We start from the raw sequence: 66,987 nt of genomic DNA on the forward strand, positions 1-66,987 counted from the left end.
ATATTCAATAATGTTGCAATGCACTTTTATTGAATGTTCAACATTAATCATAAACTCCAATTGATTGTTATATTGCGTTAATATTTGTCATGTTTAAATCACATGCAAATCCATTTATTTCAATGAAAAACGCATCAAGCAAATATGCAGGGTGAGATATGAAATCCTTAAGTTTAAAAGTCCACTGGTATTGGGAAAAATGTACAGGAATAGTAGAAAACTTACATCAATATATTCTCCATTATAAAGTAAAGTCTGTGCCAGGTGAGATGAAGGGAGTGGCACGGAGTTCACTAATAAAACAGACACTCAGCTACTGATAACATCTTGTGTGGAATTGGATCGATAACACATATCACTGTTCCCAAAGACAACCATGCAACCTTTGCACTGTACAAAGAAAACAAGCCATCAAAAAGCTTGCAAAAGAGATAACACCATAGAAGAAATTAGGGTTAAGTTATGTTTCTTGATAAACATGATATACAGCATGTACAATTGCAGTAAGAGTTTGTGTAAATACAATTAAGGAGAATTCACCTGGATTCACGTCCTTTGTCTCAGTTCCACACCCTAATGATCTATAAGTTATACCGCTTAGTACAAATTGAAAATAAAGAAAAAAAGGCTCATTGACATTACTTATTCACTATAAAATGCTACTGTAGATTCTCGATTTCTGCCATTTTATATCTAAAATTTACAGTATATAGTTATGTCTTGGTCAGACTGCTAACCCAAATACTAAATAAACTCCCCTTTGAATGCTTAAATATCAAAACACCCATCTCCCACTTCTCCCTTTCTGTAATCAAACCTTGATGTCCTTCCTTCCTCCCTTAACCATGACTCTTTTGGGTCTCATGTGCACACTTGATTCAAGCAACTATTTATCCCACTAGAGATTGAGGCATGGGCAAAATAAAACCCTATCAAGAACTGTAAATGTTTTTCTCATACAGCCAGGGAATATCTGTATCTGTTCTTTAATTTTTTTCTTTTATCTATAACAGTGTTTCTTAGGCTGCGTACACACGTGCAATAATTGTTGTAAACGAACAAACCATGACAGATCGTTCAATAATTGTTAACAAAAAAGTGCACAACGATGCCGACGAAAGAGAAATCTCACTGGAAACAAACGACCGTTAGGGAGGATCTGATTGGGCAATGATTGTTCGTATCTATTGTGTGTAATCTATTCGTAATCTATTGTCACTTCCTGCATCATTGAAACAATCGTATCTAGTGTGTGTACATTACTGGTGGATTATATTTAAACGATCGTATCGCTACAACATGTACACAATTGTGCACAATACAATCGTTCAAAATAATCAGGAATTATCGTTGCTCGTTTGTTTTCAAATGATAATTATTGCATGTGTGTACCTAGCCTTAATCTTTTTACGATGGGGGAACTCTTGAAAGAATTTTCAAGTCTTAAGGAACCCATACTAATAGTTACTATACCCACAGTTCATACATAGTACATTGGGTTTGCTGGTCAACGGGAAAAATGTCACCCTGACTCACATTTAGATAATTACAAAACATATAATTGGTTTCCGCGGTAACTGATTTGGGAAGCATAATTGCTTAAGGAACCACTGCTCTATAGACATGGGTCCAATAAATACATCGCATGTTTTACTTCAGGACCATACCAGGTGATTACTATTAGCCAATAATCATGAGAATCTTTCTGAAAAGAACATGTTGTGAGAAAATAAAATGATTTAAAAGGGAAGGCTACATTATTTGCCAATCTGAAGCATTTTAAAACTCGAAATTCCAGTATTTACATAATGTCAACAGTAATTACATGGAAGCATACACCAGAGAATAGAGAAATCCAGCAAATCATCATTTGGGAATACACATTCCCATAACATATGCTAGAATAGAACAGCAAGCCACATAATTATTTTTATCCTTTGTGGATTGGGAAATAATGTTTTGCATTGCTGAGGTAGAGCGTGCACATTTTAGGGGTTTTTATCCCAAAAGTAAACACAGAAAATGACAATTGTAATGCAGTGCACCCAATAATGTAGTAATGATGAGGAAGAGTTTTTTTTCTACATCATGTTACTAATGTATCCATCCCAATAGATGCAATTACATGTTCGCATTCGAATGTGATATTAAAATGAAAAAACCATGATCGTAACACTACTCATGCGTAAAAAGTATTTTGTTGGTAAACCTTTTTAGATTTTCTTGATAAGGTTTCACAAGATAAAGATATTGATCTCATAGACTCAAGCTTCAAGTTTTTTCCCTATCAAGTCTGAGAAATATTAACAGGATATTGATATTTACTTCTGCTGTACAATAGAGTACTATATATCCTGACATGAGAAAAAAAAAAGAAATTGACAAATTTCTTAAGACATGGGGCTAAATAAACATTTTTTTATCATATGTCATAAATGAAATCCAATAACTACTTTGTATACCTACCACAGTTATGTGGCTTGTCACTTTTTAAGAAAAAGCAAAGGGAAAGTATAATGGGTGTAAGGGTAGAAATCAGATTCTCTATTGTTTTTTTACATATTGAAACAGTAATTAAAGAAGTTGCATCAATTAAAATAAAGGACCCTTTTATCATTTCCCCAGTTGTAGACTTCCCTCGCAGTGCCTTTCCCAAACTGAAATGTCCTTTGCAAAAAAAAAAAAAAGAACTTTATTTTCTTTTAATGGAGAAGTGTTTTCAAGACTAAATGCTAATTAAAATGTTTGTGTTCTTTAATAAAGACATTAGTCACAATTACTTAAGAAAGGCATCAAGCCTAAATGAATAGTAGCGCTGCATATCGATTTTTGTGTATTGATTTATTTATCCTTTCTTATTCACGTAAACAACTTAATAAAGAGATGCAGACACAACTGTGTAGCTGTATGCATCAAAGATTATATTGGGTACTCAGCCAGACTTTAAAAGCTCTACAAAATAACACGTGTAAATATAAAATTGTATCACCAATCAAATAAAGAGCATACAACAAAAAAAGGGCAAAGACAATTAAATATATCCAAAACTTTTTTGTAGTCTCTTTTATATACAGTAGGGAACACTTAAAGTGGAACTAAAGTCCCACTTTGAAAATTTCTGATCTGGCAGGTGTTCACTGCAGAATGGGTCAGAAAGGGACCCTTCTGCTATAACTATCTGGCCTGCCCGATTGCCACCCAGCTGTCAAATGTGTTTGTTTGTTGCCAGGGACATCCAGCAATTCAAGGTTCCCTTGCGGGTGAACGCAGGAGTTAGGCCATCCTGATTGTCCAGGCACAGATGACATGACAATATTTTAATGCAGAAGAGAAGGAGGAAGAAAATGGTTGATGCCTGCGATGCAATAGGGACTGGTGAGAATCTATTGGGTTTAATTCTACTTTAATGTCCATCAGGAACCCACCCCCCACTCATCATCAAAAGAACATCCAATTAAATAGTGCTGTAGGGGGTTCTTTTATGTGTTCATCCTAGAGTTGGTATCTTCAAAATAGAATCTACCTTGAAAAGGTTTTCAAGGATGAGCTGGTTAGTAATGCAAGCCCAAGTCTATTCAGTTTATAATTGTCCAGTTAAGCTGGATAGGCTTTGGCTTGCAATACTAACCAGCTCATCCTTGAAAACTTTTTTAAGATACATTCCATTTTGAAAATACCAATACCCAAACTAAGCCTACAGCACTACCGTGTTTCCCTGATTTTAAGACATCCCCATTAAATAAGCCACCCCCGATTTTTGAAAAAAATATTTAAAATAAGACACTCACCCGTGAATAAGACATCTCCCGATATTTGATCCTGTGTGTGTCTCCTTGATGCTGGCTGCAGCACGTGTCTGCTCCTGGCTGCAGTGCAGAGTGAACCTCGGTTTTTGAACTACAAACGTTAAATGCAGTCAGCTACCAACAGTCTATGTTTGTCTCAAGCTCCCCTGAGGAAGCCAATCTGGTGAAACAAGTCAGGAATTAAGGGACTTAAGGGCCTCCGGGTATACACCAAAGATCCAGTTTGTCCATTGGAACTACCTGGATCTATCTTCTCCATTCACGTACTAGTAGAATACTTATTGTTTGGTTCTCTCAGAATAAGCAGTAACCCCACCTCATTGCATGCTGCTAATGCAGGAGAGGGGAAATTATAAATTGCAAGAACTGTTACATACATTGTTATATACTTATTACATCGCAAAACTTTTTTTTCTTCCTCTGCTGTAACACCTATCTCTGTTTTTTTTTTTTTTTTTTTCCCCCATCTTTTGCTTTTAACAAATGTAACTGGTGTTCCTACTGGAGAAAATATCATACATTCCTGTCATAGTAAAAAACTGTAAGTTTGGAATTTTTCCTTTTAGAGCTGTTGAAAACGGTCAAACACAGACATCAATAACCTAGCACAGGTTCTAAACCCTTCCCTCCACCAAAATGTGCTGGTTTTTGAACCACTCAGAATTCTTCCATAATTGCCATAAGTAGCCCTTAAGGTGTCCTCACCGACTACCAGACTGAACATCATGTAAGGTCTGGTAATATTGCTTGGTTTCTTACATTGGACTACTGTAATAGAGTACCAGAAGCAGGCAGTAACATGTTGATGGAAGAGACTAACTACCTCATGTAACTGCACACAGACATTTTAAGCAAATGGGGGATGTAATTAGTAAATTGGGTCGGATCATTTGCCTTTCATTGGTGTTTGTATAAATAGTAGAAGATGACCATGCGTACAGGGACCTATTGAATAATTTATTGAATATGGTGGTGGTTTAGGGTTGTATGCATTATTATCAGTCCCCCTGCTGAAAATGTACTTTTTAATACTGGATATGTAGTTTAATTTATTGAATATGGTGGTGAAAGGGACACAGATTAAAACTACTTTGCTAAATCCTTCCGTCTGGTTTGGATAAAAAGCAAACTGTTTACAATAAGACATCAGCAGCACTAGGCAAAAATTGTGGTCCTTCACATACAAAATCGACTTATCTTACAATAGTAAAACACACAATGATTTTCAAGGGAACCATGGAGAGGCAGCTATTCTTTCAGACAAGTAGAGATTGTTGCTCAACCAGTTGCAAGTGTCAAAACGAAAGATGGCATGTGATACACACTTTCTCCCCCACTTACTACTGCCTATATTCACCAAAGGTCTTTTTTGTTATTACTTCAGTTTTCTTTTCATTATTCTCTTTACATTATTTCCTATACTGATGAACAACTAAATAAAAACAAATCTGTCGGTCAATAAGACATTGATAGATTTTTCAACCCTTACATTTATATAAAATGTGCCAGCACACTATTTTTGTTTTTAAACTAATGAAGCAATCCTATGGCACAAACAGGACCAAATCCATGAAAATCCAAAAATGAATATCTGATTATGAATCACAGAGAATCATGGTTTTAAATATTATTTTGGGCTATCAAACCAATGTTTAAGTTTTGATAAGATTTCAAAAAGATTTGAAATGAGACAGATGAAGACCTAGAAGATCTAGAAGGATGCATTCAATTTATTTATTGGGGGGGGAATATTTAACTTTTAACAAGGTTTTCTTTTAATCTGCCTTGTGATTGTATGTATGCCTCGTGAATACGATATGGGGCAAAAGGACTCATCACATGTTTATCTGTCTAGTTACATATTGTACAGAGACCTCCTTCAGATTTATCACAAACAATGAAGAATTCATCTAAACAGTTCAATGCAGTAAATAAACACCGGCTTATCTAAAGGCCACTATAAAAATTGATTCCCATTATTAAAGGAATAGATAAAACTGATTGCAAAATGCAAAACATTTACAGTAAAGTAGACATAAAACAAATCAAATCCATTTTTTTACATCTCATATTCAAAGGCAAAACAATTGTTACTCTATTGCAAAGTAAACAGTAAAATGAGAAGGGCAATATTGCGTAGATACTGCCCTAAACGGGGCATTCCATGTGAAGAGACTGGCCAGTTATTTGCAAAGATTGATATAAGCTCCTTTTCAGCCTTGATAGTATGCAGATCTATTTCTCTGCATTCCTTATAAACAACAAGGTCACATCCAAGGTGGCAAGATACGCACGGACTAATCTCTGCAGTCACTGGCAGCTGCTGTAAAATATAATTGGTTGTGGTTATTAAATGAGCCTCAAAGTTAATTTTGATGGGATCTTCTGCCACCAAGAAAACTTCCAGACCAAGGCTGAATGGGCAGCTGTGACCATAAAACATGTCTACTAAAAAAAGGACCACTTGCATGCTATAACTGATATCTTTGTAGCAGCATAATCCACATTGCTATTAATTAAAAAATCATAACCAGTAATTATAAAACTGTTAGCAAAATGTGTTTTCTAGATGATTAAAATCACATAGCAACAAAAGATAAACTTGTTACTGTAACTCCTCCCTAGCTGCAACTTTTTCCACTTAACTCACTTAGAATAAATACATGAGAGTGTAAAAATGTTAGTTTAATAAATTGCAACTACAGGGTTGCTTGCAAAAATGTTTGAATATGCAGGTCTTTATTAAACATAAGGACAGTGATGCCTCTTATGCAAGAAAACATACTTACCTGCCTATAAAATCAAAAATATGGAGCTTGGAGATATGGAGGGTGTCAGGATTCCAACTCCTGCACCCCTGACTCTGCCTGGCCAATCAAGATGACCCAAGCTCAGGAAACCTGGAAAAGAAAAAGATGGTGGCGCCTACCACATAAGAAGGGGCAAGTGCAATTAAAACATTGTGATCAGGCAGTTATTATTATTATTATTATTAAACAGGCTTACTATAGCGCCAACATATTACGCAGCGCTGTACATTAAATAGGGAATTATGATAATTCTATTGCAGAAGAGCCATTGCGTGTTACATTAAGTTCCATTTTAAATCTATCAGATTGTCAATTTAAACAGGGTAGTGTTTAAACCAACAGCAAAACAACTCAAATGTGCAAAACAACTTTATTGTGCATCGTATCTTTATGTAGATCATCACCTCCTACTCACATCACCAGGTCTTGTTATAGGCGCAGTATAATTGCTGAAAACGGTATACAACCATATGGGACAGGTTGCCACTAAAACATGAAACTGACAAAAAGCTGTAAAGCAGGCACCAATTTTATTTAAATTTTTTTATAATTAAGTTCTTTTGATTGAACATAGTGTCTAAATATGTCGAAAGCCTTTAATGAACACTGCACGTAGATGTTCCAACTTACAGACTTCTTTTTCTTGTACTTCATTTCACAGCTATATAGGATAGTCCACTAATTAAGAATTAATTAGCTACTGTACTTTGTAAAAAGGTCAATAGTACTTCAAATTTTCTAAATAATTTCTATAGAACTGCAAAGCTGCTTCATTCCACTCTGTGAATGGTTGGTGGGCATAAACAGAATAGATACGGGTCTATGCAAACTATTTCATATTTATCATAACAGTCTGATAAAAAAAACAATCAAAAATACAAAATGTAGCTGTGAAACTGTGTAAAACAACACTTTCCCCTTTGAGACTGCATGAAAATGCTTAAGCTTTTTGACTCCAAAATCCTCACACAAAAAGTCAAACTTTGGAGAAAATATATACTTATCCATACTTTCTAACCACTAGGATTAGTCTAGGGTGACATCATAGTCCTTCCAGGAAAATCCTGCAAATGCGTAAGATCAAAGTTCTCATGAGAAGATGCTCCAGGGCAGGAATATTTGCTCATGAGATTTGGGAGCCCCTGTATTCTCAGGATCTTGTAGAAAGGCCTGTGTAAAGAAGGAAGGCCTAATTTACAGTGCAAAGCAAGTATATTTTACACTTTTCTCATATTTATATCCATACATTTCTGAATGTAGTAGTGTTCATTAGCAATCTTTATGAGTTATTTATTTGCCTACCAGCACAAATATCCTTTAGTAATATAATGAAGCAGATTTCTTTAAGTGCATCTGCTATGCATCAATCCTGAAACCTGATGTATTAAAATACCAGTCCGTGCAAAGCAACATCTAACATACATCATAAATGTCTTCAGCAGTTTACTGTTACCCCAACAAAACAAGGCTGGCCCTGTACTCTGTATTGTAGAGTCTACATATTCGCAGAGAATGTACAATATCACTTTGTCCTTTATGGATATAATTATGAACGTTCATACAAGTGCCATCTCTAATTGGAAGCCCAGGGGTCACAGTACAATGATCAGCTGGACAGATCATCTTTCTATCAAGTTACAATTATTACTAAATGGCCAGTAATATTAACATGTTCAAATAAACAGAACACTGAAAGAGGAGTTCTTGGTAATCAATGAACAAGTCTTTTTCCTTACTAGTTTCAAAAGAACCTCCGCAGATAAAAACACATTCGTAAATAACAAGAACAAAAGGTGTATTTATCACTTACGTCAATAAAGTTTACATCTTGTTTCCTGTTAGCAACGTATTATTATAAGAAAAACAGGTGCACCAATATCTCAAACGTGCCCTTTCCATATATCATATCTATTGTATGACTAGCTTTTTATTAGTTAAATATTTACTTATAAACATCTAAGGCAAGACAGTAAGAAAGCATACAAACTTCATTCTACACTTTTTACAATGGTTGTTGTAGACTTAACCTAATGAAAGGATCTATGTGATGGGAGAGGTAAAGTTAACATATATCATATGACTGCTTGCATAAAGCTTATTACAATCTGGATAATCAGAGTAAAATCCTGTTTCCAATTCCTGGATAGACATATGGATATTTGGAGGTGTCCACTACAGACATTGTCAGCAAACCCCAAAACACTTCTCTTTAGGTTTTATTATTCTCCTTTATATCAGCTCAGCTTCCTCCCTTTTTTCCTGCTCCAAAATATATAATGACTAAAGTTACGTTTACAGACTAAAGCTCAAGCTGGCAATACCATCAAGTGGCAATAGCGCACTGGGCTTGGGAAGTATGGGGTCATCATTTGGTGTACAAGCAAATAAGCATTGCCATGTTACACAATACTTTACAAGATCCATTCACATAAATAATGCTGGTATTTTCACTGAAAAAAAGTTTATAGTTAAATTCTTTAAAATAATAATTAATAATTTAAATTCTTTAAACTACAATTAAATGTTCTGGTCATTAAAAAGGTATTTAGTACCAAAAGCAGCAATAGAATATAGTGACTGGTCGATTATAAGAAATAATCTAAGTAAAGGATTTGGATTGAAGCTAACAAGTTAACACTCAGTCTATTGCAGTTCATTACTACTGAATGAGCTGCCATGGCACCACTATGGACCAGAAAACAAACCTAACTTCTTTTCTGCAGCAAATACTGCAAGGGACAAAGTGTGTTTATAATACCCTTCTGTGCATTAGTTGCTATTGGATAGAATTTTGAGATGAAATGTACAATGCATGGCACTGTAACTCAGCACTTTGTGATATGCATACAATTGCTTGCTGTGGTGTGAAAGCATAGTGTACAATGTGTGTGTTACCACAATGCATAGCTGTAAAAAGACCTCATTTTATTCTGTAATGTTCTGCCAAGGATCTCAAAGTAATTAAAAGTCGACATGTCAGTGCTACTATTGTATACAAAGATATAATCCTCCACAATGCTCATAGCTCCATAGGTGAATGAAGGCTTGATTTCAGTCAGGGCACAGATTCACCAGACCTTTGGCTGTAGTACATTTTTTCAAGGACTTTCTGGTGGTAACAGTTACTTTCCTATTATGATAATTCTAAAAGGATACAAAAGAACCAATATTAGGTTTTATGCTAGACTCATTTCTGTGGGATTTTACAGAGATTTTGTATTGCAGCAAAGCATGTTTGTAAAATGGATTACTTTAAAGTTTTCTCCCTATAGCTTTTATTGCGGCTCTTCAAGCATATATGTTAGATTATGACGTCTGCAATTATGTATTGCTAGGTGTTCAAACATTAATGTTTAATTGTGAAGAAGTCACTTTTTTACTGGAGTGCCTAGCTTGGGAGGGTTACATTAGTTTCTTCACTTTTTCTGCAAACCAAGGCAGACCAGTTGTACAAAAACCTGAAATATCAGTTTGAAGTTAACTAAAAAAAAAAAAAAAGTTAACATCTCAAAACTGCTACTCGTCTCTTTCAATACTTCAGTTATTTTTATATTTCTCCCAAAGCAATCCATTATTAAAGGAACACTAAAGCTTTTAGGAGGATATTTTACAGTTCTCAGATTTTCCACAGGTGAGGTCTGCGTCTGTTTAGCTAAACACAGACATTACCTGCCAGGTAAACATGCACAAGGACTTTGCCCTATATGTGAACTGGAGCACTGAAAAAGCCTGGTACTAACAGACAAATAGCTATAATATATTCTGGTATGGACCGGACAAAGCTAACAATACTACACAACAGGTTTGGGGAGAGTAGGCCCGTGGGTCTAAGAGTTTTTACTCAGAATCCCACTGCAGTACATAAGCTGCTGGCAAGGTATTACCTATTTAAACCATGCCATTTGGAAATATTTGACTTTCTCATTGGATTTTAACAACTGTTTGAAGCTTGCTATAGGAAAAAAAATGTACAATATTTTATGAAGAGACAAGAACCATTATGGCAAAGAAGGAACAATAAATATCATCTTACAACAGTATTCAGGCAAATAGTTATTGTTTTTACTTATTATTGCTAACCTATGTTAACATTTCTATGGTATTTTAGATTTTATAGGGATTTTTTAGTCTTGTTAGCCACTATATATGCAGGTTCTGTTTTCTGCTTTAAAATGCTATACACTGGTTGTACTTTCCTATTCTTCTCACATAGTAAGGCCGCAAGTTGGCCAGCTATTTAAAACAATGACCTCCATATGGGGCTGATATCTTAATATCAATAAACAGTTAGACCAAAAAATTGTAGCAGAGATTGAACAGATTTCTACTTGCTTGATTTAATATATACTGCAGATACTTAAAGTTTCCATTTTTAATGGTCTATTTAAAAGACTACCTGTATTGTTTATGTTTACCTCACTACTTGACATGGTGGTTCCATAGTGGCCGATATGAGAAAAAAAAAGGGAACTGCTATAGCTCTTCCAAAAAAAGAGAATTAGTACAACCAAAAGCAAACAATCTTCATTTACAGGAGCCCTACTTTTTTACAAAAATATTTTCAAGCAACAAAGCGTCTTTAACAGATATCACTGAAATACAGTATATCTTCCCCTCTTTTTAGATTATAATGCAGTATATCCGCTCTTCTACACAATGATTGTTTCCTTTACTATATTGCTGTTACCACAACCACTGGGCTACAAATGTATTTATATTTCTCTGATGCTTGAATCTTGTTCAATTAAAATTTTGTTGAACCTCAAATATGTGGAGCAAACATTGGTTTATGTAATTTACGATTGGGCCTTAGGCCATCATTAAAACTCTTTCCACTCTATTGTGCTTTGAAATACTAATCAGTAATAGCACTGCACATATTACAATTACCAGTATAGATTTCTTTGTGACACAGCTCCCTTTATATAGCTTTGTATGTGCTCAGAATGTATAAACAAGGTTGGTAGTTGTTGCCCATTAAACAGATATTTATTTTGGTATTGGATAGTGATCAGTTTTGTTGCTGGGACAGGAATGGATTAAACCGGGTACAGTCATTAAAAACAGAAAATAAACTGACAGAAGTTGTAACCCATTCTTACTCTGCTAAAATAAATTATATATTTTTACCTTTTTTTATTTTCACTAAGCTCCCATTGAAAAATATCCCCTCTTTCAAGGTCGGGACAATGAATAGAGAGAATCTCCCCAAGAGCAACTTAAGGTGCGTACACACTTCCAATTTTTATTGTTCAAAACGAACGACGAACGATCGATTGGGCCAAAAATCGTTCGTAAAAAAGTAACCAACGACGCCGACGAACGAGGAAAGTCGTTGGAAACTAACGACCGGACCGGCGGATCGGATTGGACGACGATCGTTGAACATCGTTCGTGTGTACGGTCGTTCGTTGATCGTCCATGGTCTGAGCATGCGTAATGAACGAACGTTCGTTCGCTTTCCTGTCGTGCACATAGTTCCTCTATCGCTCAAACGATCGTATCTATTGTGTGTACAATATCTACGAACGATCGTGTCGTTATCTCTATGTGCAGGATCGGTGCTATACGATCGTTCGTAGATATCGTGCAGGATCGTTCGTCGTTCGTTTTTCAACGATAATAATTGGAAGTGTGTACGTAGCTTTAGACAACAACAAATTTACAAAGGATTTAATCAATATACAATATATTTTTGTATATTGTTTCATTGGCAGAGTAGGAAGGACCATCGTATGGTCTGTTTATGTTTTGTAGTTTGTGTCCAGTTGCAGGGATTTCCCTACATAAAGTGAAAATTCTCCATTGGACATGTCACCTGCTTTACTCTTTTCTTGCTCCGATTGACAAATGATGAATTTTCCCTTTTGTGCTATGGCAGTGGGCACCAGGAAAACCTAAGGGGAGAATTCACAGTGGGGACACAGGAAAAAAAAAAGTTTTGGCTATACATGGACAAAAGTCCATTTATCATCATGTACAAGCAGGTTTGACTCTACAGGTCTTTGCCTTTTTACACTGCTAAAATTCAGATGTCCCAGTTACTATGCAGATTATAAAGAATCTGAACCCACAATAAAAGTGCCTATATAATGACTGCATAAAACAGGAACATCTGCATACTTGTGAACTTCCCGACTTTCCAGATTTTCTAGATTACCACATTTCTGGATATCTGGCTCAGTTCTCTATCTGCCTTTTGTCTGATAGGTATTACAAGAGCTTTACTCCTCACAGGTGAGGAGAACAGCGAGCATTTTCTTCTTCTTTTTACTGCGAGTGGGAAATTCCTTCTCCGTATTGAGTGCCCACTGGAAAAACGAAGGGCCAAACTACACTTTTGGTCACCATCGTGTAATCTAACATGACCAAAGCCAGGAAGAAGAGGAATCTGCCTTCACTCCCAGACAGGCACCATTCTGAATTGGAGGTCTGAAATGTGAGGATAAAAGGGAGACATTCAGCTACAGACCTCCCCTGTAGAACTCCGGTCCTCTAGGAACCTCTAAGCCATATTTACTACCTACTCAGGAATCATTCAACCTTCCTTTCACCTTCACAACCTCTTGGGCCCCCAAACACCCTGTAGTACCCCCTTCATTTTCATACACCACATATTGCATGTCAAAAAGCCTCCCAGACATTCCTATATCTTGCTGAAAGTGCCAACCAGGAACCACCAAGTATTTGGTTTTACTGTTAATTTACTGCAGTGAATACAGACCTTATCCAACTTTGTTACCAGTCATCCAAAACATAACATTCCCTCCTCATACATACAATTGAAGCCGGAGGAGGCAGACGGAGCATTACGGCGACTCAGCTGTCATGTCCCGATTGAGAACCACAGGAGAATAGGCACAGCTGTGAAGTCCTTATAAATCAAAATAATTACAATGCATGTTTATACCTCAATAGGAGAATATTTTTAATCATCAATATAAAATATTCAAAAATTACAAAAAAAAAAGGGTGTTCATTGTTCATTCAGAGAATTGCTAAGGTCATAAAAAGATGTGTCTATACCAAAGCTTTTCTTTAAATGACAGAAAAAACAGAAAAACCCCAAAAATGTTCCAGTTTGTTGAAAGATTTCTAGGACTCCAAAAACCTGTGCAATTCCAACTAGACTTATGATTAAAAACGTGCATTAACTGACGTAAAGAAGTAATAACCACATGTCAAATTAGTAAGTAAATGTCAGATAATTTTATTTGCAGTATTTGCCTTTTGCGGGTGATGAACTGGACTCCCCACCCTTCTACCTTCTCTAATGGCTCATGTGGTCATTCATCATAATAACCTCTTTATGATTCAAACTCAGACCAAATTCATGCAACAACTTGCTTGACAGTTGTGCAGGCTACCTTAGTTTTTAATGACATGAAAGATTATTTGGAAGTGTTTTAATAAATACAATACTCAATCAAGTCTTTCACATAGTTTTACCATTTCTTTTTTATTCTTTAAAAGCAAACTCTGCCTAATAATTGCCAATCAAAATGGCCAATGACTCCAAACCTGGAAGAAAAGATGGGGATGTGTTCTATCCACTGAGGAAGCTAGTGGACATCACAACACTGGAAGAGAGGCGATTATGGAGTCCAGGTCATATTTCCAGCTGTGGCCAAACTCTGCACAGTAATTGCCAATCAAAATATTTGGTCAATGACTCCAAACCCGGAAGAAAAGATGGGGATGTTGTATCCACTGAGGAAGCTAGTGGACATCACAACACTGGAAGAGAGGCGATTATGGAGTTTAGGACAGATTTCCAGCTGTGGCTTGGCGTTTCTAGCTATCATTCTCTCTGTGAGACATGGTAGCAGAATAAACCCACAGGCTTGTATGTAGACTAACCCATGTGATCACCATGTCACCAATGTGCATCAAACAATTGTCATTTACCATTAAACAATGATTATGCTGAACACTCTCATAGTATGGTCTATCATGCCCGAGAATGTTTAAGGCCCATTCATACAGGTGTGGTCCATGGCAGTGCATTACATGCGTTAAGTCAAACACTAGGGCAGCCTATTCATTTGAACAGGCTGCCAATATACTAAATGTCAAACTGCCATGTTACTGTGTGTTATTGTGTTGGTATTTTCACACAACGGTACTTTTTTTGTTTTTTAAAGACAAACGCAATATGACCCATTGAAAAAGGAAACCTACTTAATGCTGAACATTGCGCTCAGAACTGTGTTGCTTTTAGTGCTTTGGAGTGCCACATAAATGTTATTTTCAAAACCTATATGCGGTATTTTCCATTACATAAACATTTTTTTTGTCTCTCCTGCAAAGTGGTAGCCCTCCCCCTTTCCCAAAGTATCCAAATACTGTCTGTGCTGACATATTCAGCTCAAAATATGATGCTGCAATGCATTAGATATCACACCATTGCCTGGGGCTGCCATGGCTAAAAGAATTCCTGCACACATTTATGAGAGTTACTTAATCCCAACCAATCAAGATGGTCCAACACTGAAACGGGTAAGAGGAGAAGATGAAAGATGGCGGCACCCGTGTATTTAAAAACTTGGAATCAGAAAGGTAAGTTTAATTTTTTGCAGAAGGGACATCACCTGTCCCTTCCCTCTTTTTTATTTTAGTTCCACTTTAAACTAAAATGTTTAGAATATTCATATATTAGTATAGACTGGGCTTTCTTAATCAGAACCACAGGGATCCAGTGGTCCAGAGAATGTTTCACACAAACCACGAGTGTACTAAGGCCCTTCACCAAGCTATAGTTATTATTAGCAGAGGTTCCCTAGCAAATGAAAGCTATTTAACTGGTTCCTCCAGTTTGTTCTGTTCATTTCTCATCAGTGGTGTGTTAAAAGCCCATTCAAAATGGATGGGCCATCTCACAGTACAAACAATTCAAGAAATATCGCATAACATGTATGTAGTAAAACAATGCAATATTGTTATACCAGTCATGTAGTGAAGGGCTAATATCAGTCCATGATCTCTGCTTTGGTAGTTACAACAGGATACACTTATTAGAATTATTGACTAGAAATTCTTAAATTTCAACAACTCTATTTTCCTTCCTATGTTTTAAAACCAGATAGATAAAAAAGAAAACAAATAAAAAAAGTAAAGAATTGAAACCATTAGAGGAATATAATGAACAGGACTCCACATAGCAACTAAAATCAAAATATCTGCAAGGAACAAAAAAAAAAAGAAAAAAAAGTTATATCTCTGACTTTGCCAAAAATAGTCTACTCCCACCTCCCTATGTCTTCACTTGAGTGCTAATAATCAATCAGGCACCTAATGAGAGCAAACGTGGAAAATAAACAAATAAACACTATTAATTGTCTTCCGTTGTTCAGTAAGAGAAGATTACAAGCTGTGTGGCCCTTTCTCAGACAGTGGCTGAAATAAATCTACCCATTTGAAAACAGAGCATCTAATGAGCAGAAAATTGCAAATTCATGTTGCTTTGAGCATTGCCTAGCCAGTAAAGAGATGTATTCCATATAAGCAAGAAATGTATTGTGCTTTAAACACAACTAGCCTTTACCTTTTCTAAATGCCTCTTTATCATTATATTCTTTTTGAAAAGGCAGCACAGTTGTAACACAAAAGTCAATGATTAACAACAAGTGAACAGAGCAGGTTATCAGCAGTTTGTGCCATGGAGTAAAGCTGCGTATACACATCCAATAATTATCGTTGCAAATGAACGACGGTCGAACTGATCGATTGGCCAAAAATCGTTCTAAATAAAGTGACCAACGACGCCTACAAACGAGGATTGTCGTTGGAAATAAACGACTGTCATGGCGGATCTGATTGGCTAACGATCGTTCACTATTTATCGTGTGTACAGTGATTGTGCATGTATCTGCAATACACCTTCTCCTTTACATGTCACTCCCTGAATTGTTCAAAGGATTGTACCTAGAATGTGTACACTATTGGTGGATTTCATTTGAACTATCGTATCGTTACAGCATGTAAAGAATTGTGCACAATATGATTGTTCAAGTATAATTGTGCATAATCGTTGATCGGCCGTAATCGTTCGTTTTCTAACGATTAATATTGGAAGTGTGTACCTAGCTTTAGAGGTTAACAAGGGCTCCAAAACATGGTATATATGCAATCTTATACACACAAAAATCACAAACATGTGAGCATGAATGTTTCAAACAGCTGAAAAAACATAATGATCACTGGAAAGTTATTTTTAAACAGCTCTTCCAGGCAACAAGTGAAACCAGTGAGCTGTTCATTTTACCCAGCAAAAACTGAAGCTGGAAAAAAATAATGCACTCTTCTTCAAAAGATGTGGGCTGCCATTCATGAACTCTTCTTCAAAAGATGCTAGATTCTTGGTGGTTATTCTTATCTAAAGGCTTTCTGGGTCACTGACCTGGAACACACATGCAAATCAGGATTTCTGACCCACTGCTGACTTCAGTATATCTAAGACTTTATTTGCCGGAGAGATGCTATTTATTCAGCTGCAACATTGGCAGAAACGTCAGAATTTTCTCAGCAATATTCCAGCATTTATTCTGAGTTTATGTAGCATTCATTACTGTATGCAATGTAGGCTTTAATTTACAATTGTGCCTGGTGTACGAAATCGTGTTGGGTCCCCAGAGAAATGGGTGGTGGTAGTTGTTGCTACCTCTGTAACCAAACATATGCAGATTTCCTACATCACCTCTGTATTTAGGGTTTCATTCATAGTTATTTATTTTCAGAATAAGACATTTGAGGAAATTACCTTAAACTATTTCTAAATTGGTATTTCTGTTCCTGGACAGGATTGGGAGAGTGATTCATCCCCAAACTCACAATAGATGTGTTGAATTCATCTACATTGTGCCCTGCATTCTGTTCTTCCTCTCTACATGTGCACCTTTTCTTTGCATACATAACAGAAAACAAGGCCAGGCAGACGATTCTGGCGAAAAAGAGAAGTGATCTACTATGAGACTAAAAAATTAGGCATTCTCTGGAATTTAGGATGCATTACTCCAGGGTGCTTGCAGCTACATAGGTCAGTTATTACTTTTTGAGAATTAGTAAACTTCTAAAATGTTTATAGCCTGGCTACCCTTTTACCTAACCACATGAACTTGAAATAGTAGACCTGCAAATATTAAAGTACACAACAGACCAATAAACACTGGGCTAATAAAAATAAGGCAATTGATACTAGTTCAGTTTGGGAGGAAAACGGATCAGCCTGAATAAATTCAGCCTAACCAAGAATGCTCAGGTAATAATGTCTCTCAGGGTCAAGAAGGTTGCACAAATAAACACAATACCACTGTTCAACTGCCCACAGACACAGAGAACCTTCTATATATCTCTCAGATATTTATCAGCAGTAAAAAAGTGCAAGAAATCTACCTGTCTTGTCCTGGCAGCTACACCTAATTTAAGGGTTTCCCCAGATGTGTTTGCTCAAGCACCCAACAGTTAAAGTGTATCTATAGGCAAAACACTTTTTTTGTTTTAGATAGAGTGGGTTGAATTTGTCTATGATAAAGATTTACTGTACGCCAATACCATGAATAGAGATTTGTAAATGGAACTATATTCCAACTTTTGCCTGTATAGTGTTCTGTGCCAAATCTCACTTCAGCACTTCTACCATTATGGCATTGGGGGGGCGTTACTAGTCTCACCTTTTAAAAGCTATCACCTGCAATCTAATTTCTGCTTGTATAAGTAGCCAATTCACACCAGTAGCTTCGTAATCAGTGGGGTGGTTAAGATGAACCTGTCCTAAGCTACAACACTGGAATAGAATAAATGAGTGGTGTACGCATAACGCTATCCATTTTTGTAGAAAGGGGGGGGGGGCAGGTGAGCATGAGGCACCCTACTGCAGGGTTCTCCCCAGGCCCTTTTAGCTGGGCGCACCACCCACCTACAATTTCTTCCCACCCGGCTTAAAAAAATTTTCTGGGTTGAGCACTGCTACTGTGTCCTCCACCAATGGAAGTGACAGCAGTCACCCACAGTAAGACATTTATTGAATCACTATGATAAATGTTGGGGACTATGTCTACCACTGTCCATATGCTAGATCATCAGCCTGAGATGATCACAATTGTTCACCAAAGGTGAGACTATAATCTATCCTTGGAATAACTGTAGCAATAAAAAAAAAGACTGCAGAATGGGACAGAGCTCACAACTGCAGTAAGTAGAGCATCATTTAGCTTTTAAATCAGAAAGTCTGTGGCCAGCAGCATGGCATGTTTTACCTGATTTAACCGGGAGAAAGATAGGAAACTATGATAGCGCCAAAGACCTAACCAAAACTGGAATCTGCTGTCCCCCTAAAAGGAGACACCCCTTTGCCTACTGGTTAAATCAACTGTCAAAGTCAATGGCTTTAATAATATTCACAGTATTAGCCATACATACATTACTACCGTTCTAAGTGTTGAGAACTTAGTGCAGCTGACATTGACCACAAAACCCAACTATAAGAGGAAATCTCTTCTACTTTCATCAACTTAATTTCATAGTTAGCACAATCTAGTTCCACCTTCTAGAAACATTTGTCTTACAGCAATACATTCAGGAAGTGGAAGATCTTCAAACAATGCCTTGGCTTACATGCAAAGTTTATTAAAGCTACCTTTGGCAAAAGTTATAAGGTATAAACGATTTTTTTTTTATCTCCACTCCTTTATCTGCCAGTTATCTACTAAGAGGCAATTCCTTGTCCAGGAAGAAAAATACCATTTTATCCTCGGTACAATAAAAAAAGTATCCCTCCCTAACACTTAAGTTTATTTTACAAAACAGAAAAAAAGGCTTCTTGTGGAAATCTCTGTAATCCCTTTCTTGACAGCAGTAATAACAAAGCCAGTTGTGTCTTTGGTCTTGTAGCTGAGCAAAACAGGTTTTCCAAGTAGGTCAGGCAACATTAAATATTGGGTTTATAGGTACCTTGTGCTAAGTATCATTACAACATTAATACCATTCATGTTTCACATATGGCTTGTTAATAAATATAAGCCTTTATAAAGTTCCATATAATGCTTCAATACCTGACTGCGGTTAGGCACAGGAGTCGGGCTACTTACAGACCTATTAGAGAACTACTAAAGAACCAGAACGTCCACTAAAGACCCATTGTACAAAACATTTATTAAACAAATGTCACCAGTACAACTCATCTAATTTTTGGGGTGATATGCATTGAACAATCTTTTCATACATCAGGATATATTACATACATATACAATAGGCATTAAATCCGCTTTGCCTAGAAGCTTCACCTTGATGGCTTTTGCCAAAACAACAGTAGATGGGTAAAAGACAATAAATCTGTAAATGGCAAACATTGCTTTAGATTTATAGCTAGCCTAATCCATCATATAAATCTTTTCTGGCCAGCTGACTAGGATTTCACACGTTTTACAATACATGAACAAAGCAGAATGATTTCATGTGATCTTATATACAGATGGGGTGTTCTGAACTTGTATAGAAGTGATAGAGGAATGCAGCTTGTACTTTGTAATACACAGGTGTTATATTTTATCATTCTGGGTTATTTCTATAGAGACCATATCTGTGATGAATAATAGCAGAGAGCACAGATAATAAAACACCTTAAATGCACCATTACCAGTACTGAAGTAGCAAGACTACACAGATCAGGATTGGATATTAAAGCTCTTTAGGGTGAGATGTGTAGGGACTGCTCCTGGAATTCACACAGCATGAATCCTATGGAGAATGTCTCCTAATATTAGGTATTATTCATTAGGTGTCACTGACCTTTAGCCCCTGTGATTGCGGAGAGCTCATCTTGCTGTCGGTGTAGTTCCCTGGCTGTACAAAGGATTGTCCGGAATGACAGCAGCAGCGCGAGGAGCAGCACGGACTCTGCAATCACCTGCCTGCTGTACCGCGCATAGCGATTCAGGACAACTCCCTACAGGCGCGCGGACACTTAGCCCAGCCCCTCCGGGATTCTTAGCCTATGCAAGCCCCAGAGTATAACTTCAGGACACGCCCCGCGTGTTAGATTGAATGCACTGATGCAGTAAGGGGGCGTGGCGTGAGTGTGGGAAAGGTGATATCTAGGAGGCTGTAGCCCGGCGTGTGGCATTGTCTGCGGTCAGTGTGTAAGGATTGCATGTAATGTCACATGGTCACCGTGCTGCAACTTCCTCTCACACCCCCAGATGTTCCCATCTTTACCCCACTTCCCAGCCTCAACAGTCTCGGCTTTGGGTTCCCTAAAGTATGTGAAAGCAGGTTACAACTCCCATACGGTTGTTATGTGCTGTATCCTGTTCAGACAATTGATTTCCCTTCATTTCCTGTCCCAGAGACACGCAAAGAAAAGTCCTAAAATGAGGGGAATTGTACAAGTGTCCCCAATGGAACATTCACCTATTCACAAATGTATGTCACGTTAGTGGTCACCACCAATGCCAGTGTGTGAATTAGGGCAGAGACATCTCCAATTATGACAGATGGTTTAATCCTCTCTATCTCAATAAAAGTTTTGACTTTGCAAAGGTTTAAATATATAGAAGAGTAGCAGACAGGCTTTGCAGGCAAATATTTATTCTTGAAATATTATAAATGGTCCTGACTATAACAGAGACCGACTATTCTAAACACAACTAAATGAACATACAGCAACAATAAAACACCTATTAATGTGAATTGATTCTTTAGTATAAAGCTTATAACATATGTTCAAAAGGTATCTTACAGTACACAACACGTTTCGCCCTATTTGGCTTCCTCAGGGGATTAATGAGATCAAGAACATAGGTTTACAGTATGGTTCTACAGAAAAGGTGAGGGATGGTAGGTCCAGTGCATCCCTAAGGTTCACATCTTTATCATAGGGTCTGGCTGTATTATGTAACAAAGCCCAATTTTTGTGCGTGATTGTGTAAAATAGTGCTGCCTAGAGTGAAGTTTGTTCAATCAAATTTCCAAACCATATTATATCCGTGTTTTCTTCATCAACCGATTTGTATCAGGTTGTCAAGTATATTATATTGAGGCATTTATCTCTCTGTCCTCTCCAGTGTTTTGGTATAGAGTTCATTGATTATCCGGAGTTCTTGTTTGATATGATGGTAATTAGGAATCACTCGTGCTTTGGTGGTTATTGTGTGGTGGCGAGTAGCAGGACGTCCGCAGCACACGCCTCTAAAACCACTTTAAAATATTTCAAGAATAAATATTTGCCTGCAAAGCCTGTCTGCTTCTACTCTTCTATGTATTTATTTATATCGGGGCTGGGCATACTTTTATAAAGCCGCATAATCAGAATCTTCCTAGATATCCTTCTGAGACGTATTTGCAAAGGTTTACACTTCTTGGAGCTATAAAAATCACATTAATGGTTCAGCGTTAGATGCCGGGACTGAATGAACTCCAGTGTGCCCACATCATCCAGGCCAATCAAGATGGCAAAAGATTGCAAAGGAAGAGAAGGAAGAAGATAGCAGCACCCTGCTAAGGAACAGAGACCACTGAGTATAACAGGGTTTAGTTCCCCTTTAAAGAAGATTTTTTTTTTTTATTAACCTGATCATTTTGCTGCTCCAATGCGGGGCCACAACCAATGTTTGCATTTTTTTTTATAATCCACAATATGGCAGGATAGCAGGGCAGGCATATATACATGGTCACACCATTTCGAGTGTAGAGCCAAACCGAACTTTTAGTAAAAAAATTGGCCAACAATTTAATGTGCATCAAAATTAAAGGTGTGCAAAGTTTTAGTTTTTTTTTTTGTGTATAAAGCTGTTGCAACCTTAAAGACAAGCCTGTAACTTGCCAACTTTCTACAGAAAAGGACTCTGGCTTTCTCTGCCAGGAGGAAATGCTTTTTCTGCAGATGTCTGACAACAGGGGGCAACATCTCTGCTGACTTCAGCTGTAAGTCTGACTGAAAAGTGTCAGACTTCTGCAAAGACATCACTGCATGTTCACATTCTTCTACTATCTTTATTTCTATTCTACTTTACTTCTATTCTACTTTACAGATGAAGAACTATATTATCACCACTGGACCCTGTATACGTACCCTGTACCAGCTAGTCTCACTATAACTTTATACAGGGTTGGTACTTTTATATATCACAAGTTAAACTTTTAAATTGTATTACTTAACTCATTCTCGCCTTATCTTTTTATAAGTGTCATTTAGTTTTACTGAAGCAATGTCTTGTATATGTGGAGCAACTGCAAAGCAGAAAAAGTGAACACAAGAACTGAGGCTGGGAGGAGGATCAAGCATAGGGAGCAAAGAGCAGAAAATATAAATCTCTGACTCTGACATACTTTATAGGATATCTTGTTAAAGCAAGATGGTGCCTGGCCTGAAGTGGTTTCCCCTACCACCCCCTCCATGTTACTTGTTCATTAAGACAAAACACTGTCAGCGTGTATGCGGGTCTATGAAGCAACAGCAGCTATGAAATGCCAAACAACAACGTATACTGCTTTATTTGGGGCTCAAAACCTGAACTTCAAAAGGCTCTATTCACAGGAATATGCTCTAGCTCTCCTCCAACTATATGTCAATTAAAGTACACCACCTACGTATAAGTATTTGGCATTTTGCAAAAAAAAAAAAAAAAAAATAGGAATAGGGACTGGTCAGAGAATTGCTTTGAAGTAGTTGGACTGCTTGAACATATATTGAAATCCAAGAATTCCTAATTATATTCACAAGTTTTCTAGATGTAAGATGGTTTATTGAGAATGTCCCAATTCCTGTATATTTTGTCTTCCACACAATAAGCATTAGAAGCTGCAGCAGGTACATGCATCATTTCCTGATAGACTACAAGCCCTCTCCTCTCCAATCTGTTGCCCATGGGCCTCCTCTTTCAGCGATTTGTTTTCCTTCCTTCTAGCCTTAGAAACGTGTAGGAGTTACCTAGTTGAGGAACACCCATTCCTCTACCCAAAGACCTGTACCATATCTGATAGGCATCTGCAATAATAATATTAATATTATTACTATTAATAATAATAAACAGGATTTATATAGCGCCAACATATTACACAGTGATGCACATTAAATAGGGGTTGCCAATGACAGACAAATACAAACAGATGGAGGAGAGGACCCTGCCTCGAAGAGCTTACAATCTAGAAGGTGGGGGAAGTAGCATACAATAGGAAGGGAGATAGGAAGTGGTGAGAAGTAGTGACGGTTTGGAAAGGCAGAGGAAGATGGGTAGGCAAGTTTGAAAAAAAACGGGTTTATTTCTAAATGAGAGGAAAGTAGAAGAAAGCCGAATAGGATGAGAAGGACCATTCCAGAGAGTTGGGGCAGCTCTAGAGAAGTCTTTTATCTGTGCGTGTGATGAGGTTATGAGTGGGGAAGTAAGTAGAAGGTCATTGGAGAAGCAGGGAGAGCGGCTGGGGGAGTATTTTTTTTTACCAGGTCAGAGATGTAAGTGGGACAATAACTGTGGGGGGATTTGAAGGCAAAGCACAGGAGCTTGAATTTGATTCTAAGGTGAAATGGAAGCCAGGGTAGAGATCTGCAGAGAGATGCAGAGGAAGAGGAGCGGTGGGAAGGATGGATGAGTCTGGCTGCAGCATTCATAATAGATTGTAGAGGAGAGAGTTTTTTTTTTACCAGGTCAGAAATGTAAGTGTTTCTTCCGGATAGGGAGAATTATGGCATGTTTGCAATTAGCGGAGCGGTATATACCAGTAGAGGTTGGATAGTTTGGTTAGGGGAGAGGGCCAGGGTGGAGGCATAGATCAGAGGGAATTGGGTCAAAGGGACAGGTAGTAGTTGGAGATGATGAGAGAAGAGAGCAGACTTCATCCACACTAACAGGGCAGAGGGAGGCCAGTGATGATTTACAGGTGCAAGGGGTGGATATGGTTGGAGTGGCCCGGTGAGCAAAGACATTATGTCTGATTGTGTCAATTTTATCTCTAAAGTGCGTTTAAGAAGGATTCAATTGTTGAGAAGAGGCTGCATGGGTTGGAAGCTTGGAGAGGAAATTATCTCCCGATATAATGGTTGGTGGTGCCTTTGATATGCCTATGGGTGTCATTTAAAACACTGCTCATGTTATGTTATGCCTATAGGCAAGTATTTCTGAAGCATTTTAATTGTTCAATAACATCTTATTGTTAAAACTTTCAATATTTCTATATCGTGCACGAGATGTGCCCTGTCCCAGCTACTGTTAACCTCCATATGGCCATGTATATGCATTTGTATGTAGGACATGGTACAGGATATTGTAAAAAAGGAACACTATTACACTAGAACAAGTACTACATACCCATGCAATTAAAATGCCGTCACAAATTAGATTTTCAGTAACACCAAATATCCAAAAATATCCAGAAAATAAACATAGAACAGATTTACATTTTTTAAAGTAAACAAATTACTCTAATAAAAGAGGTGGGATTTGAGTTAAGGAAAGCTTGCAGTTGCAGGGGTGATGACAAAGAAGAAGCAGCTTTCCAACTACAGGGGAGAGGACAAAGGAGAACAGAACTCCACTGTCACTGCCCACACATCTACCTCTGCCTCCCTATAGGTCGTTCAGCTCTGCCTGAGGACAATCCTAACATATTAGTAAGGAGTAATTAATGCTTAGATTTCTAGTGATTGTTTACCTCTGCCTCCCTATAGGTCGTTCAGCTCTGCCTGAGGACAATCCTAACATATTAGTAAGGAGTAATTAATGCTTAGATTTCTAGTGATTGTTTTATTATTTTAACAAGGATTTATGCTTATTTATTGCTTGGTAAGGGTGAAAATTAGCTTATGCACAGCATTTCTGTTTAAAAAATCAATCTAAAGCATCTAGAACAGTGGTGTCCAAACTTTTTGCAAAGAGGGACAGATTTGGTGAGGTGAAAATGTGTGGGAGCCAACCAATCAGCACATACTCAGGGTTAGTAAGTCCTGCACAGCACACACCCACCAGGGTGACGTGAGGGTTTCCCTGTGCGGGCTCCATGCAGAGTTGGCTCCATGCAGAGTGCGCTCCATTCAGAGTGGGCTCGGTCCGTGCAGGTCCCACACAGCACAAGCCCGCTATAATGACATAGGGGATTCCCTGTGCACACATTGAGTTGCTGTTTAAGGTAGATTTACTAAATTCCTAAAAATGAAGAGAGAAGTGTCACTTATGGGAGCACCGTGTAACAGGGACCAGTACACTAACTTGCAGTGTCTGAGACTTTTCTCTTTAGCAGTCAGATATAGCAGCGCATCTGATAGCAACCTCTATTAAGTTAAGCAGTTACAAAACAATACTGTTCATCTAAAATACATGCAGAAATGTAGCACTTATGTGTCCAGGAGAGAAGCCACAGAGAAACTTATATCTGTTAAACTAAGCACACATTTTAGCATGAATGTAAATGAAAAATCCCATGCTTTGCAAATCGTTGACAAGAACTAGAGCACCATTTTTATCTTTTGATACAGATTAGGCAATTCTGTGCTAATGGTAATTAATATATATTACTTCTCAATTACATCTTCTAACCTGTTCTCACTGCCTCTAACCTCCCATACGTCTTCCAGAAGGACTAACCAGACCATGGATAATCAAAAGTATTTTTTTTTTCAATAGATTTTTTTCATAGATCTAGCAAGTGTTTGGAAACAAAAGGATCATTTTGTGTTGGGTTTTTTATTTATTAAACTCTTGTTTCACATGGCTTGGACATGGTCTATATAAACGTAGATGCTTTTCGCTGTGACATTTTATTTGTTATTACTTTACAAATGTCGACTTCTATTTTTGTGTTGCAGAGCTGAGATGACTGTACGGCAGATGCTTTGCAAGCTATTTGTGGAAAACTCAGTTTTGAAAAGGGTACAGTTCCTGTGGATTATGCCAGCGTAGATGCTTTTCGCTGTGACATTTTATTTGTTATTACTTTACAAATGTCGACTTCTATTTTTGTGTTGCAGAGCTGAGATGACTGTACGGCAGATGCTTTGCAAGCTATTTGTGGAAAACACAGTTTTGAAAAGAGTACAGTTCCTGTGGATTATGCCAGAATAACCAAGAAATCCAAGCAATATAGAAATTTATGTAATGACTGTAGATAAACAGATTAGCAGAAGCACAGACTTATATTATGTTGGAAAGTATAGGAATTTTAGGATTAGAGAGGATTCTAGGAAAATGATCTGTGCTTTTAAACTGGTCCTGCTTTTTGGTGTACAGGTAACAGGGGCATAACTACTTTCTCCCTCCAAGCAAAACTTAACCCCATGAATGGGCCCTGGGCTCAAGGAGCTCCTCTAAAATTGCTAAGCAGCTGTCAGGGTCCCTTACCTGCAGAGCATTTCTATGCCACTCCACATACCTGCTGGGATCATTGGCTTAAGGCAATAGACTTTGCATTTTTTTGTCCCCACTTTTCCCAATGTCCAATCACAACAGTGGAAAAGTTAGAGAAGATGTGAGAACAGCAGCTTCTGATGTTTGCAAAGATGGGAAGCAGAAATGCCTCAGGAACCATATCTGACTGTATTAATATGTCATTTCCCCTTGTATGCCTTTATCTATTTTTTATGTATGCCTGTGTCATTCATTTCAGTTTTCTTTTTTTTCTGATTCCTGGAAATCACAGCCCAAAAGTCTCATGGTATTGTAATATTTCATACTGTTGTAATTGGTTCCTTATTATAGTAAATTATACATTTAAATGTAAATGTATGGGCAGCAACATTGATTGTCATGTACTTTTTTTGTGTTTTTTATTTTAATTTTTTTTGCAAGAGCTCAAATTAATCTGCCTAAATATTTTTCAAGTTGTCATATTCCTGGTATTTGGTATGGTATTTTTTGGTATCACACATACATGAATATTTTGTTTTATTAAAGCAGCTTAATTTATATTCAATAGGCTGCTAAAGCAATAGACAAAAAAAAAAAAAAGCCGCAGCACTGAATAGGCAAAAAATGTTTCTGATATCTGCAAAGAGATCAGGGGTCATATACTGTAGCAAATTGGTGGGGGGCAGATTTTTCAACAGAGCTGTGGGAGCCTTCTAAAGAAATGCATTTGTACGTTTTTGTTTTGATATACATTAAATATATATTTTCTGAGTAAATATAAGAGTTTAATCAGGCTTTATTAGTAATGTAGGTCATAGCAGTTCTCTCATCCCAATAATGTATTGTTTGATTATCTTTTCTGTATTATTCATGTTACCTTATTTGCTAATCAAGTTTATTGATCCTGTTTTCCTATTATGAATGTGCCCTTTATTTAATGGCCTTCACTATTACTATATTTTAGAATGCTGTAAAATGTCATGCTAATATTTTCAAATTAAAAGAGTTGTCAAAAGAATGTAAAGTATTATAATCCAATAAGACTAACTTAATAGGGGTGTGTTTCTCTTACAGGTCTATATAAGGAATATAATGGAAAAAGACAACCTATTGTATTAGGGCAGACGTTTATGACAGTGTTAGTAGAAAACAACAAGAACTTTGCAAGTGACCCTCATTTCCTCATGTACCGTCTCAAAAGAGACCTCACTTGCCATGAATTTCCCAAAAAAGTGTTTTTACCAACAACAAGAACTTTGCAAGTGACCCTCATTTCCTCATGTACCGTCTCAAAAGAGACCTCACTTGCCATGAATTTCCCAAAAAAGTGTTTTTACCAATAATTATTTCTGATGACAATATGACTGTGATACAGCTGGAACGTTACAGTGAAACCACTGAAGCATAAAACAAACATCAGAATTTGCTCTTATGAGCTGTCCTCTTTAAAATTCAAGGCTATTGCTTTACAGGAAAAAAAATGAATACATTGCAGCAAATAATTGGACAAAAGGAAATATTTCTTTTGAACCATCAAGATCCAAAGATCCAAAACTATTGTACAATCTATATTGCAAATATTGTACAAATGTTAACAAAAAAGGTGTTGTACAGTGAGAACAAACTGCTCAAAAAAGAAAAACTACAACCTAATTAATACACTACTAATGTTAAAATCCAAACCTGTTAATTTATTTAATAAGTGTTTTGACGCCACTTGTAGGAAGGGAAAAAAAAAATCACACTTGCTATTATAAAAGAAATTAAAGGCCCAATAAAACTTTCATTTTAGCTATAATCATTTCATTTACGCTTTGAATTGAACATTTTTCCTTGTCATTTAGCTCATCAAACCAAACTTAAGGTAACTTACAGTTCTCCAAGTTAGGTTTTCTAGGCTTAAAAAACAGCAAAAACAAAAACAGTTTTTCCATTTATCTTTAACTGGTTTGGGACTTTGATTTATCTTGACCCAAGGAATAGCTGGGACAAAATAAAATTTTTGTGAATTAAGGTTCAAATTTATCCATATATTTTCATGAGCATGCACTAAAGCCGAAGTGTTCAAATTTTGGGTTTTGGCAACAAGGTGTATAGGTAAGGTTTATGTATTGGTTATTCTATCTGACTATGTAGCATTGCTAGAGGCCAGACTTTGCTCTGATGTTCTACAGTGAATGCCCATTACTAAGATCTAGTTATGAGCAGAAAGACCCCAAAATCGTCATTTATTACAGTTATATTATATATATTATAGTATTTGTGGCATATTGTTATTACATCAAGGGCAGGTTTGGCTTCAATGATCTACTGTACATGCTTATAAAGTAATAGTTTTAAATTAAGGAGAATTTCTTTTTCACCACTGAAAGTCATTGGATTGGTCTGAAAAAGTACTGTATTAAAGGGCATAGATATAATACATCTGCATCCCTTTATTTCAAGCACCTTTAATTGATAAAGAAAACTGAAGGAGGGAGGGGGTTCTACATTTTGACACTGCTGAAAAGAAGTCCAAAAGCGTTAAAGATAAGGATTTAAAGGTGCTGAAGACCTATTGTCTACATAACAAATGGGGAGTTTATTAAACACTTACATCTTGCATTATAGCAGTATAAAACTTTTCGGGGGCTTTTTTATAGGCAGAGCTCTTTCAGCTTGGGTTCTGGACAGCAGAGAAAACATACTAGGACAACAAACTTTTTTTTTTCCATCATCAATCTAGAGATGGAAATTATTTTATTGTGACATAGCTAAGGCCAAAATATAAGGTTTTTGATGCAATCTACTCTGGGGAGATTATTCTTAACTCTCTTTTCTGTTGACCAACATGACAGAAAGTAAATCCAAAACATTATAGCAAACTCCAGAAGAAAACGCAAGAAGAAAGCTTTACTTGTTCTGATAACATACAACAGCAACTACTACATTTCTAGAAATGAAGGGACCTAGAGATGCCTGTGCAGACATCCATTAGCTTCATAAACCCTGCCCTTTTGGCTGAATTGCAAGCTATTTTGATAGGCAAAGCTCCCAGAAACATCCCTATCCCATTCTTTGGGCCAGTGTTAGGGTCTGCCATTAACTGTCTCTCCTAATGGTGGCGCTGAGTATCTGGTTTATGATGAACTTTCACCGGCCACCTCCAGAAAGAACTCATAATGTACACGGCTGGGAACTCCTGAGTCCTTCCTAGATGCCTAATGTTGTTTAACCTGCTCCCTGCTGTGCTCTCTGACCCGGATCCTGATTTTGTCCTTGGACCTATTGATCCTGACCTGCCAATTACCTGACCTGAGTTTGCCAGTAAATGGAACAATTATATATACTAACCACAGATCAATTAGCAGATTAAATAATTTATACACCAGTGAGAAGAAATATACAGACTTTAGAAAGGTAATCAAGGATTTGTGGATTGTAATTCGGTGTGAAGAAGGTTTTGCAAGAAAAAAAAGGCTCAGCATGATACATTATGTAAGTTAAGTGCATCCGGCTTGCTGCAAAAGAGGAACTACATAATGGCCACTTCTGCTTTCTAATATTGTTATTTATTTGGTGGGTTATAAAAGAGCAGCTGGCTATTCATGCATATATTAAATAATAAAAAAAAAAATTGTTATGCTGTGGAATGAAACCAATGTTATGAATAATGTACTTTAGCATTTATTATGTGTATGTATGCACAAACATATGTATGGACAGCTCGACTTTGCACTAGAGGTTCCGTTGCCACAAGGCATCCTCAGGTGTTCAGTTTCTTTCTCCCATACTTTCCTTTTTGCAGGAAACACCTAATGGGAAGCATGCAGTTATACCAGCACACCTGTGCTCCATACAGAATGCAACAGACACAATCTGCTGTACAAATGACATATCTATTGTGGACAGGGCACATTTCCCTACCTGTCAAATTCTGCACATTCACTAAGCAAAGTGAAAATGTATGTTCAAGCTGAGTGGACTTAATTGTCTTAGTAAATCATCCCAGTCCATCTTGCAAATAATGCAATTACCGCTTGACCATTCAAAAGTGAGAAATCATTTTACAGATTACTGCTTTGACATCCCATCCTCTCGAGTATCCAGGATGGTGATGTAGCTTTTACGAAGCAGAAAAACTGAGCAAATGGGTAAAGCAATCTCATTTGCGGTGTTACCTAGAAATAGTGTTTGCTATGTATTTACAATAAATTGAGGCTTGTTTACCACGTTGGGATATATGGATTATATCTCTGCACAGGGCACTGTGGAGCTTAAGGTTGTTGCACTGCTTTTTTAGGTGAATGGAGCAAACTGCTATATTTGCTACGTTCAGATTTGGAGAGCATGTGACCTTTTTCCCCTTCCTTCTATGAAGGAGGGCTGGTGCTATTACAGGAAGGTGACAAAAGAGTCTCATATATTTTAAAAGCTCAAAATGCAAAATGACCTGAAATCTACAAAACTCCTGTTTCCATTGATAAATGAAGTGGTAGGAAAGGAAAGCCCTGTAAAAGCAGTTGTGTGACGGAGCCAGAATTGAAAGTCTATTTGAAGCATTACGTTATGTCCTATACCCTGAACCAATTTTTCATTTAAAATAAAAAAAGTTTGTTACAGTGCCCTAAGTTGGTAGACCAAGGAATTAGCCACACGTTTCAGTAAAGCTTCCTTACCCAGACTTGTATGACTGAGAATGTCAGAACAGTTACCAAGTAGCGATTCCTGGTGCACATCTTTTCTGTGACTGGCCATTAGCTGGAGTGGAAATGATTTGTCACAAATCCCAAACAACCACAGTGGTGATTTTTTAGTGCCTTTGTTGCAACCATACCATCCCTAACCTAAATGAACATTTCAGGACAACACTTGTGGGATTTTACACTCATATTGTACTTCACATACAACTCTGACTGCAAAGACATTTAGAGCTTGTTGTTATGTGACTCACTTGTGTGAAACCTGTTTAATTAGAAAAGGACAAGACAAAAAAAATTCATTTCACAGTTCAGGTAATCAGTGCGATGAATAGAAATGATCTATTACATACCTGTATGTTGTTTTTATAAAGTACTGTATATGCTAAAACACTAACGGGACTTGTTTTACATTACATTACATTGACTACTACCCAACAATTCTTAAATGTTTAAGGCTGCAATAGGTCTTACCTGATCAAACAAACAGAATGTTGCCAAAATGTAACTAGGTAAAGGTCTCCCTCTCTGCTGGTCCCACGTTATACTTCTATGAAACAAAACGAAAAAATTGGGTTAATACTTGAGAAATTAGTGAGTCAACAAGGTACTTATTTAATGTACAGCGCTGCGTAATATGTTGGCGCTATATAAATCCTGTTTATTAATAATAATAATAATAATAATAATAATAAGGTACATCAATTTAATAAAGAAAAGAAACAAAGCAAAACTTACAATATTATGATATATGTTATATGGCCCACATAGGTGTCTTACCTCACTCCTATAGCAGAGAACAACGCCCCTAGTTTAATATGTTTCTTCCCATATAATTATTGTAACAGGTGTCACCTACCTTATGGGTGACTTAACGAAAAAATATCGCTGCCAAACTATTGCTTTGGATACTATTTAAACAGTGCAGGAAGAACACTATGTGGACAAGTTTGCCCCAGTGCTCTTGTCTCCTGTGAGTATGTTCATACCATTAGACCTAGAATACTGGGGGGGAACGAAGCAGAGTTGTGATTGGCTCAATTTCTGACTATTTCTAACCCAGTCAAAGTGCTGTTGCTCAGAGGATTACAGAAAGATATGTAATATTTTATTATGTAATGTATGGTACATCTAAAACTTCCTGACAAGCAGTTCTTTCAGAATAAACTATCAAACGTTTTACTTGTTTGGCAAGTCAATATAAAAAAAAATGATATATGTAGATAATACATATAATCATAGTATTTACTACATGATCCGGTTATTATGCAGTAAGCTGGCCAGTGCCGACAGATAAGGTGTCAAATCTCCTAAAACACTCTGTGTCGGACACTCTGAGGAAATGTGACCTCCTAAGAATCTTTTGCCACACATGATGAGTGTTCGGTAAAGATAAATGATAAAGTAAAGCCAAACTTGTTGGCACCAACTGCAGTTCTAAACACTCTAGCCCAGGGGTGCCCAACAGGTGGATTGCAATCCACCGGCAGATCGCAAAGGCAACGTGAGTAGATCGCAGAGCCATGCCTTTCAAAATAACTATTGCGCACAGAAGTTATTAAGTCCAAGTATTTATTGTTGGTAGATCATTTTGATTTGGTCATTTTAAAAGTAGCTCGCAAGCCAAAAAAAGCGTGGGCACCCCTGCTCTAGCAGCTCTTAATTTGAAGATAAACTGATCATAAAGAATTGATCAGGGTGACCATTGCTGGAGGCTTAGCTAAAACTCCAAATAGAATATTCTGAGTCATTCCATTCCAACACGGTTGAAAACAAGTATTGTGATGCAACTGAACAAGGTATTTTTAAAGATACCATATTTGTTTACATGTGCAAGCACTGCTCCTAAACATAAACAGTGAAGTCAAGTATATTTCAGTATTCCAATTCCACTAATATTTCAATATAGACTCTAATCATTAAGTGTAAATAATGACTGTTCTGCAGTGAGCAGATACTTCATAAAAGATATTAATTGTATTTATTTTAGGTTTAGTCTAATTGCAAATCGATTAGAATACAAAGTTTGCCATTGCTGGAATATCTCCTTCTACAGTATAAAAAATAGAATTCAAGCCAAAATATCCCCCCTCCTTTGGATTCTGTATGCAAGGTTACCTGTTTTTTTTTTATGCCAAATGTGGCATATCTTTTTTTATGATTACACACACACACACACACACACACACACACACACACACATACAGTACACAGTATATAGGACATGTGTGATGGGTTATTTTACAGTTTGATATATAAATTTATACTCCCTCTAACCGAAAAACGCAGTCTAAGTTTTTTGGCATTTGCATGTAAGCCAGCAAATGGATGCTTACATAATTCGGTTGTGAAAGAACTATTTTCATTGATAAATACTGCAATTGTGTCAGTTTAAATGAGTCATTTGTGGTGTGTTTCAGTCCTCATGTGGGCTAAATAAACTGTTGCTCCATAGCTAAATTTTTTCTTTTTTTTTTACACTACAAATCCAGTGGGGACATCTAGTGGAAAAACTTGTTTATGCTATGTAACCGGCTATGTGACTGGCATGCAACAACTTCCAGCTAAACATTTATCTAGATTTTGCTCTTGTTTTTTTATGCTATTTAACTATTTCCAGCAAGTTTTATTAATTTTCATGTACCTAAATAACAAGTTGCAAAATATCATTGTTGTAAACCATAAGGTCATAGAAGATTTTTCACCAATAAAAGACAGGTCAATAAAATGTATGTAACTGTACACAAATTACATTTGTGAGATACTGCCAATTTACAGTCCGCTTAAGCTAATAGCTAGATGGTGCTTCTTTAGGTTCCCAAATAATACCTTTGTTGTATAAAATTTTGGGTATAATATAATTAAATATTATTTAAAAGACTTATCTTTTAGCTATAAAGCCATCCTGTGTATCTGGTCCAGGCTACATCTGCATAGTTAAATAAGGTTAAAATATCCTTAAACTCATTAAGGGAGTTCAATGCAAACAGAATACAATATGGTGGAACAAGAAATTTGCATCATGGATGTACAGCCAATAAATCTAGAGCAACTGTGTTTTGTTATTATGTCAATTTAATAGAGACCAATATACCCGAGCAATGTTCCCATTATCTTGTTAAATCTATGCCAGTTCAGGAGGCAAAACGGGGTCATATCCAGTACAATGGTACATTGGTATAAGTCCTGAAGGGTTAACTAGGACTGTATAGCTAATTAATGGAAAATTTAATGTTAAATATGCTTGTAGTATATAGCAGTTGTATTTCTATTTCTGTCTATTCTGTAACCAGATGACGAAAGCTTTTTGAAATACAATGTATGCCTTGCAATGTATCAAGTGACACTATATATGGTTAAAATGTAAACGTAAATAACACAACCCCCTCTGTATAAAAAGACCGCCTTGACAAGTAAAGATCCAGAGACTATTCCTAAGACCATACTGTGTGCGTGTGTGTTATTGGGATATCTCTCCAGACGTCTGTCTCTATGGATGAAGGAGAAGTCAGGGTGCATTCGAGGAACTAGAAGTAGAAGCAGATCCTTTCAAGTCCTTAATCCGTTCCAGATTCCTGGACTTATACCAAATTTTTTCCCATTAGAAGTAAAGGGAAAATGATTAAACCGTTCCCATGAAAAAAATCCTATAGTTATTGGCATATTATACATTGATGGGGCTGTATAAAATAATTTAAACACTGCTTAATACTAAAATACATAAATACAAAAGCAATTAGATGAAATAAATAAAAATGTAACCTCACTTTATCTTGCTGAGAAGAGTCAAGTGCCTACTAGGATGGTGCTGAGAAGGGAGGAGGAGGAGATGTTATGTAAATCACAGAGAGTTATAGTGTGGGTTGTTCACTAAATGGTAGCAACTGGCATACTGACGTTCGTGGGCAGTCATGGCTTTGTCTTGAGAGAGGTAAATAGGGGAGCGCGGTGGTATGACTCATTTTGACCCAGAAAAGTTCTAGCAAAAGGTTGTATACCAAGAAAAATGTTTGCGTGTCCAAACAGGACTTATACCGAGGTACCACTGTACTAGCAAGTCGTACCAGTAAGAATTTATGCACACTAAGCGGTGTTTCATTGCCCCTAATTTCCTGTATCTTCTCTATAGAACAGGAGCTGCTTGCAGAGCCTCTTGCAATGGCTGTGCTTGAGAAATTATTAAAGCACCACTTTAAAAATGTCTGGTGGCAGGTAGTGTAAAGAAAATGTATTTCTGATGTAAGGCACCACCATGCAAGTAGTAAGTTACTGTCCTTTGTGGTGCCATGCAATGCCTATGAAAATAATCTGCCTTGCTTTGGAGTAAGTGGATATAATTTAAAACGGATGGTACCACAATGTACATTATTGTGTTACAGTACAGCTATTGTACTCTAATTCTTCTTGATGGCCATGTATTTGAAATGCAGCACTATGCACCTCCAAGGCTACTACTGTGCTACAAGCGGCTCATTTTATTTCAAAAGGTTTCCAAGGCCATACTACGTCACCAAGGGAAAAGCTGAGTAATTCTGAGTGTGAAAGCCTTAAAGCCTTTAAAGGCCAATAGTAAATTGCCCACAGCTAAGTGTATGAGTAGTACAGCTGGTCCACAAAGGTGAAAAACAGAAGAAAAGAGATTGAGAATTTTATGTGGAAAAAACCTAACTACAGCAGGTTATAACCATTATGCTGATTATCCATATATAGGCATTCATTACAAAGTGCTTTCTTTTCAAGGTATGTACAATATTTAATAGATAGCTACTACAATGACTGCAGTTAATATATGGATTGCAGCCATCCATTAAGAATGTGTACTTAAAGTGTTTACTCTAAACTGATGGCTTAGACCTTCCCTTGAACATTGATAAGAGAATTACACAGCAAGCTTTTCCATCTGTAGAATGCTAAAAGACCAATTAAATTCGTAGAAAAAGAATTGTGGGAGAAGCAGGTGAAAGTGTACATTCACTATATATATTAATCAGCAGGTAATTCATGTCATGTTGTACATACCTATTTGTGCTTTTAGGTCTATATGTAGATTCATATGACTGTGAAGTGAGCAAGGTGACCAAGCAGAAGCATTCAAATATTTAAGCTTTATCAACTTAATTACATTTTTTAACAGATCTTGAACCATAACATTTATCGTGCTTAAGTACATTTCATTTTGATTCTGTGAAGTAAACTTTGCCAGGTGCCCACTTCTACTTGCTAAGCTATTTTGTACAACACAAACATATATCAAAGATTCTTCCAGTGTCTACCCAATTGCAGCCAGCCAGACACCTCTCATAAAAATGATGACAGGTATGTCTGTTCTTTCTGTCCCAGCATCACCTCTTCAGTGTTTTCTTTTACTTGACTCAAGCAAGTGTTTAAAGTTTGAAAAACACACAGTGAAACAGATAATTATTGATTCGTTGTGGGAAAAGGAAATCTCTTTAAAGTATATGTCAATCTTTATATTACAATTAGTTGTGCTATTTTAACGGTTTTACAAAACATTTTCAATAATATATTTGTTAGTGTGTTCAGTGTAAATCACACTTCATTTTTATCTTAATGGTATGGGGAAGTTTAACACTACAGAATATGTCTTGGCTGTGTTATGAAATACAGTGGGGTTCTGTAGCCCCAACCATTTTGGGAAATGGCTGCATTGGTGGATTTTTTGCTATAGCACCCATTTCCACCAACTTGGCATTTCTCTGTCCCACTGAAAAAAGCATAATTGTTTTAAATCTTATATTGTGAATAAAAACAAAGTACTAAATCCACAAAAAGAAAAGCATTGAACAAGTGACAATAATACAATATTTGCTCTGGCTCCAGATAATAGTGTTACACCAAAAACCTTTAAATGAGCTATTCACACCATACAACTATTTCAAAACTGCCTATATTGTCATTGGCTTCTGCAATCTGAACTGGTTTCCGTATCTTTGTATTTTAAGCTGCAAGGATATAGCCAAAACATACACGATAGAAAAATTCACATCAGGGAGGGAAACTAGACACCTGACCACACACTTAATTCCACCCATTTAATTGATTTGTGGTTGTGCAAAATCTTACATCAAACAAGACTTCTGGTTTGATTTTGTTAGATGCTTAGCAGTATGTTATAGTACTTGTTAGCTTTCCCACCGCCAGCCAGGTTTTCAGATAGTTGCCTATAAGTTTATGTGATGCTATCAATGCTTTTCAACTTGTATTTCATATATGCATACTTGGTATACTGAGTAGTAGTGAGAATGGTTTTATGAGTGTTAGTTAAAGGGGATACAAAGTGAAAGCCATATCCATACAAATAACAAGTAGAAATAAAGAGATTGCCTTTCCTTCCTGAGGTATACCAACAATTTATTTCAGTAACAATTGTATTACATTTATATGACACTCACAAAGAAAATGAATTTTTCACCATAAACTGTCAATCAAAGTCAAGAGAAGTAAAAGAGGGTCTATAAAGAATAGGGTGTCTCCCCCAACATTGCATTAAACCTAAATTAGTTTAAGCTGGTGCCATTTTTACTCTCTCTTCTTAGAATAAGATACACTGAAGGTTGTTCATGTCCTTGGTTTCCACGTATCATAATTTTTTTGATTAATTGTTGACATACCAGGGAAAAACAAGAGTTTGTTTCTAGTACTTTATTGGATGTAAAGAACAGTCTGTCTCTTCTCTTGCTTAAAGCTTTCTGTAGTTGTAGCCTGAAGCAGGAAGAGAACCTATACACATGCTGTTGAGGGCATTTCATCTTAACTCGACATTATTGACAAAACAGTGAGCAAAACAACCAATTTATTTTTTTAGACAAGGCTGCTGAGACAGATACAAAATGATACATAAGTGCTATATGTAAACCTATCCTTTTAATTTTAATAAGGCCCCGATTTATTAAATCACCCACTAACTTCTTAAACCTCCTAAAACTCATTTACCAGCAAGATATAAAGCTAAACTGGACAGCTTTACCTTTATCACACTTGCAGATAGTCCTCCCCAGCGCTGAAAGTGGTAAGTCCATTTCACCTGCAGATTGTGACTTGTACACAACAAGCATTAGCTGCGCCTCATTTCCTGTTTTATGGATTTCGAAGATCATTTAGCCCACTTTTACCCTTCTGTGTTGTATTGGCCCTGCTATTTCAACTATTTTTTTGTCCTTCGAGTCATTTAGTCTCGTGAGCGATTCCTGGGGATACATAAATGGTAATGATCATGTAAATGACCACCAGAAACACTTATGTGCTGATAAAATGTGTGGGAGGCAGTGCTGAAGGAATCCCCTGTACCCCCTAAGGAAGAGGTACTATAGGGTTGTACCTTTTGTGCCAACAACGTTCCTGCACAAATACTAAGGAACAAAGGCTTACAATTTATTGTGTTGGTAGTAGTGGTAGGTAATAAATCTTTGGGAGATCATCTAAGCATAGGGGGAGGTATAGACTAAGTTTGTGATTTGCCCAGGGTTCAGTGGTAACATAAGAGATAAGGATGTTATGATTTCAGTAAATGGAAAAAAGGGATGCCTTCACATTCTAATGTAAAGCATGACTGTATGAGCTGCATAGGGGACACTTCACACCTGAAAGAAAGGTAGGTTTGAGTGTATTTCAAAGGGCTGACTAGGGTTTAGCTTTAACTCTCCTTCCTCCATCTAATCCATTCAGTGGGGTTTTTTCCAACCTTGTGGAGTCTTTTATACTTGCCTATATCCTCCAGTGCTGTTAACAGATGTGGGGGGGTCAGTCTCTTCTGAGACTTAACTTCTGATAGGCTCCTAATGCTGGAAAGCCAATAGGGACACCATGGAAGAACTATACACTATCTGTGTATACAGCACAAAGGCAGCTGTCAGAGGAAAGACTTCTCAGCAGCTCTTTCTGCACAGGTGACAACAGACAATAGTATATGCCTGTGTATACACAATGATAGCGGCTGTCAGAGATAGTAGATTTTTCTATTCGTCTGTCAAATTGGGAATGTAGACAGAATAACAAATGAGATAGAGATGATATTTACATTTTATGTGGAGGGGTCTGTTATACATTGCAAATGTATTTAAAAAAGGAAATGCAGAGTGTACTGTGCTGACTTTCAATGTAGTTTATATGCATGGAGACAGCTGATAACATGCTGTACATTCTTTACTCCTAGTTTCGATTAGCAATAAATATTTGTGCTGACAATCATCAGCTTGGGTGTAAATAAGGGGAGACTGGAGAGAACAACCCAGAATGAAAAGCAAAGAAAATATAATGAGGAGTAACTTTTCCTTGGCTTTATTAGCACTTACTGAAATAGAAAAGAGCACCCACAATTTGCACTATGTGAGGATGACTTTACTAATGAAGGTTTTAAAGTTACCAATTTAAAAAGGAATTTGTGCATGATCGGCTTTTAATACTGTAGCTCTGGGTAGCTAACTAGTATCATACGACAAGTTTATACATATTGCTGCATGGTTTCTTGCAGGGCTAACTTTAAAGTTAAATTACATTTTTTGTTTATCAACTGATTGTGTCAAATGCCAAAATTACTAGAAAAATAAATGATAAGTCTAATGGTGCAATGGCATCAGTCGTGGGGAAACATAGAATACAGAATATATGCCGGTGAAATCCAGGAAAAGTTTCTCCTATGTGACCAGTTGGCCAAAACAATGGGATAAGGGTTACAGGTCATTCTTGGGATGTTTATTTATTTATTGTTTTGAGCAGTGAAGACGGTAAACTTTATCTCTTAAAAACTCTTCTCAAGACCCAGAAAAATTGTGGTTTTGTTATTTGGGTTCCAGGCATAAAAAGTTTAGGAGCACTGCCATACAAAATAATCATATGTACAGTAACCCCCACTCTTTAGCCTATTACAAACTACTAAATTATGGGACTGCTTCCTGGCTTAACAATGGTTTATTTCACGTTGTAATCCTTCTTTAAACTTAAAGATCTGTATATGTAATGACACTTTACCATCACACCACCAAGTGGTGTACAGTTCCAGTCAATTTATACAGTTGAATAGCCATGAGTCATTGTCAACATTTTGTTATACATACAATATCCAACAGTCACAGATCATTTACATTATCCAATCCCACAAATAAACTTCTTTTTTCAAAGGCTTAATATAGTCCAGGCACTAATTTTCCTTAGCGTGTACAAGGGATCCATGCACCTTGTTAAGCCATCATTTGTCTCAGGTTTATTTTACATTATGAAAGTGAAAAGAAAGAGTTTAGGTGCAAGAAAGCCATGAAATGTTTACTCGTCAACCCTAAAGAATATGCGTTATACCTCCAAATGTGATGCATCTTTTTGTTACTATGAATGAACAGATTAACTTTTTGGGTCTACATACCTCCTTTGCACTGCATGGTAAAATCAGTAATTTTTGAATTTACAGGTAAACTATCATATTTTTCTTACAAGTGTTTAGGCGTTTGGTATTCTCTTTACAAGTTGCAGTGTAATGGGGCATGTACATGTGGCTTTCACACCACTACCGGGACTCCATGTGATAATTATGTGTAGCATCTGTTCTTTCATATTGGTTATAACTACAAAGTTACCAAATCTGACCAACAGCCAGGATGCAGAAATGCAGCAGGAGACACGGCGATTCCCAAGCATTTTTAATATACCTAAATTTTCAAGTCTAAAAAAGAGGCACACATGGAGAATATACACAGACTGATCGCACATGGTTAGGCTACATGAAAGAACAACTTAATTGGCTGCATGTGCAACTGTTGAGAAAAACACTTTAGTCAGTACTACGCAATATACAGCATAAGATATAAAGTGCAAAGATCAGGTCTATGTAACATGGAACACAGCATACAGAGTGCAGCACTAAGGAGCAGGTATCGGTGGGCCCCTCAAATTGCATGTAGATGATATCAGATACTCAGCAGGTTTTATGTCTCCACATCTCCCACTTCTCCTAATCCAAAGAAACCTCTTCTTTCAGCCTGGTCTGGAATCCCCTGAAGCCTTTAATTGGTGGATAGCCCATAATTATGGAACAGTTTTCTCTCTTTTAGGGAGGTGTTCTATTCTCAGTTGGGATTCGTGCAGCACATCAAGCCCCGAGTACTGAGATTTTTCATTCTTTGCAATTGAAACATTGGCTCGACTCTCTAACCAGAGGGACAGACTTACAGGTCTAATTGACTGTCTTCGAACATATATGTTATAGAATGCCTCTATGCCCGCAACTGATATCTTTATTGTATGCTAAACTGTCAGAAGTCACCTGGGCATTGATGCATCCTTACAAGTTTCAGTGGGAAAGAGATTTAGGTGTGATTAGAGCAGATGAAGAATGGTTCAATACTTGGGTGAAAATGGCCAAATGCTTGACAAATGTACTAACCATGGAATCTCCATTCAAAGTTATGATGCGATGGTACATGGTACCATCCAAAATGAAACATCTTTCCCCCACGATATCTCAATTATGTTTCCAGGGCTGTCAGGAGCAGGGTACAGACTCCCATATTTGGTGGTTCTGTTCTTTTGTTATTAGAATCTGGAGTGGAGTGTTTAGCTTGCTGAGTACTGTTTTTTTTTTTTTAAAACGGGTGTGTAGGGACCCATGGGACTGCAATTTAAACCCTCTAACCTCTCCAATGTACAATTTCAATGATGTGTATATATATTGATTGCAGCAAAACAAACCACTAGAAAACTCAAGCTATCCCATTTTTTGAAGTTTCAAAATGCGTAGACAACACATTTCTAAATGAAAAACTTCCCAGTGTCCTGAAAAACTCACAGGAAACAAAAGGTTACACATTGGTTATCACCAATGTGACAACCCTCTAGGTATAGAATATGTCTTGACTAGTGCTTAATACGATGTCTTTCTAAACATCCTTTTTCCCCTCCTGTCTCCTTTTCAAATATTTATATTGTTATGGGTTTTTTTTTGGATTGAAATTGCCCTTTAAATTTTATTTTTTTTATGTCCTGTATTGTGCTATGACTTTTATTAACACATTTTGTACTATATTTCTTTTTTTTTTATGTGAAATTGTTTTACAAAAATTTTAATAAAAAACTATTGAAATCAAAATTAGCCCCATGTAAGAGGTGCGACTAGTGGCAGGATGCTTCTTCAGGTGTCACATTTTAATAGGCCCATTAATTTCTAAATATTAGTCTTATCAGTTTTATATTAACCATACACGTTATTTGAAGGCCATTATTCTCTATTTGTCTTTACTCTCAACCAATTTATTTCATAAACAGCCTATGGGTACATACCAGTGGTTTCATGTGACTACTCCTACTACTGCGTTTGCCACTATGATGAGTCACTTTTGAATGAATTCACTGTGGTCAAACACAAACAACGCTACAGAAGGCTTTGGTTTTCTAATTGTTTTTTAAAATGGGTATTTATGTAAAACAAATGTCTGGAGCAGAACTATAACTCAAAACAAAATAATAAATATGGACGTCAGATGCAGACTCTTTTCACAGACTGCTCCTTGAGGTCCTTTGAAGAAGTCGCACACAATATATGCTAGGCCGAACCAGATTACATACAGAATATTGTCATATTTAGCTCAGTATATGTGCCTGGGATGTCCAATATTCCTTATGACTGGACCTGGAAAATGTACAAACTCTGGGGACTACTGCAAAATACTAAAATCTACATTAGAGAAAGTTGGATGTTAACGCTGAACTTCTGTTTTCTATTTCATAGTTTTATTAGAAGGGTTAAGTTAATGGGATACAGATTTTTGTTTGAAACAGAATTTCTACTTTAAGAACTTCAGTCAGACATTGGAAGCTGAATATGATGATAGTTTGCCTTCTCCGATTTATTCCTCTCCCCTTCTTCAACATGCCAAGATATTGGGAGACTGTATTTTCCCAAAGCACCCAACTTTTGGGGATAGGAAAGAGGGACAATTTGTAGTTCAAGGTAAAAAAGCAAGGGACACCCCTGCCATGTCTCAATTTTATAGACAATCCCTCAGATCAGGGACAGCTGGGAGGTAAGCTTTTCTATACAACACAGGCAGATCATGGGTGATGGTGGGCCTTTTACATAAGTTTCTCAAAACAGTGGACTATCCTCGTATATATCCTGCATGTGATTTGGGGGATCCGGGATTGAAAGGACAACTGTAAATATATCTGTAAACCCCTGAGGAAGCAGATGCTCTTTTACAAAATGCGTAACAAAAAAAGAAATGTAGAAGATAAAAATGAAATCCCTCCACAAGGTTATATATGTAATTGAGTACTCTCACTTGCTTAAACATTATTATACTAAAATGATTCATGTTATGATATAAAAATTGTCAATTTTCAATGCATAATATTTAACAAGGGAATTTGGGTTTCTTGTTTTTATTCACTAGTTTGTATGATTAAAAATTACAATGTTTTGCAACATATTTTTGAAATGTTTTAACTGTTTGAGATATTTATTTTTTTTATTATGGCCCTATGAATTTGGTGCAATTTCTATACAATCCCCAAGAATCCTTGGGGATAGATAGAACAAGCCAGATCACACCTATACAGGCTGCAGACAGCCAATAACAGGGTCTGGCCACCATGTAAGATAAGAACTATGAATAGAGGCTTTGCCCCACCCTAAAATATATATAAACTCTCAAGGCTGCAGGACCAAGAACAGAGTTTTGTTAGAATGAGAAAGCAAAATGTTCTTTCCACATTGTTTTCTGACACAAACATACGGTCTGCAATCATGCCACTGCCAGCGCCTCCAAACACACATACCATAAAGTGGAACAAACTTTTTTTTTTTTTTTTTTTTTTTTTTTCAGGCAGCTTCATTAGTCCAGAACGGGCAGGCGATGTCACTCCTGCAATTATACACAGCTGTCTGACTTTTAAGAAAATGTGTACGATATTGGGGTGTGCTGGGTATCTCGGTTAACACCTGCACAGGAGTTATATTGGCCCAGCCCGGGCAATTAGGATTGCCAAATTCCCAATCCTGGATAAGAAGCAAAAGAAGATGTAGGCACCAGCAACACAGTGTGGACAGGTGAATGTATTGTGGTCAGCCAGGTAAGGTTAATACAAAAGAATGTCTCATGGCGATTTTTTTAAATAAAGGTTTAGTTCCATTTTAAAGCTGAAGTTTACCCAGGTATAAAATACATAAATTGTTTTCAACTCTGAATTATCCAACTTTAAGATGTGTGTTGTCCCCAAAACTAGGAAAGCAAGTGTAATCTAGACTTTGTAAAGCCTCTTGCAGTCAATTGGAAAAAAAACAATTAGTTAAATTTAGGTGCATCAAACAGGCCTAATAGGAGGAGAGAGAAGAATGAAAATAAGGGATGTGCTTATTAGTCTCTTGCTTTTCTTTTCATTGTCCAGTCTCTGAGTGGGGTAGAAAGGAGAACTGCTGAACTGAAGCAAAATTAGAGTTTTCTTCACTGCTAGACATGGCTGAACTCATCACTGTATAGGCAGAATTACAAATTATTTAGCAGGTATAACAGTTATGTTTTACATAAGTATACAGTACAGTTATGTATTCCATGCATGTTAAGCACTTTTGCCCGGAGTTCAGCTTCAAGGTTTTTTTTTTCTTGCTTCAGATTGCTAAAAAATCGGGCATGCTGCAGGAAATGCATCCTAAAACATACAGTATCTTTAGTATTGTGGACTGTTGTGACAGTGTTTTTTTTCTTTCTCAAATATTAAAACCTCAACCTTTTAAGCTCCATATACAGCTATCAAGATTATATACCATAGCAGGTATAATCAACAATTTACTAACTCTAATCATATGCAACAATTGATTCATTCCTTCAGATGTGACGTTAAGGATAGCAGGTTACGCTACTTCTAGGTAGCAAACCTGATTCCTATATTTAAACCCAACCAAACTTTTAGTTTAAATCTAAAATTCATTCCAGGTGCATCTGCTTACATTTTTCTTTTAAAACAGCTGCATACTAGAAGAGATGACTCTTACACTGTGGAAGCAGCTCAGCAAGGGGTATGTAAGACCACTGAAGAGACCACTGCTTACACATAGAAGCAAAGCTCCTTCATGCAGCATGCCAGCAAGAACAGGCTTTTCTACTCAGACTATGGCTGCTTTCTAAGGAAAAATTGAATGACTTTAAACACCTTGAATACCTGGAATGTGGATCCAATATACACTGTAGGTTTATTTAGAATTTAGGAGTTAGCAGCAGGCGAGTACACCTTGCTCTATAATCTAAGCACACAGACAGACTGTTTTAAGAAGTAGTTGTGCAGCTACAACACTCTGTTATAATTAAACTTGCAACTGGTCTTTTAACAATATAGTATATTTCTTGTAAGTGTAGGTGTCAGTTGTTATGGATAGAGGTTATATATGATTAGAATTTCTAAATGACAAATGCATTTCACAAGTGAATAGAATAGCACCAACACAGAACATAACTTATTGCACAGATGTATCAGCTAGGTAATTTTTCTGTGGGCCACCGCTGATGTAAAGCTTGGCCCTATTTGTGGCACTGTTGCAAATACACCAAGATGCTGGGGACTTACGCTCATGAACTACATCACCAGTCTGCCCACTGTCCCGTAGAGGATCATGGTGTACCCACAAAAACAGTTTGGGGACGTAGGGGCAACAGGATCTTGGACCCGTCAGTACTGCAGGGTGATTAGAAAGATGTATGTTTGTACCATGACAAAATTTATCCTAAGAACGAACATTCATTCAGCTTTAAGGCCACATTTATGTCACTGCAGATGTCTGTGGTTTTTGACACATGTAATTTGAACTTTCCTACATGACCCAATCCAGGAGGAAGAAAACACTGCTGATCATTCCTTCACCTCTTTGATCACACTCACCTGACATTTTATTTACTAAGGCTCAGGTGTGTTATCAGGAAGGCAGCATGATGGTCAGGAGGAGGGTTTTCTATACCTACGGGAGCAGATTAACCTGTTTTACCTATAAAATGTCACATATTTTATACAAATGCACAATGTTGTACATTAATGCTTATGAACATATAAACACGCATTCGAATTGTCAAATTCTACAGGGTCATACATAATACTAGGAAAGGCTGAAAATGTCTTTAAATAACTATTACAGCTAGTAAATTAAACAAAATGTAACAAAGAAGTTACTTGTTGCGGTGACCCCCCCCCCCTCTTTCCCCACTGTACATATGTAGAAACATCCTCATTTTTGTGCCAAAATACAATGCCACTTTACTTCAGATGCTCCAACATGGCACTAGCAGAGGTAACTTTTTCTGCTGAAACTATCTTGGGTATTTCATTTTACTAGCTGGACTTGTTCTTTATTTAACTGTATCAGTATTTATCCAGCAGGATAAAGTCTACACAAAGTTCACAAACACACACACCTCAACATAAAAAGTGAAAGGTAACAGAACACCTGGCTTCTCTATAACCCCCATTCAGCCACATAATACACTGTTTATAAAACATCTAAACAAGTTAAGTTTAACTCTTGAAATAGAAGACACACAACTAAAAGTAATGTGACAACTATTTAACATCTGGGAAGTATTCACTTGGAAGCATTAACCAAAGGAAGCAAGCAAGCATTAATACAAATAGAAACAATGGGAAGGCTAGATGATACATACATGAAGCCAAGATTTTTAACACAAAACATCACCAAACTATCTCCATATATGTAATGTAAGGTAGTATGAAGAGACAATGGCAAATATAAAAATCCATAAAAAGCATACAGCTGGCACAATCTAATGATAAAACTCATGTTATATATGGTTTATTAAGGCTTACCAGGCATTATAAGATACTCTTGTATAATGCCCATTGATCCCTCAGTCAACACATTGCTACATACCCAACAGCAGTGCTTTCTAGTAGCTATTTGGCAGATGCATTGAAATAAACATAAGACACCGCCTTTCTGTTCCTGCAATGCAGTACAATATCCTGGTAATAAATGACAATATGCAGTTGGTAGAATTCATCTTACTTTACCTGTATGCCTGCAAGTCCCATGAGTGTAGCAAGCAGCAAGAATGATGTGTACAGCTCTGACTGCAACCTGTGTGTGCTGCAAGGGAGATATCCGGATCCACATAGAAGGCTGCCTGACACACCCGCTAATACAATATACTGGCTGCACAATACAATATACTGGCTGCACCTGCACACACTTCTATGGGACTCCACTCACTGCTGATCCTCAACACAATATTCCATCAACTCTGCATGGAACTAGTTCTGTACATGTGAGGGCTGTATTCACATTACATCACATATCAGGACCAAAGAGCAAGTGTCTCCTAAAAAGGAACTGGAGGTAAACCTCCCCAATGGGATAATAAACATACAATATCAAGCACCTTCCTATGCAGAGTTAAAGGAAAAACGTTTGCACCTGTTAAAAAACAGTATTACTTGGTTCTGTGGTGTTTAGATTCATCGGGGACTCATTCCACCTGTCCTTTATGCATCTTTTAACCTCCTGGGCGGTTCATTTCTGTCCAGGTTTATATGTCTAAAAGCGGTACATTGTTTTTTATGAAAATGTATTTTACAGTAGAATATATTGGTAGGAGTATAATAAAGTTTGAAACACAAAATCATGTCAAAATAATAAACAAAAAAAAAAAATAAACTTTGACATGATTTTGTGTTTCAAACTTTATTATACTCATAATATTATATTATACTGATAAATACATTTTCATGAAAGACAATGTACTGCTTATAGACATATAAATCCAGCGAGTTGCATTCAATACAGTTATTTTGTATTGAATGCAATACAAAATAATTTGAAATTACTGCCAGGCCCCTAGCGATGGCTGCATACACCCGGGGAACATCAGCGCACTCGCCGGGGGATAAATGAAGAGGACATGGCCAGAGGATGGCAGGATACTGGAGGACGCCTATGGGACCAGGTAAGGCTTTATTTTTTTTTTAGCTACCCCGAGTGTGGCTCGGGGTTACCGCTTTCAGCTGTTTTTTTTTTTTACCCTGAGCCACACTCGGGCTTACGGCTCAGAAGGATAACATGTATTGTCAAAACTGAACTCCTGCCTTTCCTTTTTATTTTTGCATGCTTGTAGATAATTACCTCGTGTTGAAAACAATTGTTCCCATCTCACTTTCTTTCTGACGGACTACAAGGATCATCCAGCCCAGTCCTCACTATCTGCGCTGTTCTAGTCCACCCTTTCAGCTATTTGCTATCCATCAGTCATTTAGTTTTAGCTTACTTGTCTGGGTCAGTCCAGGGATGTCTATGTGCTGATACAGTGTGAGATGCAGTGCTGTGAGCTGGGAAATCGCCTGATGTTGCTGAAGTTTACTTTTTATGCTGTCATGGTACATATTTCACATAGACGTCTATTAAATTTACACTTCCTGGAATCACAAAGCAGTTCATGTGTGGTACTGTACTTCCTTCCATGTGGTTGTACTTCCTTTGCTACCAATGTGCCTGTATGAGCACAGACTGTTTAAAGTAGCTGAGGCTTGTGATTTAGTGTGCTGTCAGCAGTGTCAGAGGGGAACTGATTACAAGGATTAGAAAAAAAACAGTTTAGGAAATAAGCTCAGAATAGAGGTGGGTGGTATAGTGACAGCCTTAGGTTTTCCCAGAATTCAGTGTTAACACGAGAGGAATTGTTCTGATTTCAGTAAGTGGGAGAGATTAAAGCTTGCTTGCAGAGTAAAAGAATTATGTATGGTACTAGGGATAAAGAGGGTAACTATGCCCTATCATTCTCAGTCTTTATTGTTGAAGTAACTGTAGGACTTTTAAGAGCAGTGGAAGATCCATTACTCTCTCCCTGCTTCTAGCCAATGATTACAGAGACTTTGGACTTTTCCTCCAGCCTCCCATCGATAGATCTTTTGCAGCCATGGGCTCAACTTTGGTCCCAACCTCCACCATTCAAGTGAATAGGATAGGTTGGGAACCATTTTTTGCACACAGCTGCAACATGTTGCATCCCAGTTCCCAGACTTTTGAAGATTTTCACTTTTTGAATTTGTACAAATCTGGTTACCTGCGGTGTGATTTTAGAGTGCAATAGCAGTTTGATGTGTGACTGAGAGCTTCCAACCATATGGTTTCACATCACAGGTGTGAAAAGGTCCAAAAATGTTAGTCTCCACATGTTTTCATAATCCCATCCAATGGCCTCTGTTGCATGTCTGTTAATATTTTAATTAAGGTACATTGGCAGCCGCCTATAATAAATGCTTTGCCTTGCAATGCAATGCACAGTAATGCTTATACGCCACAATAAAATGTAGAAATGTGAATGGGCTTTGGCCCTTTACATAATGCATCGTGTTAATATACTTGCTTATTACAAGTTGTACTGTAATAAATGTGCCCATTTTTTTGGCTTGTGGGACATCTTACCAGAAGAAAAATTGGATATGACACCTATTTTAACGCATCACATGGCATGTGTAATGTGGTGCTACAGTGTGAGTACCTTGCCTTGCACTTTACCATCACATTGGTGTGTAATTCATAGGGAGGAGCTATGAACTTCACCATGGTTTACATGTTACTATTCAATGTTGTAATGCAAGCTTACAAGAGCAGAGGAGACCTTAAGCTTTCTGAAATTGTTTGTTTTATTTAAAGTTTAATTCTTCCCATCTGACTGACGTGGCTGCTGCCAACCTTATCTTTGTTACAGAGAATGCTTACATTTGCCACTATCACACAACCTAAAGGCTTGACTATAGGATTGCAGCAAATAAACATAAGAAGATGCAGAATCAACTGTGAGCTGGAAGAAAATGCAGCATTTTAAATGTGTTGACCAGTGTTTTACCAATAATTACAAGTGAATGGAAATGCAATTCTATGCCCATAATAACTCCATATGCTTCACTTGACTTGGCTAACTGAATGTCTCGTTGGCAGTGTGCCTGGTGACATCACTGCCTGTGTATACTTAAGTTACATACAGATGATAGATTTTCATTTCCCCAGAAGAATGTTCCTGGCCATCTCAAATAAATGTTTAGCATCAGTACAGCTGACTCCCAACACTTCACAGTGACCTGTCCTGATTGATCACTAAATGAACAACCGCTAATGACTGCTGCTGTTTCCTATGGAGAGGCTGCAGTGGGACTTGTTCTCTCATCTTCTATCTCAAAAAACTAAACAGATGTCTGTCCAATATATGTTTCTTCCTACATGAGTAAACTACTGTAGTTTTACCATATTGTATTTTTTTTCGCTATTCCTTTTTGCAGTTTGATCAACAAGACTTATTTGTTGAACTTTAGAAAAGATGGTTGCACTTAATTAACAAAGGTCAGAAAAAGTATACTGTAAAAAAAATATCATAAAAGACATAGTAATTAAGAGATAGAAACAAGGGTAAAAAAAAAGCTCACCTAAAATAGTAAATCATCAAACCAGCATTATAAAGTGCAGGTCATTCCAGCAATGGAGACCACTCCGCTTCCCCACATCGCCATTCAAGCCAGCTCCGTCTGAGTGCAAGGATGATGCTGTTCTATGGTAGCTATGACAGTCCAACACAATAACCAGGATCCTCAGGAATTAAATGCAGCCTTTATTTTAATGTTATATTTCCACATTTACAGTCTGATGATTCAGAATACTTTTTTGCTTCCTAATTCTTAGCAAAAAACAGTGAAGAGTAAAAATACAAAAGTAGAAGAGAATAACACAAATGAATCCATGGTTGGGGGATCAAAGATCTGTAATATATTTATCCGACACCTTTCTGACTCCAGTAGAAAAGTAATGCTCAGGCACCTCCAGATTCTTACATTATCAGCTAGTCTTACTAGTTACACTGAGACAACTGAGAAGACCAGGAAATGAGAGGATTAATCATGTGGTAATAAGTATAGGCTTGCAGTTGACTAAGGGAGGAGTATGCATATGAAAACAGAAAACCTCAATGTGCTAGAGAAACACCCTAGGTTTATCTTCCGTATGTTGTGTCACAGTCATGCTTATTTACAGCGTGCATCTACAAACTCAACACCTAAAAGTGGCAAATCTGTAACTTCCTTGCAGTGTTTTAGAACACTTTAAATTCTAAGATTACTGTAAATTTTTACTTAGCAATATATATCCCAGACCTGGATTCTATCTGTGGCCTGCCATTATATTTGTATTTTTGCACAACTGGCCACAAACTCATCACACGTAATCTTACCAAAAATAATTAAGATGTAGCAATAAATATCACAGCAGTATGCTCTGTATTTTAATGACTTAGCACATCATGATATCATTTGGGATATGTTCCAGTGCAAGAAATGTAAGTGAAACTGTTAAAATGTACATAAAGAAAAAAAAATACACCCCTCTGACATCAACCTGAATCTCATGTGGTACCAGGTAATACTGATTTAGATTTTTGCTGTGTGGTGAGGCCCCCAAATGGGCTGCCAATGCATTCTAAAAAGCAGAAAAAAAGCAGAAAAAATACGACTGTTTTTATGCAATACACTACCATGCTTTGCCATGTCTTGAAAAGCTCTGCAGCACAGGTATAGTGGCTTGGTGTATTGGGGTGCTTTATCTAACACAAAGCTGCAACTCATTGCATGCATTATTGCATGTTGCAATAGCTTTTTAAATGAGCCTTTTCTCAGTATGGTGAAAACGAGTTATGTATGCATTGTGTTTGTGCAGCCCATTCATTTGAATAGGCTTTCCAATGCACAGCAAAGTTGTGCATGCATTGCACTCTAATGCATTGGCAAGGTGTCTTTGGGTTGGCATTAAGAATGAGTGAAAGGAATATAGGGCTCCAAAGCACAAAGTGATGTGCATTGTCACATTTTTTAGTACCACACATGCTTACTTTCTAGTGGAAACAAGCCCTTAAGCAGTTAAGGAGTTAGTCAGGTGCTATTATGTGGTCTCAATGCTGCACAACAAACGCATTTCTATTACTTAAATTTCATTCCAGGAGATTTCTTTAAACCTTTACCTTTGCTTTGATTGTGCTTAGTTTTGAAGACTAGTTTAGAAAAAAAGAAAAGGAAAACCAGGTATCAAAAAATGGTAAACAGGAGGTCCAGTTCTTGTGTCCAGGGATGGGGATTCTGCTAGTCAAGCCATAGACTGCCACTGTTCTGCAGCTTCTATCAGATTCACCGTCTTCTTTCCTAATCCAACTTTTTTTTCTTTTTTTTAGGTAGGAAGGAGATGACAACTGCCAGCATGGTCTAGAGGGGCTTGAGATCCTAGTTAATAATTGTTTTTATCTAAACATCCAAGAAAGGGGGGTTAATTTAGGCTTTTTAATGCATTTTGGGGGGCCAACCAAACAATGTATTTATATGAGTAAGAACATTTGTTCTTTAAGTGCAAGCTGCATGCATGCTCTTGACAAGTATGTGTAGGTATGATGTAAGTATTAGCTATTGAAATAAAACATAAAGGATATATCAACATTTCCTAAAACTGTAATATTGAACTTCTATGCATAGTTGCATAATGGAGTACCTAAAGTTTAAACCTTCAACACCCAATGTATTTTTTGTTTCCCAATGTACTGGGAGGGCATTGCACCACAAGGCTCAGTAGATTTCATCCTAAGTGCAGTACAACCCATCAATATGCAATGATGCTGCAATTCCATTTCAGTTTTCTAGTTTCCCGTACTGCCCCCAATCCACACATCAGATTCTGTATTGGAAGTATAATTATTTGCATGCAAACTGGATTCCGATCTACATCACCTCTTTCTTTGAACAAGACCTTTGACATTACTTTATCAGACCCACCAGTGTAGCCAACAATTTATTCACTAATCAGATGCAGCAATGCTGCCCAACTCTGTATCTATGCCTATTGGTGGTAAATACCCTTAATGTTCACTCTGTATTAAGGAAATCAAGAACACTACCCTTGATAATTGTTAAAAGCAAAAAATGCAATGCTCTTAGTACATTATTTTTGGTTTCAGTGGAGATTTCCCTTGTCTGTCCTTAAAATGCAAAATGAAATGAAAACATTGCTTTAAAACCTGTAATGCATTTTTGTAAATCCTCTAATATATCTTTGGCACGGGAACAGGTTTCCCCATTAGATGGTGTTTCCTTTTCTACTGACTATAACAACTCTAGCTTTGAATTATTCTCAATTTGTCTCTTAGTGGCAATGGTCACCACCAAAATAAAGAGGGTGATATCCCCTAGGTGGGTCTAGTCTTTCCCTTCTCTATCCAACAGCAAATGTCCTCATATACACTTTATTTACTGTTTCATGAACAAAGTAAATATATATATATATTTTAGAGAGATTCACTAAATAATTGGCAATGTTTAGTTGTTACCAGGAAGGAGCAAATAAAGGAGCTGACCAGAATGTAGTTTTGGTCTCATCTTGAACATGTATACGGTAGTATATAAATTATGTTTAATAATACCAATAATTATAATATATAATATATGCACCAAATGACCGGCATAAGACCTACAATTGGAAAATAAATAATATTGTTCACAATATATTGTAAAATCCATGTTAGTAGAAACCTTTACAAAAGAAAAGGTGTGTTAACACAAAACATGTAGGTGTAGACCCAAGCATTTATGAGGTGCCATGGATTAATCATCATCCTGCCAGGAAAAACTACAGACATTATAACTTATACCTTCTTTTTTTTTTTTTGTAGCCACTGACTCTTCTAACAGATCATTTTTAATTTAAGAAAGGGTTCATGTTATGATGCACATTTCTTTACATTAAAATAAAATCAATAAAATAAAACCAATTTTATTTTTTATATAACATGCCCATTGTTTAAATAGATACTTCTATGAAGCTGCCCAATCAATATTACTCTACCACAATGTTATAGTATTTCTTGTGATATCATGTTATGAATGAATGAGCTTGAATTGTTTCCAGTAGACGTAGTGCAGATTTACTGGTGAAAATGGGGATTCCCTTTTCCATGCAATAGTTTCTATAACTTATGAAACTGTTGAGGCATAATGAATAGCAAACATGTAAGCACTGAAAACCAGCCAGACAGGCTGTGCAGCTTGTACTTTTTATTGCAAACAGGTTGAGAATAAATAAAGTTAACCATTCTGCCATTTATAGTTTTTTGCCTTTGTAATTAAACTGGATTTTCAGTGTAGGCAAGGCTGTATTTACGTATTATGCTGCCTCAAGCACACCTGAATTACATCTTTTTCTACCACCTCCACACCATGTCTTATGTGATTATAGTAGTGCAAGGTACCTTTTGTGCAGGTAATGAGAAGGAAAAGTGGTTCCATGTCTCTTTAAAAATAAGGGCCCTTTTGACTTATCTTAACATATCCTACTCCCCCTTCTAATATAAATCACTTGCTGAATTAGGGATATTCAGAGATGATCAAAAGAGGAAACAGTGTCATTTGTTTTTCCAAAAGCAGTGAAATATGGGTTAAGTGAGTAAGCATATGCACATGCTTTCCAAACAGCTTACACCAGTGTTTTTCGACCTTTTTAACATGAGGGAACTCCTTGAAATAACATTCAGGTTTTCAAGAAATTCCTGCTATAATTTCTTTATCCACAGCTCACAGTATAATAATGGGGTGGTTGACGGAAGAATGCCTCTTGCGTTGCTGGCCATGGAAAGAATGTCACCCTTACAGATATCAAAATAAAATCATTGGTGTTAGGTGTCTCAATGATCCGACAGTCACAAACTTCTCATTGCTGAAAGAACCCCTAGCAATCTCTGGAGGAACTCTATGGTTCCATCAAACACTGGTTGAGAAACAATAGTTTAGACCAAAAATATGTTTTTTTTTTGTATAATATAGCAGTCTGAATAAAATTACAAGCACACCACATTTGTATGAAACAAAGATATTTTGGAGCCTCACATGACTCTTTAATCATTCAACATTGACATTGGAGTCATGTAAAGCTCAAAATGTTTATTTTTCTCATGTCATATATAAACTGCTCGTTTTAGGCAACTATAGTTAATAAAGCCCTGGCTTTAGCTATAGCAAGTGGCAACTAAGCTGTATTTCTTATACAGAAGAAATATTTATAGAGAGCAGTTCAGTAATTAGATATTGAACCTTAAAAAACTAAAAAGCAAAGAGCAGTTCACTTACTTTTCTTGTACAAATATAAAAATATATAGCACTACTGTGGTTACATTATATAACACCAAAATTATTGACATGTACTAGCATCTTTGTCTCACCTATTGTACTAAACATTCCACCTGATTAAAAAAACAAAAAAACAATACATTAGGGATTCCTGTATTTGTAAAATTATCACTATTTACGTAAAACATGTCTCCATTTGTACCCTAATTATAAGCAGGTTTGTACAAGCAACCATGAATTCTAATTTCTGTGCTGCAATGCACTCATGCAGTCAGTAAGGATCGCAAACTGCTATAAGCAGACAGGGCCTGTATGAGCTTAGTTTTAGTGTATACATCTTCTCCTAGGCAGTACGGACAACAAAGGAGGCATCAGGTTTATTGTGCAATTTGTATTCCAGAAAGAGCTGCATGGAGTCATATGTATGGAGAAAGGGGGCAGGACCTTGCTAAACATATACAAGGAAGTGAATTTCAGCTAAGATATAATAAGCAAGACATTAATCAAACACAGATAACATAAATCAGGTGTATGACGCAGATGCCTCCCTTCTTGACTACAGTTTCAGAGTAAATGCAGACAGGCTGAATGTAAACACAGAAAAGTTTAATTGGCTCTGCCTGCCCATGTCTACTATTTCAGGTTACAACACACAAGGTATAAAAGGCAGAATTAATTTGTTTTTTTAGGTTTTGTTTTCATATTTGTTTGGAATACACATAAATGAGCCAAAGCTGTTTAAAATGATGGTTATCCTTTACACCAAAACTACTGTATACTGTATTTGAATATTTTCTAGATTTAGTATGATTAAAGCTTACAGGTAATAAATTATATTTATAGTAATAAATAGTAGTAAACCATAATAAATATTTTTTCTAATCACATAAATATGAATTATACTATTTTACACTTTTTAATATTACAAGAAAATTATAAGATACAGGTAATCTATAGAAGAAATGCTTCCTTAAAAGGCATTATACAAATACACATTATGTAATGTACTTAGATTTCTTAGGTGACCTGTTATCAGCACACATTCCTCTCCAAATTCTGGGTCATGTAATCTGCTACAATATAGAATATTTACAAACGATTACATTGCAATTTAATGTATTTGTGTGAACACCTACTACACAAATTGACTTTTTAGAAATCTATCTTTAGCATTTCATTTCCACTTTTCCTTATGGATGAATGTGGATCAAGATTCAATAGATATTACATACTCATTATTATAAAAAAGTTCCATTCTGACCGTGCATTGTTTATAACTGTATGTTAATTTCCCCAGAGGTTGAATTTGATGGTCTTTTTTTTAACCTGACTAAATATGTATGTATATATACCTACTATAATGAATCTTTAGAATTAGACACCCTTTTTGAGCAAATTTGGTTAGCTGTAGGTAAAAGGTGCCTTGAAAAAAAACATACCTGTTAGTTACACTTTAAACTGCACATGGCCAGGCCAAGAACAAAATACAACCAGGTGCTTTAATTGTAATCTAAAACTATCACTCGTTTGTCAATGTCTTTTAACTAACTATATTTGTATAATTTATATATCGAGTAAACTGAAATTGTGAAAGTTGTTGGCTCACTTTATTCATCTGTTTTTATTCAGTTTGAAACCATTGAGTTTAAAGCCTAATCCTTCTACAAATTGTTTATCCAATCCTACTGCTCTCAGTTTTTTATAACTACGATATAAAAAAATGCATAATTGAAATTCTTCGAAATGAAGTCACTCTCTTTATGAACATTACCAAAACATAAGGAATGTGTCAAAGACATAAGTGGCACTTATGTACGATAAGCATTTATATATACAGTTTGAGTCGCCATGAAATGATCCAGGAACATAGGTTGGGTTGGGTGCATGCAGGGCTGAAGACCAGTCATAGAGGTGGAAGGCATGCGTTAACATAGGCCACATTGTGTTTGCTAAGGAATGTGTGTGCATGCCTGTGCACTGCACTGTACACATAAATGCATGCATGGAGCCAGCATAGGTGTAATGACCTGCTGAAATCTTTTCTTTACAGGCACACACAGTAGCATGAGCTTGCACCAATGTGTGTACTCTTGACAACACTGTATACTTATTTTTTAATTCTTTGTATTTTAACAATATACAGATTGATCACTATATATTCACTAGCTCTGTTAATTAGGTACAAATATATGCCAGTGCACCTACGCATGGAAAATTCTAGACTTATTCTTTCGACTTTATACAATATTTTTAAATTTACCCATGTATAGCCAGCCTTACATCTACCTTTAAAAATTGGAATAGATCTCTTAGCACTGTTTGCCAGTGTTCATACATACATTGGGCTTTATTTATTAAAAGACTGTAGAAGATAGACTATCGTGGGAGAACCTGGGCGATCCAGCAAACCTTAAATGGATTTGGTCAATGATTGAAAACATTTGCCAAATGAATTAGGAAACCCATTGCAGGTTTGCTGGATCACCCAGGTTCTCCAATGATAGTCCATCTTCTGCAGTCTTGAAGAGCTTTAATAAATTAGGCCCATTGGGTGATCTGCACAGCATCCTTCAATGTTTGAAGCATTGAAGGGTTAGCGGGATCATAACATCAGATAAATATTTAAAAAAGTGAATAAAAGGTAAATAAATCTAACATATATACAGTACATTCAAAGTATACAGAAAGAAATGCAAAGATACGGGTAATTTATAATCATAAGGAGAAGAATCTTCACATCTATTTATCTGAAAGTAGAATTAGGAATGTTTATTTTGCATCAGACCAATGTGTAGATAAGGATTATTTATTTTTCCGGATATATACATCATATGATTTAATTAATCATACAAAACTTTAAATATACCTTCATGTTGTTGATTCCTCACCTGGTCTTCAAAAATCTGCCATCTATAATCAGAGCCAATTGCAATGTTTTGTTTCTTACAATTACTTTAAAAAAAGAATGGCATTTTCATGAGAACAATTCAAGTACAAAAGCTGATGTGAGATGAGATCTACCCACACATTAACTATCTAAGATACAGAAAAATGCCTTGTGATTTGTTTTATCTACATTTTTCTACTGTGAAAACATTTCCACAGAGGAAAATCTCTGTAATTGTTGTCAGATATATGCACAAAGAATTCTGACACCATGGGTTCCGATATCATAAAAATACATGCTAAATGTTAACACCTGCATGCAGTGGAGGACATTTTGGCCTGGGAAAGAAGCTATATCACGTGGCCTTTTTCAAGTACGTCAAACCTTTCCTGTATGCAGACCTTTCCTGTCTCACGGTACAGTTGACATTCAAAAATCTGGACCTGAAGTCTGCCGGATTTTTGAAAATTCAGCATTTTTTTTTATACTTACCTCCACACACAGGCCAGCCTTCCTCTGGCAGCACCCACAGCCATCTGGCACAGTTCTAGAGAGCAAGCAGCAGGGACGTCTCAACGTGTATTTAGTTTACCAAGCAAGACCTAACAGCTGTTTCTGCAGAACCAAAACATAAGTGGCCAAACAGTGTACTACAGTCCCTGTATTGAAAATGTGATCAGAAATTCATGCCGGAAAACTCAAGGAACCGGATTATCGATGGACAGATTTTCGATTGTCAGCTGTGTATTTCCAATGAGTGAGTGTATGTCCCATGACACAGTTTACTTGTGCCATACATGTGTTCTCTGGCCTCAGTTCCCGCTGGGGAAGGAGACAATATGTACTGTATTAGAGAGAAAGGTGGCAGAAAAGAAGGAACAGTATTGGGCATGGCGGCATATTCTGGAAAAGAGAGGAGCAACAGCATTGGTATAGAAACTGGAGAGGAAGTTTAAATCCTGAAAGGTAAAGATAACTATATAAATGGAATACTAAAATTAGACCCACAAGAACATTTTGCCTCCCACACCTACCATGTGCTCAACCAGGCACGCTTGTGTTGATATATATCCAACCCTCTACCTCATACCTAAAGGTCCCAGTATAAAAAGTCATGCTTTTTTAAACAGGACTTAGTACTGAAGTACCCCCCCCCCCCCTCCTCCACCACCTAATGTCCCCAGTATCAGTCCAAACCTGTAAGGAGTTAAGATCCAAAATAATTATGTATTCTGATTTTATGTAAAATAAATAAATAATGGCTCTACTAACTATATCTTTAACATGTTTTTTATGTTGCAGATCAGTTGACCTGTAATTGCATCTCAAGGTCAGGTTTATTTTTGCTAAAAATATATTTTATTTTTTAATGCTAATAAAAAGAAAGCTTCATCTATTAAAAAAAAGCAACCATCACAATGTTTATGACTACCCGCAATGGATACTTTTATCTAATGTTCCGCAAACTATCACTCCAGCAAAAGACAATGTAAGATTTATTCAGACTATCATCTGGATCCAGATCTTTCTCCCATCCAGATCTGGTCTCCTCAGTGAACACAAATCAGTGGTACTTTTTATTTTCTCTTTAATGTATATATAATGTTGAACATATAATGTTTTATTGCCAAATGTAAACGATGCATGGGTGTAAAACATCTTCATTTTTGTAAAATGTTAATTCAACAAAATGTTAATTTCTTTCTATGATTTTGTGATGATCACTTCTTGTGACAGCAGTTCCAGCCTAGCTTGAGACTTTGGGTTTGAATCGGCTTACTTCCAGATTTCATGAAAACCAACATACACCCATACCAAAAATATTTTGGACATTTTTTTTCAGTTGTCATACTCTTCTCACGCATGCCAAATCAATTTGTTTCCTGTTCTTTTTTCCATGTAAGTTTTATCAGTAAAATAGACTGACAATTTTAAATACTGGAACATGAAATGTTCAATTATGGTATCTTGAAGATCTATTTCTATCATCACAGTGTATTTAACGTGTAACCTATTAAAAGTGTGTCACCTTAGTACCATAGTTATATTACCTGTTGATCTTGCTGGTAAGTCTGATTCACACTGGCAGCGAGGTTAGGGTGTGTTTACCTTTTCCTCACACCAGGAAATGCTTCCGCTTGGAGAGATGTTACATGTAGCTTATCCCAACCGCAGCCCCCAAAGGGAATGAATAAGAGCTGCAGGAGGGCTACTTTTACCGCTCACTGCCGCCAGCAGTCAGATGTGCAGTGGCTGTTTTCTTTTCTGAACCAGTGCTGCTGGGTGAGTGTTCCAGCCGCTTGCAAGGTGCCAGCTGTGACAAGCCATGAGAAATCACGCATTAAAGAGGCAGGAATGAACCTGCCGTTACAGGAAAAACTGTTGATGTTGAGACATTTAGCATTGGCAGGGGTGTTTACATTCCTCTCTCCACATATGCTGCAGTTAAAGGGTGGCTACATTTTTCCTCCAAAGAAAAAGTACAGTGACTGTAGCCACCCAAAGACAGGGTGAATAAAGAAAAACAAATCCTAAGAAAAAAGAAAACACATTGCCACAGCTTCCAAGGACTGGTGAACTGCAATAATTTCCTTTTTTAATCATTGGATACCCTTTCAAAATTAAGTCCAAGCTAAACTTTTTTGTTTTAAAGGATGCTGTAAATGATTAAACCTTTTGCATGTTTACATTTAGTGTATTTCATGGTAATGGCAATATTTCCACCACCTTCCCTGGTAAGCTTGGACAAGACAAAAGGGGACATGAGACCTCTGGGACTGGTACATATAACAAACATAAAAAAACTAGAAGAGGGTTTAACCATTCCTCTCCCTACTAAAACAAAAATACCCACATACAAAGCTTATGTGAAATTTGTGTTGACACCCATATAGGTCTATTTAAAAGCAGTGAATCTGACATTCACTGAAACATTCTCTGAAGGACAGTCATTTACTGCTATTAAAACACATAGACCTGGAAGATTCCCTAACAAAAAAATTTCAGTAAATGTAGGATTAAAAGTTTTATAAATAGACCCTATAGTAGTGACTGTGCTCCTATTGCTGTGCAACCTCCCTACCATGCTTTTAGTGTGTGGACAAACCTGCAGTGAGATTTTTAAGGGACATATCTATCTAAAATGAATAAAGCATCTATAATGCCAAACAGCGGGGAACTATACATTGCATATTTATTGACTGTCAATTAAGTTTTATTTATTTGACTAATTATGTTTTTAACTGGTGTTTTATTAAATTTTTACTAATTTAAACAAATATTAGCTGCACAGATACACAATTACTACAGGGTTTATTGGATTCAAAACATTTTATAGGTTTTTTACAGACGCTGCCTGAACAGGAGGGAAGGTGTACTGCTCTGACTCAGTTGTGTGTGTGACATAGAGCCTCCAGTCCTGTTCAGTAAAGTAATGGCAGGCCAAGCTAACCCTGGGGCTACAGGAGAAAATAAATCTGTATCTCTGCTGCTTAAAGGATTTAACTGATTGTTGTCAGTACCCTTGTTTGCAACATGCTAAAAATACAGTGCATACAGTGCATTGCTAATAGGATAATGCACAACAGGTAGTTATTGTTACACATTGGCAGTTACACATTTCTCAGTAGTAAAAACTATTTCAATGCCCCTTGTAGCTGTAGGGGAGGGTTGAAAACAACTTAAACTGCATATAGACTATTATTACATGTGCAGGCCAAATGCCAGTGTAACCAGCACAGATAACAGATGAGTTTGATTTGTGGTGTAGCATATTTTGGTGTAATAGTATTAGTATAGTTTTGATTGCTCTTATCATTTTTGTTAAAGTAAAGGTCTTTTATTATTTATTGATCAGTTTTTTTTGGATTAGATGGAAAGCCTTAGGTTAAAGCACTTTTTAGATTTAGGTGGGCACAGTGAATAGGTGGGGAGCCAGAGCCCTGGTCTTGGAAAATAGAAATTCAATTACAATTGTCCTACAGATAGATTTAAAGATGGAATGGTCACCTTTTACCTTCATTAGAATTTCTGTTCCTGGCATCTACAGATTGAATAGCAGTTCTTTTAGAAATCTTAGTCTTATCACTCATTTACCTAAGGCAGGAAATAAAGCTCTAGGGAGTTCCAAGTAAGCTCTACTAAGATTGCTTTGTAAATTATCCACTGTATTTAGTACAATAAAACACAAGCCTGAACTATTCTAACTAAGTATATGACAAAGCAGAACCAAATATAAATAAGCAGAGATTTTATTCCATAAAACCTGCAACTGCCATAGAGATCAGTCCTTTTTTTAATTGCACTAAAATTTACATTTTTTGAGAAAACCTTTGTGGGTACTTCCCTGACTTAATCCAAAAGTACTGCTTGGACCATAGATGAAGTGGATTTAGAACCCCCTAAAAAGTACTAATACAGCAACAATCACATTAAGCATTCAAAAAAGAAAATCTTGACTTGAGTGTAAAGCTTTTAAAATTTTGTTACTGGTAATTTTCAGGGACGTGTTTGCTGGATTGCTTCAGCAGCTCACTGACTGATTTCATGCTTAGATTAGATATGCTTCCTAGGGTAAAACGGGCATAAACACTATGACTTAATAACTAGCTACCATGCCTGAATTATTAAATTCCAAAATTAAATTGTTTTGATTGTAATTTGTCCTTAATTGTCTCATCTCATTTTGCCTCTCTTTCTTTACTATATAACTCACTTGTCACATTTAAAAAGATTGTGGGACTCATTGAGAGGGAATATTGGTATTTGCTATACTATAGTATACTTGTAGTTGTTCTACCCCTCTCTATATAAGATAGCTAGATAGTTAGTTTGGCCATTTAGAAAAATCACACCACAGTATGTAGCCAACCAAGCCCCATGGAGTACTGCTTGCCTAATGTGGCAAAGAGAGTTCGGTGGTTTGAAGAGAGATTTCAGTAGCAAAATAAAATGTTGCCAAAATAATAAAACAAATTAATGCATTTACAACCAGTAATATCCACAGTGAAAACAAGAAAAATGTCTGCGGACACACATTCATTGTCAATGACACATGCAGATCTATAACCCCAGATATTCTTTCAACTGTGTACTCCCACAAGCAGTCAAAGCAACACAGTGCTGCTAGGATTGCTTCTGCTTGTAACTCAGAAAACTATTTACAGCGTGCAGAGGTTTACAGTATATGATGCACAGCATGATGTGCAGGGTGCAATGCTCTATATTATGTTATAAGGAGGACTTTGAATAGGAGCCAGAGGTCATGGTTAAATTTTGAAATTAAAGAAAAAAATAACAAGAATAGAGACAAAAAAAATGGTTTGTAGCACAGTGAGTAACTAGTGGTTTACCAAGAAGGAGAGTCTAAACATATGTAAGCAAAAAATACAGTTGCCTACCTGAAAAACATTGCTTTGTAAAATATGGAAGAAAAGACAGGCTTTTTTAGGCAAAATTTGTTTAAAAACAAATAGATTTTGCTTCCAATAATTTTTACCTAAATTAAACATAGACCTACTATGCTAGTTCCCCAACTAAACATAGTCCTCCTATGCTAGTTAGTGTCTACTGAACCCTGAAGGCTTTTTCAGGACATTTAGAGACCAAAATTGGTGTTAGGGTAATAGTTTGTTACAACGAGGTAAAAGGTAAAAGGAAGTTGAACCCTAGATATTCAGGTTTTGGAGTATTGAATCATTGGGTATATTAAAATTTTCAAGGTTGGCTACGATTATCAGAAAGTTTAGTTGGTTCGATGGTAATTTCTGTTTGGTTTATTATAGCAGCGATTCCTTTTAATACTTTAGATATAGTGTATGGTAGACATACCCATTTATGTATGGGAACCTTCCCAGATATGGGGAAGTATGTGAACATTTTTAGTGGTTTGTTGTAGACAATTTGTCAAGACAATCACAATAAGTGTGTTAATGAAGAAGAAATAAGTCATTCTCAAAGGTATGACATGAATGTAGGAGTTTTGTCATCAGTGGATAGTGGAAAAGACAGAATGTCGGCAGCCAGCCACTGGTTTGAAGCACAGTATTATTGAAGAAAAATTCCCCGAGCGTTAGTGGAATGAAAATTTTGGCAATTGCCAAAAGGCCTTACTCCTAGTGGAAGGGAGAAGAAAATGTTGCTGTCATTGGTCACCACCATGAAAAATACCCCAATGCCAATAGGAGGAAAAAGTAACCAGGTGTTAGTGGTCAATAGGAAGAATGCCTTGGCAATAGTAGTCAGAAGAAAGCCCCAGGACCTGTGCTGTGTATGAAAGGGAATTTTGTAGTCTGCAGAAGGAAGAAACTCTGATCAGTGGACATCAATGAAAGAAACAAAACATAAAATGGGTGGTCAATATTAGGAAATAATGTCTTGGTTGTTGTTCGTGGTAGAAAAAAATCTAAGGAGATCTGAGGTGGGTGGAAAGCCATAGGACTGAGTTGGGGGCAAAATGCAGGTGATTGGGCCACAGTACACTTCAAGGGGGCACTGTAGGCTGCAGAACAGGGGCCGATCTGGAGCGGCGGGTTGCCGGCAGATTGGCCAGGGGGCGTTAGGAACTATCGGAGCCACTCGAGCTCAGGAGCCGCCGCAGTTCCAGTGCTGCCCCCTTGCAGTTGCTCCCCTATTTACTGCAGCTGGCGTTGATACTTCCGCCCCCGCTGTAAATAGGGAAAGCTCCCTGAAGGTAAATCCCTCTCCTCCGCAATGCATACAGAGGAGAGGGATTTCACTTCAGGGGGCCTTCCATGGTGGTGGGCACATCCATTAAGGCAGGTCCGGCCTAGTGTGCTTCCGGCCACCCCATAAATGGCCTAGTGGCCATAAAAGTTTGCTGACCCCTGCTCTAGGCTTATGGCCTCACATTCTTACCAACCCTCACTAATGATGTGACTTACTAGCCAACAAAAGAGTGCAGAAGGCATCATCGGGTCGGCAAGGGTTAGAAATATAAATAAGCATTGCACCCTAGTCTGTCAGAATAATCCAAAATGTACCTGTGAGCTTTTTAAATCTACTGCAGGTAAGTATTGTCACCTGTAGTTCTCTGTCTTTTATAACATCAGCAGATTTTGTGTTCTTGTTCTAGATACAGAAATAGCAATGATGAGGCAGAAAAGGAGGCTCGCCAACCATAGACTTTTCTAATTCAGCATTTGTATGACAGTGGGTTTCTGGGGTGCAAGGGCACTGCAAAAGTCTTTGGAGTCTGCTTTACATTCCCAGATTTACAAAGTTTATGTATGAAAATTGCTTCTTTAACCAGTTGAAGACACTGGACGTACTACGATGTTAACTATGCAATACAACACTACAGTTTACCACAAGTCTAAAAGGGCCGCCTGTGACATTCTGAACTTCCTGTAAATAATATATCGTAACTGAGATAGCGAGTGCTAGCAAGCTTGAAGGTTTTGTTCAGTGCACAACTTGCCGCACGTATACACAAATGGAGCAACAGCCCCAATGTCAATACTGCTATGACAGATGTGGGCATGGTGTCCTCCTAGAAGCGCACAATAAAGTTTTGGTGGAGTGAATTGCCACACAGGAAATTTGAGGAGTATTCTGTTCACTGAACATTCAGCTAATGGGGTTGATTAGGAGTATAGAGGGGTTAGTTAAATTGATCAGGGTGGAACCTAGGTTACTGTGAAGTATTGCATCTTGGGGCCAAAGGCATGCATGTGTGGCATTGCCTTTCCAAGACACAAGGCACAAGGATTTTTAAAAGAAAAATTAAGGGAATCACTAATATTTACTTTTCCATTTACTTTTTTACCATTTACTAAGGGATTTACACTCTTTGGCACCTTACACACTTTTAAGTACAGATATTACATGTCAATCTAATAGAAATCTGATGTGATAATACATTAGGAATGTGAGCCATCTCTAAAATAAGTGCACAGTGACCTCTGCTGGTAAGAAAAAGACTAAACTGCAACATTATGGCTTATAACAATCTAATTATTATCTTACTAAAATAAAAACCTGACAAAACAAAAATTCAAGAAGATGCATTATTTAGCTTTTCTGTGTCTTGCACAGGCTGGATGTGTCAAGAACATTGAATGTATACGAATAACAATTATACTGTTAGGAAGAAGCTACCAAAGAAAGAAGGCCATCTTTAGAACCTTAGCAACCTGGTTTGAAAAGCTAGTTTTGCAAATGCAGAGAGCATGAAGGGCAGATGGACCTTCTGCAGCAGTGAGGGTCATGGTGATCTGATGAGTGGCACAAGCCAAGGTGTGCTTGATGACTATTGGAGACAAAAAGGTTCATTTTCTGTTCATGTAGATATTACACCACCTAGGCGCTCTT

At 37.0% G+C, this 66,987-nt stretch overlaps 1 long non-coding RNA gene across 1 annotated transcript; it reads right to left on the bottom strand.

The window, feature by feature from the left end:
- Nucleotides 1-22,181: 22,181 nt before the first annotated feature.
- Nucleotides 22,182-51,466, bottom strand: LOC140330038 (uncharacterized). The gene is made up of 3 exons (XR_011920582.1): nucleotides 51,048-51,466; nucleotides 32,100-32,175; nucleotides 22,182-23,597 (listed from the first exon to the last, which is right to left on the bottom strand). It is a non-coding gene; the product is annotated as an uncharacterized lncRNA (long non-coding RNA).
- Nucleotides 51,467-66,987: the final 15,521 nt, after the last annotated feature.

The sequence above is a fragment of the Pyxicephalus adspersus genome, chromosome 4 (assembly GCF_032062135.1).
Source record: "Pyxicephalus adspersus chromosome 4, UCB_Pads_2.0, whole genome shotgun sequence".
Lineage (NCBI taxonomy): Eukaryota > Metazoa > Chordata > Amphibia > Anura > Pyxicephalidae > Pyxicephalus > Pyxicephalus adspersus.